The sequence below is a fragment of the Globicephala melas genome, chromosome 2 (assembly GCF_963455315.2).
Source record: "Globicephala melas chromosome 2, mGloMel1.2, whole genome shotgun sequence".
Lineage (NCBI taxonomy): Eukaryota > Metazoa > Chordata > Mammalia > Artiodactyla > Delphinidae > Globicephala > Globicephala melas.
In genome coordinates, this window is record NC_083315.2 from 125,738,057 (window position 1) to 125,810,145 (window position 72,089).

Genomic DNA, 72,089 nt, shown 5'->3' on the forward strand with positions numbered 1-72,089 from the left:
GGGCACCTAAGCTAGTGATTTTCAGATTCTGAAAATGCTCTCAGGTTAAAGGAATTCAGTACTCTCTTGACTTCCTACACTCCTAGTTTACCTTAAATACTGGCACAATTATTTTTTGCTATTTTACCTGTCCTTTTTGCTTTAAGAAGCTTTTAAAATATGTCATTCAGCATTTTTAGTTGTATTCAGAAGGATTAGTCCAAATACTGTCCCAGTCTTATTACTAAACATGATTCTGATTTATTTTATTTTTTATTAGATAACTAACAAATTTTATCTGAAACAAAGAGGTAGATGCATATGTACCAAGCCATAAACAGTCATCTACATGAGCCATATTTAATCATTCAGCTTTAAATTGTCATACAGGACACCAAACATAACAAGGTAGTGGCTAGACCACATGTTTTAATGAGTTGTATCATTTTATAATAAATAATTTACATCAAACCTATTGAAAAGATATGTTAAGGAAGATTAGTATAATTAATATATTCAGTTGGCAACAGAGCTAAAATAAAAAATACCCTGACCTTTTATTTAGATATCTATTCTAACTGTACATTGTAGGAAACACTTTAGCTACATTTATAATTTATTAAATTTTAAAGAGTATTAATATTGCCAGAGAATGAAAGATGTTTAAACAGGAAAGGACTGGGATGTGAAAGAGAGCAGCAATGAAATAGTTATTCTTTTGAAGTATTTTTATCATCATAGACGTTAAACACTCACTATGTAAAGAGAGTTGTAAAATTTTTCTGTGGATTTATTCAACCAATCATCCACCTATGTCAAATTTTCATTTTTCAGACATTCATTGGGCATTCTTTTGTGTATTTTTTTTCAGGACGTTTTTCCTCATCAACCGCTCTCTATCTCTCCTACTGTGTTAGACTTAGCTCTTTGATACTCCTATTTTTCATTCATAAAAATACAATCAACAGCCAAAAATAGCTAGCTATTATTACTTTTTTATGTTCCATAAATTTAATTAGCATTTCATATGCATTATTTTATTTAAAACTCACAAAGGGTCTGAGAGTTAATTCTCTCATTAACCGAGTTTAAGGTGAGGAAAACGGGTAAAACAACTCCAATGTCACACAGTTAATGAAATTTAGATATTATTTGCATCCTATCTAACTTCAGAAACAGACACTCTGCTGTCTCCAGAGTAACAGATGTGTGGTATCTTAAAAGATAATTAAAAATAAATAAGTTCATCATTCCAATAATTTCTACACACACACACTCACATTCACAAAAACCTGTTTTTCACTTCTGTCATCCAATTGAAACCATGATTCAGTTTTAAAGTGGCAGCACTTTTAAAGAAACAGTACAAGAGACATTAAGATAATTTAAAAGGAATTTTGATCTCTATTCACATGTTCCAAAAACATTGTTGGAACTCTTAAGTCATAACGCTGATAAATATTTCCTATTCTCTCTTTTCTTTTCTTCCCAAATTCTCTCAGATGCTTCCCAGAGTATGTATTCCTTCTTGCCCTTCATTATGTAGATTAACATAATTTCTCTTAACGTTACCTTATGAACTTCCTTCCACCTCTATGGTCTTTACTTTCTCTATCTGTTTTCGAATTCTAAATTGGAATTCTTAGCATTAGGCTGTTAAGAGAGGGACTCTCCTCTGGGAGATGAGAGAGGCTGGAAATACATGCACATTTATATATGTGTGTGTGTGTGTGTGTGTGTGTGTGTGTGTGCTTGATATAAAACTGAATTTAAGTGTTGTAATGCCTAAAATGAAAACAAAACAAAACAAAACCTGTAGGGTAAAATCATGAAGAAGAAAACAAGCGTGAAGTTTCTGTAGCCATTTTGCTTATTTTACAAGAAAGCCATATGAATGAATGGAGTAACTTATTCTAAAATACAGTTACTTCTCTGAAAAAAGGTGACCATGACAATGGAAGCTATGTTCTTTAAGAAATTCTCTTATGCTGATAACCTAAAGGTATTCTTCCTTCTATATTTAACTGAGTAAGCAGTTCCATATTACATACAGGCCATTCACAGAGATTAAAAATTTTAATTTGCCATTTACATGTAAGTATATCTGTTTTTAATGTATGTTTTAAAAATATTTTTGAATATCATTCCTAAAAATATTTTAACACACTTGGGAGACTATCAATAACCTCAAAGTTTTCAAATGCTCAAGTATTCTCTGGGATTAACAGTCAGTTTAGGAAGCTACGTTCATTTTCTTGCCACTTGGGTTTCATTTAATATATTGCTGCCTCAGTGCCCCACTGCTGTGAAACTCTGTTTCAAGTTGAACCTTTTTCTTTTCCTGAGTTTTCATGATGGAGAGCCCCTGTGGCCTCTGTGGTGCCTGAATGGAAGAGTGCTTTTGCAATTCAGGGCTGCTGGGGGTCCTGCCCCTATTAGGTGAAACTGCAGCCCTGGAGTAGCAGCTGAGAAAAGTGGGAGCCCCTGTCTTATTGAAGTAGAACAGCTGGGAGTAGTTTCAGTAACAAGGAGCTGGGACATAGAGGGGCGTGGGGTCGGGGGTGGGAGGAAGCTGTGGCTCACATGTCACAGATTTGCTGTTCTTACCCAGATTTAATAGCTTTTCTTGAATAAATATTTCTGAAATGGTAAGCACAGAGACTTTAAACGGTTATTATAATTATTAAATAATTTTCACCAGGTAAATGGTGGTTTTACGGGGCGAGCTACTCACATTGCCATTCCAGAAGTCCAAGGCAATTTTTAAATCAATCTTCAGAGATTTCAAAGTTCCTTAATTAGTCTTGTTCATATAATATTAGAGAATAGTTGCAAGAATGATTCTAACTAGTTGTCACATGTATAATCTTGAACAGTGTATCTCAGTCCACATGGTTAGTTATCACCACAAGGGAAGTTTTTAAAACATACTGATAAACAGGACTTGCCCCCAAGATATTCTGACTAAATTGTTCTGGATTGGACCTAGCATTAGTAATTTTTTTTTTTTTTGATTCCTGGCATGATCCTAATTGGAGCCAGATTTGAGAACCATGGAATTTGATATTTTAGAGGGGATTCATGTGTTGAATTCATAGTTGAAATTAATCACTTTTACATTTTCTACAAAACTTAACATTGAGATTACAAACTTTCTGAGGGTATTTGTGTGGTGGATAATTATCTCTTCTTTACACAGTTATAAATAACTACATAATGAAAATAACGTAGAACATAAGGTTTTAATTGCTTTTGTTTGATGAAGATATGACTTGCACAAAACACACATTTTCCTCCTTATCCTTTTTGGTATAAATATTATATAATCATCTATACAGACATATTATTTATAAACCTATTAAGGGATTACAGTTATTATATCAAGTGAAATATGTTAGTAGAAATTGGTAAATTTCATTTCTGTACAATATGGCAATCACATATCTTTTGGTTACTTCATGACAAGTATTGCCAAAAAGAGATCTGGAAGCATATAAAAGCTTTAAGAGAAAGAATATGGGAAAGTCATACTACAATCTAGGTCGGATTATTCTCCTGACTTTACGTAGGAACCCCTATTGTCACCTACATGGATAGTAGCAAAGTGGATTTGAGTAACAAGCTTCCAAAGATTATGGTCTTTTATGTTCCCAAAATAAAACGAAAATTAAAATGAATATTTTTAGAAACCTTATGCTAATCATTAGACCATCCCTCCCTAGAGGATGGACATCGCGTGTTACAATTGCAGCAATTGGTATTTTCTCCTTTGTGATTTTACCTAATTATATAAGAGGACTGTGTTTTGTACAAGATTACCGTCATTAGTGTGACAAATTTCTTCCCAAGTTTCCGTTTATGAAGAACTATTAAAATCTATTATATTTTATTTTATTTTCCATCTTTTAAAAAGTGTTAATCAGCACTGTGACAAGACTCTACACAGAGATTACCATTATAAGAGATGCATCAGATAAATTTTGATAAAGTTTGCCTTTATTCAGCCATGGGCACCAGAGATCTACATTATAAGAAATTATTATTGTTTATATAACAATCAACAGGTATTTGAGACATCTTGTGGACAAAGGTATTATGCTCTGGGCTATACAACTGAATAAACAGTTCATTTCTTTTTCAGGTTTCTGCATATTTAGGGCCCATTCATTTAATGTTGGAATGGGATCACAGAAGTCATGGCTAACTATGAAGTATATACTAAAGATTATTAGAATAATCCTGAACTTGATGAGTTTTAAAATTTTTTGTGTGATTTTCCTCTCATTTATAAAGATTAAATTCCTGGAAATACCTATTTTAATGTGTATAAAATTAATGAAAATTTGGGAGGATATATAAATAATTTTAAATCAGTTTTCAATAAAATTGCATAAATATAAAATATTAATTTAATAGATATAACCATTTATAACAAGATAATACACGAAGGTAAATTATCATCTGTTACCTATATTATAATACCTTTCTATTTCTCAAGATAATTTAAGTTTATTTTATTGCGATAATAAGCATTTATTGATAAAATGAGTGGCCCATCATACATAGTGGCATAAAATTTTAAACTCTTTAAAATTTGTTATTGCTCTAAATCTTCACAATGACATTTGAATGTCATTGTCATTTCATTAACATTGCACATTATTCTATACTTCGGTCAGGAAACTGCAGATCTTAATGAGATTTTAGTAGTAACAATATGCACTGTCATAAAATTTGTGAGCTCTCATGGTGAAATTAAGCTCCAGTGCTTATATTGAGTTGTAAACTTCCTGAGACAGGTCAGGTAAATGGGGACTGGTGCCCATGGCTGACTAAAGGCAAAATTTATCTGATGCATTTTTATGTGCTTTCTGGATTCTCAGCTCCTTTCTGCACAATGCATTCTCAAAACAGTACTTGAGCCACAGGGCACTTGATGTCCAGGTATTTCCTTTCAGGCTTAGAAGGAGTGGCAATTTCTAAATAATTTAATCTATTCCCTTTGTTTTGTGTAAAGAGACACTGAAGCCCAGAGAAGCGCTGATTAATGACACACAGCTAAGGTGTGGTAGAAATAGGCAGGGAAATGGGCCTTTCTGATTCACATTGTCTGTGTATTTTTGTTGTTTCAAATCAGATGTAAGCAACTTGTAGCCATATTCTGGAAATTCACTGGCCAGAGCTCAAATGAACGAACGTTTAAGATGATCAATCCAATGCCAGTTTATAAGGGAGCGAACGAAATATTTATGAAACCATATCAGCAGTGATTGTAGTATGCCAGAAGGAGAGAAAGTGGATGATATGTGGTGGAAGAGATGTGTGTGTGTTTGCATGTGTGTGTGCTGGGGAGGGGGTGTCACATGCTTTGTCAAGCTTATCAATGCCTCCATAATATTCTATCAATATTAAATATTCATTAAATACCTCATATTACTTGACTCATCTGTAACAATTAACAAAATTGATCTCTCCCACCATTAGTTTCCAGGACATTACTAATTTTCCTCTTACCTAAATGGTTACTTCTTAGTCTCCATTGGTCCCTCCTCTACCCCCAATCTCTGGATGTTGGTGTGCCCTGGGCTCAATCCTTGGGCTTCTTTTTTCTGTTTACACATTCTCTTGGTGATCATATTTAGTATAGAATTCCTGATTTCTTTTGACACCCCAAAGCTGTTCCACCCATTGAACTCAGTTAAATGAAATACTGCCCTTCTAGCTGTTTCAACCAAAATCCTTGGCATGATGCTCAACTTTTTATCTTATAAATTACATCTAATTTTTTGGCAAAATCACATCTAGACGCTGAGCACCACATTACTATCTCTACAGCTAATACCCTGGTCCAAGCCACCAATATCTCTTCCCTTCATTCACAGCTTGTCTCCCTGCTTCCACAGTTACTCTCCTATAGGCTATTCTACACAACACATCTAAGTTATTATGACATACCTCTGGTTAAAGTTCTCCATTCATTTATTTCTTCAACAAATATTGATTCATTCTCCATTCATTCATTGAATATTTTCATGTGGTAGACACTCTTTTAGATGCTTGGTATCTATCACTGAACAAAGCAAAAGTGATTCCTGCTTTCATAAGCTTACAGTCAAGCAAGGAAGAAACACAACAAAAAATATGACTTAAAACATTAATTGTATTCTCTAGGAATTCTACAAAGAATAGTAAAAGTAGATCAGGGTAAGAGGGATCAGAATGCCAGGGTGTTAATAATGGTAGAGAGATGAGCAGGCAGGCTGCAATCTTAAATTGGGTGATTAAAAGTACCCTCACTGAGAAAGGAAGACTTGCACATATATTTAAGGGAAATAAAAACTTAGCCAAGTGTATACCTGGAGGAAGAATGTTCTGGTTAGAGGGAACAGTAGGCACAAATGTCAAAAGCCAGGAGACTGCCTGGCATGCCCTAATCATTTCGCTCCAGTAATACTATGCCATGTTACTTGAGTTTTCTACCCATGTTCTTGCCTCAAGATCTCCATTCTTGCTGTTCCTTCTTCTTTGAATGCATTCATCGGGATATTGCAAGGCTCATTATGAAACTTTTCCATGTCTTTGCTCAAATTTAACATCAGAGCAACCTTCCTTGATCACAGTATTTAAAACTGCCTCTCTTTTCCCCAACACCATCCATCTCCCTCCCCTGCTTTAATTTTGCCAAGACTACTCAACATAATCCATCATATACTATGTTTAATCCATTATACTATATTATTTATTTGTCATATCTATTGTCTGTCTTCCACCCTAAAGGGTTATGTCCATGAGTGCAGGGATTTTGTCTATTGTGTTTATTGTGCTATTTCCAGCACCTAGAACAGTGCCTGGCACTACATCTTTGAGCTACTCTCTATTTTAATCTAGTAAATGGGATTATCAAAGCATTGAATAATTAGTCTTTGAATGAAAGAATGGTTAATTATTTTAGAAGCTCTAAATTCTCTACTAATATTTGCCTATCAAAATAAAACTCTCAGATAAATGGTCATGATTATGTAAGATATTAACTTTAGAGAAAGTTAGGTTAAGAGTAAACAAGAGCACTATCTTTGCAACTCTTCTAAAAATCTAAAATTATTTTAAAATAAAAAGTAAAGAAAAAAATAGAACCAGCTTTACATAGGTCTTGATGCTCAAAGGGGGCTTAATCTCCATTGTATAATTTCTTTTAACACACAAGCAAAATAAAAATATCCAGCTACTATTGGCTTAGTTCATCTTACCTAAATGAACTAGTAAATAAATCACGATCCTTATATCCTGAGACCTGTGGAGACCAGGAAGCCCTCTTGTGCAAGATCCACGGCAGTCCTTGAGTGAGACCAGGCTCTGTACCTCTTGTAGAGAAACTCCTCCAAGTTCTTTCAGAGACCACAGCGGCAAAAACAGAGACGTGAAAAGTTGACAGACTTACCGAGATAGTTGGGTCAAGTCAAGTGACGATGCAGAATTGAGATACCAGTGTAGAGGAGGGAGAACTGAACAGTTCCAGAGTCAACAAAATGCCACAATTATAAAAGGTAAACGAGACAAGGGCCTGACTACATTAGTTAATAAATTGTTATAAAATTAGTGATTATTGGTCTAAAAACATATACATTTGATGATGATTTAGTAGAAGATAACATAGTTTAAAGTGTTTAAATATATATAGTATAGAAGGACATTTAGTTCAACAAGAGTTACTAAAATACATTTCTTAAATCCTATCTGTACTCTGAATGACTATGACACTTATTAGTTCTTTACTAGGACATCAGGAATGTAGTGAAATACAATCCTATACTTTATTCATTAGTCTTTAAACTTTTATAGAAGAAAACTGTTTCTCAAAAGATTATTATTGAGAAACCACATACTTAAAAATACATAAAAACAAATTGAGTTGACAAGTAACTAAAACTTTACACACACACACACACACACATATATATATAAATGCCCTATTAGCAGTGTTATCTAGATTACTTTAAATGATAAAAATGTTACTGAAGTAAAGACATTATTTCAATGTATTGGATCAAAAATATTCCCATATTATTTTGGTAGTAAAAATGAATTTTGAAGTTTTGAAAATTCATTGAAAAATGAATTTTGAAAAATTTTGAAAAATTCATTATAAAACAGTGTGATAAGTATTATCAAATGGGCAAAGATACAAGGTATCTTGAAAAAGCAAAAGCAAGAGCATCCACTCCAGTCTTGAAGGTTTTCCAGAAGTGACATATATGTTGTGGCCTGAAGAATAAGAAATAATTTGTCAGGTATATTTTTTGTTGAGGGAAAAGCTATGCTTTCTCTCTGTGGTCAATGATCATTTCTGTAGATGCAGCCTTTTAACATCACTTCTCTGGGAAACTCTCTATTCTATTTCTCCCAAGGAGTTGGAATTGGAGTTGGCTGCCACATAGAGGGGGTGTGAGTGTCGACAGCCTCCTTAATATCTTCGAGAGGTGCACCAACCTCAGCTCCAATTCCCTCTACCTTCACTCTACTCAGTGATATTCTGGAGTTGTTCTGGAGATAACCTCACATATTCAGGAAATTATAAGTAATTCACTGTAGAACAGAGAGAATGAAGAGACAGCTATCATGATACATGGCTTGGTGGCTAAGAGGGGACCTGAACAGGAAAGGGTCTATAAGTCATGTTAAGGTTTTGAACATTTTCTGAGATGAAAGGGTAAGATTTTGAATAGTTCAAGCAGGGAAATGGCATGATCATATTTGTGTCCTACAGAGATACTCAGAATGTAGTAAAGCCCTTTAAGAGATTGTGGCAATGAGTTTTGCTATGGGAGAACAAAGGTTCATTTCAAGAATTGTAAATCAGGTGAAAGCATACATATGAATAAAAAGGAGTACAAAGGGCCAGCCAGTTTCCTATAGAACCCAAGAATAAGGTAATTTAGCCTTTAGGCACATAGTCTGGTCTGGGAGATTGTAAATATTAGTTGTCTTGGAATTACATAAACCATTAATAATAAAGTGAATACAATTATCCCTTTCAAGAGTTTTTAAATTATTTTATATTTTTTGCAGATTTGATATTAACCCCATACTTTGAATACTAATTAATCTGTTGGAGATTTTAGAGATTTGTGATTTTTACTCTAATAAATTATTGCTTTAGTCAATGAACTGTCATTTCTCAAGGACTACATTATATTCCAATCAAAAGTCCTGGGGAATAGACTTAACTACCAATATAGTGTTTTAAATGATAGCCATAGATATTAGCTTCATAAATAGTGAGTACAGTTATAGGATTTTGTAATTTAAAAATGTAAGGGTAATGATAAATTTAAAATGTTCCATATGATTTCTAAGAAAGAAACATGAATATTGAAATATTGCTTTTACCAATAATTCTGCTTCTTTCTTTGGTTACAGATAAATCAAAAGGATATAAAATAAAGTTAATACTTTATTTTTAATTTAACATTCTAGACATTATTTAAAATGTATCTTTAAACACCTCTTTGCATGCCACTGTGACCTATAATAGTTTTCCAAGATAGACATTTTAGAAAAACCTTTAGTCATATATGAAGTGAGCTCTTCGGTTTCATGGAAATCATTGTTCAACAGCAATTCTAGTATTCATTTTTACATTTCTGAAAAACTCCTTTTCATCAACAGATGACTATGTATAGATATAGTTACGGATGGACATAGAGAGATAAAACAGTTAGTGATGTGGACATAAATTGTTATCAGTTAGGGTTTAGTCATATTCAAAGTGTTAGAGAAAACAATTCTATTTCCAAATACCTTAAGTATTCTAACAGAAAAGGATTATAACACAGAAAATCAGGTGTGCTTAGGGAACTATCAGAAGGGCTTGGAGAGCAAGGGTCAGGGAAATATGTCATTGCAGAGATTAGGAAGCTACAGAAATTATACAAGGCTGGTTCTAATGAGCTCCCTTTTCTGTAACACCAAGGTGAATGATTCACTCACATATGTGATTGGAAGTTTATATGAATCTTTTGTGTCTGCCTACTGCTGCCAAAGGAGGTTAATTATTTCCCCTTCTCTTTAGTCTTCCAAATCTTAAGCGAATGCTTTTCATTGAATCTAACCCAGAATCCTGATGACAAGAGATTCTGGGAAGTACATTTCCAAGATTTCTCCTATACAGTGTAGGGGAGAAAGATGCTGATTTGATAAGTCCTAATATGGCACAAAGATACAGAAAGATTTAGTATGGCTATAGATGAAGATGTAGAAAAGTTAAATTACAAAGATTTATGTATTTGTAGTTGAGAGATATTATAGCCAAAAATGGAACTTATTTATTCTACCAAACAACAAGGAATCCCTCAATCCACAAATATTTATTTAAAAAATACTAGGCATTAATCTTAGGAAAGCTGTCAAAAGAATGGGCAATTAAGGAATTTAAAATCATGAGAAAGAATAAGATTGGGGAGAGAAACAAGACTTTTTTTTTCTCTTTACTACTGATGAAAAAATTAATAATCAATCTAAGAAGGAAATGGAAAACTTTTATTCAGGGCAACCTGAGGATTATAACCCAGGAGACAGTCTCTCAGAGAGCTCTGAGAACTGTTCTGAAAGGTAAGGGGGGAGGTCCTTACATATGTGGTTTTGGAGAAGTGAGGTGTGCAATCAAAGACCTATCTTGGTAGAAGGTTACTGCTTTCATGAGGAAGAGATATATTAGTTAATGGTTTTAGTGCTTTCCTAAGTACGGGAAGATGCAAGAAACTGGGTTCATAAAATTTTCTACTGAAAATATCTAACTATCTGAGGGGCAGTTCTGCCAGTTTTCCCAGAGCCCAGAGTACCTCATCCTGATCTTTGCCCCGTTTTTCTTTCAAGCTGTTTTGTAGGTCAGCAACTGCAGTGGCTATTGACTTGATTCTTATAGAACTGAATGGTAGGCGGCATTTTTTATTTTACAATGTCCTCCCTTTTGGTTTTATTTTTGATCAAGGTTTGTGAGGCATTTTGTGACCAATTTGTGATCAATTTGTCCCAAGGTTCTAAGAATGTTTGTTCCCAGGTCAGGCAAAGATTTAGTGGATAGGTCACTAACGTGCTATTGTGGGACTAGGCCCTGTTAACAGTAACCAAAAGCCTCTGGATTGCCTGTCTTACAAGTCTGTTATGGTCTAGGAAATGCTTCCCTTTTGTCGCTTCTTCCCATACCTGGAGTTGTTATGCTATTACAATCATTTATCTTATAGAACTATATATTTGGTCAATTGTTTCAAGTTGCCTGGTCATCATTATTTTTATTGGAGGCTCAGTCACACATTTAGTAATGCAAAAACAACATTCTTATAAAAGAGTCATAAAACAAGTAACATAGATAGTAACACTAACAAGGTCATAAATAAGTATTTAAGCTAAGAACTGTCGTTAGGTATGGCCCAGTATCTCCACGGATCATCTGACCCAGTCTATTCTGCACCAATCACTATCTTTGAGGGAAATGATATATTGGCATTATACATAAAGTTCACCAAAGATAACTTTTTTCTTTTTAGATTCCATATATATGGAATGTGTTAGCATACGGTATTTGTTTTTCTCTTTCTGACTTAACTTCACTCTGCATGACAGATTCTAGGTCCATCCACCTCAGTACAAATAACTCAATTTCGTTTCTTTTTTATGGCTGAGTAATATTCCATTGTATATATGTGCCATATCTTCTTTACCCATTCATCTGTCCATGGACACTTAGGTTGCTTCCATGTCTTGGCTATTGTAAATAGTGCTGCAATGAACATTGTGGTACATGACTCTTTTTGAATTATGGTTTTCTCAGGGTATATGCCCAGTAGTGGGATTGCTGGGTCGTATGGTAGTTCTATTTTTAGTTTTTTAAGGAACCTCCATACTGTTCTCCGTAGTGGCTGTGTCAATTGACATTCCCACGAACAGTGCAAGACAGTTCCCTTTTCTCCACACCCTCTCGAGAATTTATTGATTGTAGATTTTTTGATGATGGCCATTCTGACTCATGTGAGGTGATACCTCATGGAAGTTTTGATTTGCATTTCTCTAATGATTAGTGATGTTGAGCATCCTTTCATGTGTTTGTTGGCAATCTGTATATCTTCTTTGGAGAAATGTCTATTAGGTCTTCTGCCCATTTTTGGATTGGGTTGTTTGTTTTTTTGATATTGAGCTGCATGAGCTGCTTGTAAATTTTGGAGGTTAATCCTCTGTCAGTTGCTTCATTTGCAAATATTTTCTCCCATTCTGAGATTTGTCTTTTCATTGTGTTTATAGCTTCCTTTGCTGTGCAAAAGCTTTTAAGTTTCATTAGGTCACATTTGTTTATTTTTATTTCTATTTCTCTAGGAGGTGGGTCAAAAGGATCTTGCTGTGATTTATGTCATAGGGCATTCTGCCTATGTTTTCCTCTAAGACTTTTATAGAATCAGGCCTTACATTTAGGTGTTTAATCCATTTTGAGTTTAGTTTTGTGTATGGTGTTAGGGAGTGTTCTAATTTCATCTTTTACATGTAGCTGTCCAGTTTTCCCAGCACCACTTATTGAAGAGGCTGTCTTTACTCCACTGTATATTCTTGCCACCTTTATCAAAAATAAGGTGACCATATGTGCGTGGGTTTAGCTCAGGCCCCTCTATCCTGTTCCATTGATCTATAATTCTGTTTTTGTGCCAGTATCATACTGTCTTGATGACTGTAGCTTTGTAGTATAGTCTGAAGTCTGGGAGCCTGATTCCTCTAGCTCTGTTTTTCTTTCTCAAGATGCTTTGGCTATTTGGGGTCTTTTGTGTTTCCATACAAATTGTGAAATTATTTATTTTAGTTCTATGAAAAATGCCATTGGTAGTTTTATAGGGATTTGCATTGAATCTGTAGATTGCTTTCGGTAGTATAGTTATTTTCACAATGTTGATTCTTCCAATCCAAGAACATGATCTATCTCTCCATGTGTTTGTATCATCTTCAATTTCTTTCATCAGTGTCTTATAGTTTTCTGCATACAGGTCTTTTGTCTCCTTAGGTAGGTGTATTCCTAGGTATTTTATTCTTTTTGTTGCAGTGCTAAATGGGAGTGTTTCCTTAATTTCTCTTTTAGATTTTTCATCATTAGTGTATAGGAATGCAAGAGATTTCTGTGCATTACTTTTGTATCCTGCTACTTTACCAAATTCGTTAATTATCTCTAGTAGTTTTCTGGTATAGTCTTTAGGATTCTTTATGTGTAGTGTCATGTCATCTGCAAATAGTGACAGCTTTACTTTTTCTTTTCCAATATATATTTATTTCCATTTTATTGTATTACAATTCAGGAAGAGAACTATAAACCTTACCTTGAGCTACTCAAATATGGGAAGATGAATAAGCACCTTGAAAAGTTAAAAATGAATATTGGGGCTTCCCTGGTGGTGCAGTGGTTGAGAGTCCGCCTACCGATGCAGGGAACACGGGTTCGTGCCCCGGTCCGGGAGGATCCCACATGCCGCGGAGCGGCTGGGTCCGTGCGCCATGGCCGCTGAGCCTGTGCGTCTGGAGCCTGTGCTCCGCAACGGGAGAGGCCACAACAGTGAGAGGCCCGCATACCAGAAAAAAAAAATAAAAAATGAATATTGCATTAGATAGAGTGGATTTGAATGCAATAAATTAGAGAAAGCCTGTATGTAGCTCCCCAAAATCAGATTGAAGTGCTTCTAGGAAAACTCTGATGTGCCATGCTGCTAACCTCTAAGAGACTTGTTCGGGGTTATAATAAAAATAAATAAATAAAAATAATTTGCATTGATATCTGTGAGTGTCAATGGCTCTGCCATTCAGATATGAAGGCTGAGATACAAAATATGACTACTTTCACCTTGAAAGTTAATCTATACTGTCTGCCTTTGCTGTCTTCTGCTACCGGAATGCACTACATTTTAAACCTACTTCTCCAATAACCTTATAAACATTAAACTTCTACCAAAGAAAATAAAGAGCCTTCCTCTTAACTATAAAAATTGCAATCCTTTTCCTTTTGAGCTATTATCTATGACTTCTCTCTGCTACTTTTCAAAGATAACTTAAAATTTGCACCCTCATTGCTTAAAACGCCTGATAATCCTAACACACTTATTTTAATAGTAAACCATCCTCCCCTCTAAAGCCTGTATTCATTTCATTTCATTCCATTTCATTTCTTCTTACAGATAAGGAGCAGTTTAAACTTTAAGGTCATCACTTTCTGTGGCTACATGGTCTTGAATGGTATCAATCTCTCACAGCCACATAGCAGACCTTGGAGGCTCTTCTGTTTCTTTTAAAGAGATCTCAAGGATTTGGGCATTCCTGAGGCAGTTTTTAAAATTCAGACAAGTTGTTGAGCCATTTTTAAATGTTTAGATGAAGTCCAGAAATTATAGCAGGCATCAGTGAGAACCCAGAGAGCCCAACAGGCAATTTCCAAAACTGAAGAAAGAGAAGGAAAGGAGTTGAAGGGTGTAAAAATGGTTAGACACCAAAAGACCATAGAAAAAGTGAAGTACATATGATGACAGTTTATCTCAGGAACAAAGTCTGTGAGTACACTCAGTTTACTATAGCCTCATTCTTTTGCACAGCATGACTGCCATCACTAATATCCTGCATAAGATTCAGAAAGGAACAAAGCACGCTTTTCTTAATATTTAAAAAGGAAAACAATATTTTAAGTACTGTCCTTATATAATATTTTTAAGTAAAACGGTTGTTCATCTAAATTCAACCAGAGGGTACTACTAATAGAGTAATATATACCTCTCCTTGCTTATTCTCTGGAATATGCAATTGGAATTTAATTTATTGACCACCAGGCCTCATCTGATTACCTTTATCCAAAAGCAACTACTTCAATTCCAGACTTCTTTTTATCTTGTCTGCCATAAACTTCTTTTTAAGCCATAGTGCTATGTTCTGTCAATTTTCCTGGGAAAGTATGAAGTTTAATTAGGTGGAAAAAATAATATTTTGACAACTAATTTATGTAAATCTGAGCAATTATCATGGAAAAATAAGGAATGGAAAAAGAAAGGCAGGGATATAAGATCTATAAAAATCCAAATACTTGCTATTAATTTTTATGTGTTATCATTTTGATTTTCCTGGAGAGAAAATCAAAGAGAAAGTAAGAAATATCAAACTCTTTCTAACATTTTTTAATCTAGTATTTATTAGGTGATTTCCTTCTTTTTTTGAAATATTGTAAAACCTTATAACCTCACATTTGTGACATGAGCAAAATTACAAATATATTTAAAGGTAGACATTTGTAGTCTGAGTATTCACACACTTAAATACACTATTACCTGGGAAGTGGCAGAGATTAAAAGAGAAAAGTTCTTAAATAATTTTATGTATTTTAGAATATATTTCTACTTTCTGATGTTCTCCTTGACAGAATAAATATTGAATTGGTTTCAATAATAATCTATTGTCAGATTATTATTTATTATAATTCCATAGTGTAATTGAAGCAAAAGGCTGTCCAGTGTTTACACAGGTTACATGTGTCTTTAAAAAAATAAATCCAATCTCTAAATAAACTTATTAGAATCAGTCTGAGAATTGGATCCTTATTGGGTAGAGGCTGATATTATTCTGTTTAGTAGATCATAAATTCAACAGATGCTTGAGAAATTATATTTACTGAAGTCAAAAGCAAATCCAGCCAAGTCTTTTATGTATAGATAATTGAGAATTATATAAGACATGAAATCTCAGACAAATCTAATATTATAAAAGTTTAGGTGGAATCATATTATAATTATGAAATAATTTAAAACTTCTTTCAAATGATGAGTATTCCTCTTATTGTCAGATTATCCAGGAAATATGTGTTGGGAGGTAATTCTCCAAGGGTCCCTCACACTTCTGCACATCTTCCAGAGGCATTAAGACCTTTTGTTCTGCACTATCTTTTCATAGATATTTGTATAGCACACAGCATTGGAAGACAGAGATAGTGCTTCCTCTGGGGAAGAGTTCAAGATTATTTGCTGTCCAAGATAATAAAGATAATGTCATCCTCTGAGGCAAAGGCTGAGCAGCTCCTTTTAAAATATTGGGACTTCCTAAACTCAGGGCTCCTCAGCTCTAATGCAAATCCACTGTATGTGCCGCATCCACCCGAGCCTGCCTCTATATCGCCTTCATGGGATTTGGGGGCAAGGAGAACCAAATGCATATGATGCTCAAATCGCTTGCTGTGCCATGAGTAATAAAGTCCTTTATTTCTGACGCAAGAATATTGTGACACCTGCCGATATCCATGAGATCATGGCAGGCCAACTTGTAGCATGCAAGCAGGGTAAAATTTCAGACCCTTCACAGTTATTGACAATGGGCAAAATCCAACTCTGTGAGTGTGGAGATGGACTGCTGACTTTACGATATTATATTTTTGAGACTTTGCTCTCTGATACTTATTTCCACATTTCCTATGTACACACTCATAGTTTATGTATTCAGTGTAAGAATTCGATAATAAACAATCTTCTCAGCTAGTTGGCAATGGCTTCCAGCTCATCTGCCCTCACACAGCACCTACCGGATGACCACAGCTTCACCTGGTACCTTGCATGCAACATGTGCTCAATCTGCGAATAAATAAATTCACCTAATAAGTCTCCTCACTTTAAGTTCTCATAATGTTTCTGTAAACATGGTGTTTTTATAACATGTATGTTTCTGTAAACATGCATCTGTATACATTTCAGCGAGTTTCTAGGAATCATTTAAACATATACTAAATTTCTGTTCTATACTGTAAAAAATTGCTGATTGGTACAATTATTTCCATTATTTACAGCAGTTTCAGTTTAGTCCTAAACAATGTGTATGTGTAATAATAATTTTTTACTCTCTTTTCAGTAGGAAGGAAAACTACTTTCAAAAATCTTACAAAAGGCTGATGTCAGTCTATTAGTTGGGCTTCACAACATCAAAGCATGTCAACCTGAGACTGATTTCTGCAGCAGCAGGTTAGAAATAAATACTTTTGTGTTTTCACATCTATTTCAGGATTATTTTAGTCCTAAAGAGTAGTTTGGAATCCTATCAGGATATAATCAAGCAATCTTTAAATCTGGTTATGGATGCTTTCTGTAATGGAGATAATTCTATGCTAGGCAATAGTGACTTCTGTAGAAAAGTTCACCTGTTGATTTGCAGAATTACGTATTTTCCTCATATTCCTCTCCTTTTTCATGATAAAATAATCTTAGAAGGAAAAATTAATCTGTTTATATAACAAAAGATAATTCAGAAAAATATAGCAATTATTTAACGTTTAAATTATTTTTTATTGAGATATAATTGACATATAACATTAGTTTCAGGTGTACAACATAATGATTCAATATACATATACATATTAAAAATGTACAGAATGGTGACTATAGTCAATAATACTGTATTGTATATTTGAAAATTGATAAGAGAGAAACTTTTAATTCTTGATTGATATTAGCCATTTTTTAAAAGCTGGATACATTCAGGTTTATATTAAAAATCTGTTTAGGAATGACTAAAACATAAATTGATGAAAATAAATATCATTTTTGTAAAATCTTCCATTTTAAAAACTAAATTGTCTGTTGATACTTTAACATATTTAAAAAATTCACATTATTAACAATAAACATTAAAATCTTACTTCCAGCTTCCCACTATTAATAGTTTCTTATATATCCTACATTCCAAAAAGAACTCAACTATTTTAATCTGCCTTTACTGTAATAATTGCAGCAGCCTGGAATAGAAACACTTACTCTTGCAGAGAGTGTGCATGCCTAGCTTACCAAGTGATCCTCAAAACTGCTTACTCAGATCCTGAAAGGATTCTAACATTTTATAGGGCTGTTACAAATAGCAATATATAATACAAACTATTCCACATCTTGTTTTCCCCCTCTTTTAATAATGTATCTTGGATGTATTTATTGACTGAGTGATAATTTTTTGTATAAATGTAATACAACCTATCTACCTAGCTTGATTATGTTGCCAATGTCAGCTTTTTCCTGTCCATTGCTTTAAAAAATAATGCTACATTGATTTCCCTACTATACCACTAAGAAGGTATATTTACATATAAATTCTTTTCTCTCTCTTTATGTGCACACAGACATGCAAACATACAATTATCTTTCTGATAATTTTTGATAAAGCATACAATCTCTAATTATGAGACATGGGGCTTTAGAATATGTAACAAAAGCAAGACTTTACATTACATATCTATGTAAAAATATTTGGCAATCATGAAATAATTGGTTAGTGTGCACTTTGTTTTTCTTTTGTGTACTCTGCACTAAAGTTCACTCTAGTCTAAGTTTACTTCCCTAAATCACTATCTTCTCTTAATAGTATCATTCATGTTACTAATAAACCAGCTTACTATGCTTTTTCTTTTAATTAGAAAAGCTAAACTTTGGCTTTGTGGTTCTTTGGAAATGTTCTTAATTAAAGTGCAATATGGTGCCAAAAGTAAACAAAATTAGCTACGTGTACAGCAAGTAATAATGTACATTTTATAGTAGTATGGTAAACCACAGTTACTTTAAAAATAAAAGGTAGGGCTTCCCTGATGGCGCAGTGGTTGAGAGTCTGCCTGCCAATGCAGGGGACACGGGTTCGTGCCCCGGGCTGGGAAGATCCCACATGCCACGGAGCGGCTGGGCCCGTGAGCCATATGGCCGCTGGGCCTGCACGTCCGGAGCCTGTGATCCACAACAGGAGAGGCCACAACAGTGAGAGGCCCGCATACTACAAAAAAAATAAATAAATAATAAAAATAAAAGGTAAAAGATTTAAATAAGATGTCTCACAATTAAATTACTATACCTCGTCTTAAATATGACAACCACCATCTTCTCACCTATCTCTTTAAAAATGATATATGCCATGACATTTTAAACTCAATGTGAATAATTATATCTAATTTATTGAGCTAGTGTGAATAGAATGAAAATTTATTCTGAAATACATCATATAAAAAATTACTGAGAGTTAAAATATGTTTCAAATTCACCATAGGAGCTGTTTTAAGAAATCTAATCTTGTTTTGTTTCGAAAGCAAATATAGTTTTATGCATGATAATAAGTCACTGAGCACTTACTATAGGCCTGACAATCCACATTATTTCAGTTAATAAGACCATTATTTTTAAAATTTCTTTTTAACATATCCTCTTATAGGTGAGGAAAAATGGTAAATTGTCCAGGGTCACACAGCTAAAAGTGTCAAAGATGATATGTTAATGTATGTTTTTAATTAGAAAGTGAAATTTCTAATTTAAAGAATTTAAATTAAATACTCTGAAGAAGATATGCTAATGAAATAAGCTTCATATCTTGTCTTTTTTTGTGTCATTAATCTTATATTTCTTTTTTTGGTCCTTACCCAGCAAGGTACTTTACAAACCAAATATATTATTAATATCTTATAATCTTTTGTGAATCAATAATAGTCCTTATTAGAATTTTCTAGCTTTAATTTAAATGTTAGTGTCCTTAACTATACAACTCTTCAGGTAGTGTTAGGACTGATATATTTATTCTAACGAGCAAGTAGTCACTCTTTTCTGTATTTTTGAAGTCAAAGCAAACTTAAGCTTGATTGGTAACACAATGGATCCCAGAAAACATGATTACAATTTTCAGGTGAGTAGAGAAAAACAAAATGGCAGAGAACAAAATGTATCCAATCTCTCACTCTTGTTACTGAGGACTGGAGGAATCTACTGATTGATACTTAGAAATAGTTTGATTGTCAATATATTTCCAAATACATAGATACAGCATTAGAAAGTAGAAAAAATAGCTGTTTTGAAAAAAAAATCAATTGTACCACTTTTCTTTTATAGGAGGATTACTAGTTCATTCCATTATATAGTAAATAAGAAAGTAAGATACATACCAGGTACATAACCATTGTCTAATGGTTATTAATACCTAATTTCACCCTGACACTGGTTATAGGTTTTTCCTGAACACCCTCTGCTTTTGCAATAATGGAGATATCTTCCGCCAGCATTCTAGATTCTCCAAACAAGTTAACTTTAAAATTGGTGTACTCTTATTGGCTTGAAGAGAGATATGTATCACCATCATCTATGAATAGTCGTGATGGATTGGAAAGTGCTAATATATATGTATATAATTTCTGAGACAGTGTGAATGCTAGAAACAAACCATCAGACCTTCCTTAGTACTATTTCTCCCCACTCCAGGTGACATGACTTGGTTTGATCATATATAGAGAACAAATCAGAATGGAGCTCTTTAGAGCTCACTATTCACTCATTTAGGAAGCAATGAAGCAGCTGTAAAAGAATTCCTTTTTTCTCTCACTTTTATTTGGAATCAAAATTGTTTCTAGACACAATCAGTAACAATGATCAATATTTTCTTGTGAGCATGAATTTGACACACTTTTTTTCTGTTGACTATATTATTCTTCTCTTTGAAATAAAGTTTATTTGGATTTATAACTAAAATTGGTAGACTGAGCCTAAGCATTTAATGTTTCTCCCCTCCCCCCAAGATAATGCTTTTTGCATTGATAATATAAAAATAATAAAAATATATACCATTTTTATAAAAAAGAAGCAACTATATCACCTCCGTGTCAAAACCTCGGCAAAATCTGCAAGTAGCAGGACACATTAAACCTACTGGGGAAAAGATTCCCCTGTTTGACTTACCACATGTGAAAAAAATAGCAAAGCTAAAATACAATTAGAAGACATGAGAGCAGAAGGCCACGGAAACCTCCGAACTCAGAACAGCAAATGATGGAAAAGAGGCATGATTATGTATCAGTATTTCCCAAACTCAGTCTATATTCTCTTGATGATGCTCTTATTATTTATTATTTTAATGCTATTACTAATAATAATGTTAATTAAAATAGTGCTAACATTTATTAACATTATGACTAAGTTCCAGATATTTTTCTAAAATTTTACATGCAGTGTGTCACTTGATATGTAGAGAAATCCAAAGAGATGTGTAATGAATTTAGTATCTTTTGGAGATGAGAAAACTGGGATATAGAAAATATTGATAATGTGCCAAAAATCATAGAACTAGTAAGAGATGGGACTTCAATTTGAGTTGAGCAGTCTGAGTCCAGACCAGTGCCCTGGTCCTCCATTACCTCTATGTACTAGATGACACAAAAACTGCATATTTTATTATGGGGCTAGAGAATATAAAGGTCAATAATGTCTTGAATCATATAGGAAAAAACTAAGAAAAGAGAAAATAAAAGGTAGCAGCAGAGAAGTAAAAAAGTAGAAGGAGACTAAGAAGGAGGAGGAGGATGAAGAGAAGAGGATGCAGGGAAGGAGAAGAGGAAGAGAGAAACAAAGAGATGAGGAGGTGATAAAAGAAGAAACAGCAGTTTACAATAGACTATCAGAAGACCATACATCAAGTAGATCCATTAATGTAATAAAAGTGGGTTAAATTATTTTGAGATATTCATTTAACAAATGAAATGAAGGACTAGCAATAAAGGAAGGATAAAATATATAATGGCAAAAAGTAAACAAAAAGAAAGCAGTGATGCTTATACTGTTATCATATAAAAAAATTGAGAGTCAAAAGCATTAAATGGGGAAATGAGTTATTTTATATAGTTAATGATGAATCTACAAAGAAAAGAGAACATTCATGAACTTTTATGCACCAAATAATAAGGGATTGAAATATATTAAAAATATCCAGGAGCAACATATAGATAACTGATAAAAATATAAATCATAGTTTTAGATTTAATATAACATTTTTCCTTCCAGCTTTTATTAAGGTGTAATTGACATACAGCACTGTATAAGTTTAAGGTGTACAGCATAATGATTTGACTTACATACACCATGAAATCATTACCACAATAAGTTTAGTGAACATTCATCATCTCATACATACACAAAATAATGAAAAAGAAAAAAAATCTTTTTCCTTGTGGTGAGAACTCAGAATTTACTCTATTAACCACTTGCATATATAGCATATGTCAGTTCTGATTATATCTATCATGTTGTTTATTACATTCCTAGTACTGTTTATCTAATAACTGGAAGTTTGTACTTTTGGACCACCTTCATCCAATTCCCCTCCCCCCAACCCCTGCTGCTGGTAACCAGAAATCTGATCCTTTTTCTGTTTGTTTTTGAAGTATGATTGATGTACAATACTATGTTAGTTCCCGGTATACAACTTAGTGATTTGATATTTCTACATATTATAAAATGATCACCATGATAAGTCTAGTTACCATCTGTCACTATACAAAGATATTATGTTATTGTTGACTATAGTCCCCACACTGTACATTTCATCCCTGTGACACATTTATTTTTTAACTGGAAGTTTGTATACCTCTTTATCTCCCTCACCTATTTCTCTCATCTACTCATCCCACTCCCTACTGGCCACCACCTGCTTGTTCTCTGTATCTATGACTCTTTTTTTATGTTTGTTCTTTGTTTTGTACTTTAGATTTAGTATATAAGTGAAATCGTATGGTATTTGTCTTTCTCTGACTTATTTCACCATAATCCCCTCTAGATTCATCCATGTTACTGCAACTGGCAAGATTTCATTCTTTTCTAAGGCTGAGTAATATTCTGTTGTATGTATGTATGTATATGTGTATGTGTGTACATACATGATATCTTCTTTATCCATTCATGTACTGATGGGCCACATATGTTGCTTTCATATCTTGGCTATTATAAATAATGCTATAATGAACATGGGGTAGATATATCTTTTTGATTTGGTGTTTTTTATTTACTTCAGATAAATACCCAGGAGTGGAATTGCTGGATTGTATGATAGTTCTATTTTTAATTTTTTTGGGGAAACTCCATACTGTTTTCCATAGTGGCTGCACCAATTTACATTACCACAAATAGTGCACAAGGGTTCCCTTTTCTCCACATTCTTCCCAGCACTTGTTATTTGTTCTTTTCTGAAACAGCCATTCTGACAGGTGTGAGGTGACATCTCATTGTGGTTTTGATTTACATTTCCCTGATGATTAGCAACGTTGAGCACCTTTTCATATGTCTGTTGGCCATCTGTATGTTTCTTTGGAAAAATGTCTATTCAGGTTCTCTGCCCATTTTTTTAATCGGGTTGTTTGTTTTTGATTTTTTTTTTTTTGATGTGGAGTTGCTTGAGTTCTTTGTATATTTTGGATATGAACCCCTTATCAGATTTATCTTGTGCAATTATCTTCTCTGATTCAGTAGGCAGCCTTCTCCTTTTGTTGATAGTTTCTTTCTCTGGGCAAAAGCTCTCTAGTTTGATGTAGTCCTATTTGTTTATTTTTGCTTTTGTTTCCCTTGCCTGAGGAGACAGATAAAAAGTAATATTGCTAAGACCTATGTCGAAGAACATACTGCCTATGTTTACTTCTAGGAGTTTTATGGTTTAAGGTCTTACATTTAAGTCTTTAATCCATTTCAAATTTACTTCTGTGTATGGTGTGAGAAAGTAGTCCAGTTTGATTCTTTTGCATGTAGCTGTTCAGTTTTCCCAGCACCATTTACTGAAGAGGCTGTTTTTTCCCCATTGTATATTTTTGCCTCCACTGTCATAGATTAATTGGCCATACAAGTGTGGGTTCATATCTGGGCTCTCTATTCTATTCCATTGATCTATGTGGCTGTTAAAGACTTTAATATAACATTTTAAGCAAAATAATGAAAAAAGTGAATTGAGGATTTAAATTATAGCATTGTTATTCATGGTTCAAAATATGTACAGCAAAATTTATCCTTAAAAATTATTTTAAGCTTCTAAAGGGACATTGTTTATAATAGCATATATTAGAGGAAAAAAAACTTGAAGTCCAATAATAAAGGAAAATTTGTAGACATTACAGAGTAACATGCTGGAATAATAGCTTCCTGGAGACCTAACAACATGGAAACAATTCTCATTTTACTTTAAGAAGGAATATCAGGTTACTGTTTGATATCTTATTCTGTATTAATGGCATGTTAATATTTTGTAAATGATTGAATTCTACAAGTAACTCTAGAATTACTTTTTCTTTATACTTCATTATAGTTTTCAAATGACCTACAATACACTACTTTGCTAATCAGATACAGGCCACAAATGCAATAAAGTTTATTTAAAATAAACTTTTTTGTTCTACTAAAATATCTATTGCAGAATTTGATGAATGATTTAGGGAGAGTTTTATAAGAGGCATCTCAGAGTCTTTTGTTGAAATTTTAATTACATAGGAGTGAGACACAAAGAATTTAACAAAGTTGTACTGTGTGCATCTTGGTCAATGATCTCTAGCAAATGAGAAATTCATTCAAGTAAAACATCACTCCCATGCCCACCCCTGCCCTCCACACACACATACACACACCACTGTGCGTTTCACATTTGGGTGTGGTATTTTTGCTTTGAGCTCCATATTCAAAATATTTTTTTTCTGGTTCCATTGGTTAGTTTGAAAGAACCCTTAAAATGGATATTTCCAAACACTGTTTGGCTTCTGAGAATGGGACTCCAGCTGCTGCCAGTTTGAGTTGCTATGAAGATCAAGGATGAGAGGTAAAATTATAGCTCTTAAATATTTTTAGGAAAGAAGGTGTCAACTTTCTGACATTAGGCCTTGCAATCAATCCTTCTCATCTTTCCATTCTCAGGAATAAGAGTGGGAAAAGACCATTTCAAAGCTAAATTGATGCTACACTATCAGACAGTAATTTAAAAGCTCTTTGCAGACCAGATTTTTGTTTCTTTTCATGTATCTTGGACATTGAAAGAAGAGTTAATATAAAATTGTTTAATGTTTTTATAGATGGATTTAGTCTCCTCCCTTATCTTTTAGAATGCCTTTACTAAAAATTCTGTTGTCCCCTTTTATCATTTCAACATCCCTGCAATGAAGTAACCATTTCTGTCTTTGATGTCCATATTAATAATTGGTCTCCCAGAGAATCATACATTAGTACCATAGTGATATGGTACTAAATATTCATAACAACAAAAATAGGGCACTTTTTTTTGCTATGATTAAAGGGGATATTTTTCATATCAAGATATTTAGTCATCACCATAGATAAAATATTTAAAAAATAATGTGTATATACACTGTAGTGAGTTACAATAGCACAAATTAAATCCATGAAGACTTATAGTGCTAACCTAGATATACTTTTCACTGACTCAGTAAACAAGGTAATCAATGTGAAAAATCAAATGGTTGCAGCAAGAAAGATTTTAATATCATCAAAATACATACTTACAGTTGAGTTTTTAGAATGATTATACACTTATGTTACCATGCAGGTGGATGAAGACCTGCATGAGATGCAGGTTTATGAGATGGCCAATTTGTGCTTGATGGTAAAATATGTAGTAAAGACATTTTGAGAAATATACGTATTTTTATGAAGCACTGCATCTCTTGGAAAAAATATACAGATGTAATAGAATCAAATGGGTAGCAGACAAGATTGAGGGAAATAGCAAGTCTATATCAAAGTAATTGTGCACATTGAATCAGCCATGGAGCAAACTTTAACATTTTGCACCTTATTTTCTATATATATATTCAATGGGTGGTAAGAAAAAATTGCATCAAAAATGGGTTAACAGTGCTTCAGATATTCTTTTCTAAAGTAAATTATTAATGAGAGTGGAAAGTGCTTTTAAAGTTTGGCTTAACAGTACAGAAGTTGTCAGGGAAATATTGGCCAGAGATTTTTCTTCATGGAGGAAAACAAAACATTACAAAGAGAAAAACCTGGATAAAGTGAAAGACTCCTCTTTAATGATAGTCAGTCATAAATTGGGCATAATTAACAGATTTTTTTCAAAGCTGGGAAGTTTAAATCAACAGGAACACATCAAATATTTATTGAATGTTTTTAGTGTACATGTCAAAATTACTTCAATTAAAATGAAATTTGAAAGATAGATTGAGTCAACTCAGTGCAGGCGGACTTGAAAATACTTCTATTTACTTTTGTGTGATAATGATTATTGTTAAATTAGTGGTAACATTAAAAATTTATTGATATATCATCTTTAGTCTCTTGTAAATTATTTCCCTGTTTGGTTAAGGGGACTGATCAAGAGCTCCTACAAAGCAGTAATAAATATTACAACAAATTGATAAGCACTGAAGTACATGCCTAGGCAATTCACAGAAAAATAAGTAGGAAAGTTCAATTAAGGGAAAATATTAAATGAAAGAAATGCAAGGTAGAACATAATGGGACATCAATCTCAGTTAATTAAGTGGGATTTAAAAAAAAATTTAAAAAACCAAACATGTCCTCCATAACTTTCCTTATCCAAAAAACACATTCTACTTTCCTTAACTACTTTTCATACACAATTGTTTATTTTCACCCCTATTATTTCTAAGTCGTTTTAATTGATTAGAATTTTAACCCTTAAAATTCTTAACTACTAGTGAAAACTAAAAAGTAAGCAATTGTGGAATGTCTTTGACAGTAGCTTTCTGTGGATTGACAAATTTATAAATACATTTTATAGTTTCTCGAAGTATATATTCTTCCTTATAGTAAATTTTCAATATGGCACAAAACATATTTATTAATAAGCCCAAATATCTTTAGTTCCTCTGTAAAATGAAGCCAAAAGTGTTTTTTGTTTTCTTTCCTGGCTGTGCCACATGACTTATGGGATCTTAGTGCCCTGACCAGGGATCAAACCTGTGCCCCCTGCGGTGGAAGCACAGAGTCCTAACCACTGGACCACCAGGGAATTCCCTCATTGTGTGTTCTTTATTTTTTGGCAAAAGTGGTTAAAATCTATGATCAATAGTGAATGTTTCAGGGACTTCCCTGGTGGTCCAGTGGTTAAGATTGTGTGCCTCCACTGTAGAGGGCATGGGTTCGATCCCTGGTGGGGTGCTAAGATCCTCCACGGCACATGGTGTAGCTGAAAAAAATAATTAATAAAATAATGAGGGCTTCCCTGGTGGTGCAGTGTCTGAGTGGTGGTTGAGAGTCTCAACCTGGTGGTTGAGAGTCTGCCTGCCGATGCAGAGGACACGGGTTCGTGCCCTGGTCCAGGAGGATCCCACATGCCATGGAGCAGCTGGGTTCGTGAGCCATGGCCACTGAGCCTGCGCGTCTGGAACCTGTGCTCCGCAACGGGAGAGGCCACAGCAGTGAGAGGCCCGCGTACCGCAAAAAAAAAAAAAAAAAAAAAAAAAATAATAATAATAATAGTGAATGTTTCAGGATTTTATCTTATTTACAAATGATCTAGATATTCAATGGATATCATTTAACCTATCTCAGTGTAACTGAAACTGAGCTCCCCTGCCAAGTTTAACCATGATTAACCTCTCTGTCCAAAATGTTCTTCCCTTTCTTGTCTAACCCTTGTTCCCCACAAGGTTAACGAGAATCAAAGAAGAGGGGATTGAAACCGAGTAGTATTACGGAACCAAACTTGGGTCCACTAGCCCATGAAGTGAAGCCAGTCTACTGATACTGGGTTGTGGTGAAGAAAAGTGCAACGTTTATTGTAAGGCACCAGACACGGAGTTCTAGGCAGTTAGTGCTCAAAAAGCCCCAAACTCCCCGATGGGTTTTAGCAAAGCATTTTCAAAGGCCAGGTGAGGGAGGGGGAGGTCACAGGGCATGTGATGATCTCGTGCACAATTCTCTGACTGATTGGTGTTGAGGTAACAGAGTGGCTAACATTATCAATGCTTAGGTGCCAGAAGGTCTGGGGGCCATGTGCACATGATCATCACGTAGTTAATTTCTTCCATCTGGTGGTGGTTTTAGCATCTGAATATCTCAGGAAATATGCATGAGATACTATTATCTAGGTACTTCAGAGAGGAGTTCAGTAAAGGATGTAGGGGAGGGGTCTGTGCCAGGTAGGCCCATAACCTACTGCTCAGTTACTGTGGGGATCTCCCAAGTAGAGTACAAATGTCTTACCATGTCCCCTGTTATTTGTAAGAAAAAGGCTTCAGCCTCCTAGACCTTCCCAGAGTTCCAAAGGGCAGATTCAAACAGTTACTAATCAGGGAAGTGAGGGAATGCAGAAACAAAGGAAAAGCAATCAAACAATAGAGTGGCATTAAGCAGAGTCCTCCTTCCTCCAGAAGGAATATACAAAACAATATCTTTGAGTACTTGTGCAGAACTAAGGCTCCCACTCAGTTGGAGGATGATAACTTTAGGCTGAGCACAGGGTTCTTGGAACACTGCCCAAGTCTGCATTATTGTTTCTATTGTTTCTTGACTGCTTCTCCCTTGTCTCTGCATCCTCGAATGCAAGTTCCTCAAAAAGAACTTTCGTTTCCTAATATCAGGGTTTTTACAATACCTATGAGCATTTTGAGATGAATAGGGGAGGATTGGGGGTTGGTAAAAAGGATAGGTGGGCTTTTTCTGTTTTTGTAAAGGCTTAATTAATAAGAAAAATTTTACAAGCTGTCCTCAATTTGTAGGACAGTTGTTTTTAATTCATCAAAGAATTGGGTTGTAACCTGAATGCTATCAAGGGTCTGAGATAACCATATTTATCTTTAATTTGTCTGTTTATATCAGGGAGAAAATCTTCAACTAGAAATCATAAGATTCCTATGTTCTCTTTGGGATATTTTTCTTTCCTTCTGGGTACATAGTTTCACTTAGCTAAGGAGGGAAGCCCTGAAAAAAATTCCTATCACCCTCTGAATATCAGCTTCCAGTTTGGTTAACTTCTTACCATAGAGCTACTTAATTTAAAAACAACAACAACAGCAACAAAACAACCAACCAAAGCAAAAAAACCTTTCAGATATCATGTCAGGTTTCAGCCAGGACAAAGAGAGTAAGTATTCCTGGCAGTACTGAGTGACCCCTTTAGACACAAGAGATGTCTCCCCAGAGGATACAGATGATACTACCCTCTCAAGACCCAGAGCTACTCCCAAAAATTAGCCAAAGAAAGAAAGACAATTTCCCTGAGAGCTGGTAACAGTCAATAGTACCTGAGAGAGTTACTTCGTATATCAGGACCCACAAAATGGAGGCCATCCCAGCAGACAGGCCCACATCACGTATTTAAACTTGTCAGCCCGCAATTAGGGGAAACACCTGTCAAGGACTCCTAGCTTAATACCCATCACACTTCTCTAACTCAGCTTTAGCTAGTTTACCTAGAAAGTAGACTAGCCTAATAGGAAACTCCTGACCTCCTAGCCAATCATGCCCTGTTTCCCTGTTGCCTCTTCTAACTTCTGTGAAACTCAGTCTTGCCCCATTCCCACAGGAACAGCATTCCACTGCTTGTGAGGCGCTGCATTCGCCCAAACCAAAAGGATTGTTGTTCTTTGAATAAAGGATGTCAAACTCATTACTAAATTGTTTTAGTTTCATCATTTGACAGACCCTAGCCACAGAGGGACTGCAACCCACGTTTCTGTCCGACCACATTTGGGAGCCCCCAACCTGACAGTTGAGCTGCCTCCATGTGCAAGAATCAACAACCGAAAGCCAAACCAAGTTCTCAGGACACAAAGAAGACAAACAAGAAGACAATAGCTGCCGCTGGGAGAGAAAAGGATGGAAAACCAGCAAGGAACAATGTGAAACAATTGCTTTCTCAACTGGGCACTGTAAAGATCCAGGAGAGCCGATTCTGGTAAGAATTCTTACCCTTCACTGGCTTCTGCCAGTTTTCTAAGGACCCAAACTGCAGGCTCCAGAGCGAGTGAGGTTTAAAGTATCTACCAGAATTTTGTGAGGTTTTCTATTAATTTTAATTTTAGTTTCCTGTGGGCCGTTTAAGGTAATAGCTCATAGCAGTTTACTAGAAAATCCCTGGGAGTGTCACCAACCCTGGGAGGTACCCAAATGGTGGCCCTCCTTTGAGGGTAGATGTGGAGGTGTTCAAATTGGTGTGGAAGAATTTGCACCACGTTTAAGGACATTTTTTTCCACTGCCTCAGTTGATTGCCAATGAGACACCAATTTCTGGCCCAATGTTTTGATGTTGGACCCATAGGAAGGTGCAGTGGGGGAGGGCCAGGGGTTGTTTTAGGTTTCTGGCCTGGTTGCAGTTGTAAGGTCACTAATTTGGTGAACTTTTGTTTATGGTCTTGTAGTCTCTTTAAGGTGAAAAGGCAATTCAGAAAGCAGGTTAGTAGACTGTGAATTCTCAGGTAAAAGAAGATAGAGGGGAGTCGTAGGAGTTATATCAGTCTTACTTTAGGTACCTCTTGTGTCTTTACTTTTTCATTAGTCTTTTGCAATGAATCTTTCAAGGAAGCTATTTTGTAACCTTGGAATTTTTTGGAGTATTCTGCATAACAATTAAAATAGGTATCCCTTGGGCTTCCCTGGTGGCGCAGTGGTTGATAGTCCGCCTGCCGATGCAGGGGACACGGGTTCGTGCCCCGGTCCGGGAGGATCCCACATGCCGCGGAGCGGCTGCGCCCGTGAGCCATGGCCACTGAGCCTGCGCGTCCGGAGCCTGTGCTCTGCGGCGGGAGAGGCCACAACAGTGAGAGGCCCGCGTACCGCAAAAAAAAAAAAAAAAAAAAAAAAAAAAAAACGGTAAAATAGGTATCCCATTCTGTTGTTTGATGTGGGAACCCTTGCTTTTAAATGCACTTCTCAAATGAATAATCTTGTCTAATTACATTGCCCATAAAGGCTATGGTAATTCTAGATTGTCTAAGCAAGACTTTTATCATTTTTGTAGGTATCTACCGCTTCTGGAACCACAGCTGTGAGACATAAGATAAGCAGGTGTGCCAGAAGTCAGTGCACTCAATTCCTTGGGTTTCTTGGAGCTAAATTAATAACTAAGAGGGATGTGAAGTTAGGTTGGGGATTTTGTGTGGTGTTTTACAGTGTACCTCATTGCAAAGAAATTTTCTTGAGATTAGTCAGGGAGCTACTGTCAATTTAACTTGTTTTATGACCAACTTATCATAGCACAAGGGTCTTAGAGTTAAGCTGTTAGAGTGCTCACCACCTATAAGTGCTTGACGTATACCTACCAGTTTTGCAGCTTTGGTTTCTGAGATTCTCATTAGTAATAGAGCTATTAATTCCTTTCACAAGAAGATTTCTTTATAGTGATGGATATCCTGATGGCTTTTAATATTTTGACTAGTACCCACCTAGATTTTGATGTGCAATTGGTCAAAACGGTCCAAATTTCTTTTCCTAATTTATTTCCCCAAGTCCCTCAGTGGTTTATGCTGTGGACTTACTTTGAGGCTTTGTGAGTCACCTAAAGACTGACATCAATTGCAGACTCCCAATATAACTGTATAACTTTCTGGGAACTTTTACAGGATCCAGAACCTGGAAACTGTAACAAACCCTGGAACATTTCCAGGGCCCCAGAAGCTTTTTCATGTGTGTGTGTGTGTGTGTGTGTGTGTGTGTGTGTATGTGTGTGTATATATATATGTATATATGTGTGTATATATTTATAATATATGGTGTGTATATATATAATACATATGGTATATATGTGCATATAATATCTATACACATACATATACTGTATCTTTTTTATCTATTCATCTGCTGATGGACACTTAGATTGCTTCCATATATTGGCTATTGTAAGTAATGCTGCTATGAACATTGGGGTGCATGTATCTTTTCAAATTAGTGTTTTTATTTTCTTTGGACCTATACCTAGGAGTGGAATTGCTATATCATATGTTAGTTCTATTTTTAGTTTTTTAAGAATCCTTCATACTATTTTCTATAGTGGCAGCACCAATTTAAATTCTGTCCAACAGTGTATTAGTGTTATATTTTCTCCACATCCTTGCAATATTTGTTATTTGTAGACTTTTTGATGATAGCCATTCTGACAGGTGTGAGGTGATATCTCATTGTGGATTTGATTTGTATTTGTCCAATGATTAGCAATGTTGAGTATATATTCATGTGTCTGTTGGCCATCTATAAGTTTCTTTGAAAAAATGTCTTTTCAGGTCTTCTACTCATTTTACAACTGGGTTGTTTGTTTTATTCATATTGAGTTGTATGAGTTGTTTATATGTTTCAGATATTAACCCCTTATTGGTCATATCATTTGTAAATATACTCTCCCATTAAGTATGTTCTCTTTTCATTTTGTCCATGTTTTCCTTTTTTTGTGCAAAAAAGGAAAGTTTAATTAGGTCCCATTTATTTATATTTACTTTGCTTCCTTTACCTGAGAGGATAGACAAAAAAATATATTGCTAAGATTTATGTCAGAGAGTGTACTGCCTGTGTTTTCTTCTAAGAATTTTATGTTTTCTGAGCTAATATTTGGGTTCTTTAATCCATTTTGAGTTTATTTTTGTATATGGTGTGAGAAAATGTTCTAATTTCATTTTTTTAATGTAGCACTCCAATTTTCCCAGCACCACTTATTGAAAAGACTGTCTTTTTCCCTTTATATATTGTTGGCTTTGTTGTAGATTAATGGACCATAAGTGTGTGGGTTTATTTCTGAGCTCTCTATTCTGTTCCATTGAGTTATATGTCTGTTTTTGTTCCTGTGTCATACTGTTTTGATTCCTATGGCTTTGTAGTATAGTCTGAAGTAAGGGAGCATGACACCTCTAGCTTTGTTCTTTTTTCTCAGGATTTCTTTGGCAATTCAGAAATTGGTTCCATATAATTTGGGGTTCCATATAATTTTTAGGATTATTCTAGTTCTGTGAAAAATGTCATGAGTATTTGGGTAGGGATTGCATTATATCTATAGGACATTTTAACAATATTAATTCTTCCAATCCAGAATATTAATTCTTCCAATCCAGGAATATGAGATATCTTTCCATTTCTTCGTATCATTTTCAATTTTCTTCATAAGTGTGTTATAGTTTTCAGAGTATAGATCTTTCACCTATTTGGTTAAGTTTATTTCTAGGTATTTTATTCTTTTTGATGGAATTGTAAATGGTATTTTCTTGAATTCTCTTAAGGATAGTTCATTATTAGTGTGCAGAAATGCAGCAGATTTCTATATATTAATCTTGTCTCCTGCAAATTTACTGAATTCTTTTGCTCTAATAGCTTTTTGGTGGACACTTTAGGGTTTTCTACATAAGTATGATGTGATCTGCAAATAGTGACAGTTTTACTTTACTTTTTCCTTGGATGCATTTTATTTATTTTTCTTGTCTGTTTGCTTTCGTAGGACTTCCAATACTATGTTAAATAGAAGTGGCTAGAGTGGGTATCCTTTTCTTGTTCCTGTTCATTTCTACTTGCATGAAATATCTTTTTTCATTACCTCACTTTCAGCCTCTGTGTGTCTTTAGCTCTGAAGAGAGTCTCTTGTAAGCAGCATATAGATAGGCCTTGTTTTTTTTTTATCCAATCCCTATGTCTTTCCATTGGAGTATTTAGTCCATTGACATTTAAAGTGATTATAGATATGTACTTATTGCTATTTTGTTATTGTACTTGATTTTTTGTTTTGGTTTGTTTTGTTTTTGTAGTTCTTCTCTGCTCTTTTCTTCTTTTAGTTTCTTCCCTTGTGGTTTGATAATTTTCTTTAGTGGTATGTTGGTGTTCCTTTCTCTCTTGTTTTTGTGTATTTATTGTAGGTTTTTGATTTGTGGTTACCATGGGTTCATGGTAACCTCTCCCCTACATTTTGTGTTTTCGGTATCATATTTTACACCCTCATGTTTATCCTTTAACTGTTTATTGCAGTTACAGTTGATTTTACAATTTTTTCCTTTTAATATTTATACTAGCTATTTATGTGGTTGATCCACAGTCTTTACCATATACTTACCTTTACTCATGGGACTTTTCCTTCCCAACACATTTTTACATCTTGATGTAGCCTTTTCTTTTCCACTTAGAAAAGATCCTTTAACATTTCTTTTAAGGTCAGTTTAGTATTGATGTACTCTTAGTTTTTGCTTATCTGAGAAGTTCTTTATCTCTCCTTCAATTCTGAATGATAATCTTGCTGGGTAGAGTATCTTAGGTTGTAAGTTTTTCCTTTTCATAACTTTACATATGCCACTCCCTTCTGGCCTGCAAATTTTCTGCAGAAAAATAAGCTGAGAGACTTATTGAGGTTTCCTTTTATGTGGCCCTTTGATGTTCTCTTGCTGCCTTTAGAATTCTCTTTATCTTTAACTTTTGCCATTTTAGTTATGATATGTCTTGGTGTAGGTCTTATCGTATTCATCTTGTATGGGACTCTCTGTGATCCCTATACCTGGATATATGTTTCCTTCTTCAGGTTCAGAAAGTTTTCAACCAGAATTTAATCAAATATATTTTCAACCCCTTTCTTTCTCTCTTCTCCTTCTGGGACTCCTATCATGTCCCATCAAGCATGTTGGTATGCTTGATGTATATTATCTTTGAGGTTCATTAAACTGTTGTGATTTTTCAAATTTTTTTTCTTTTTGCTGTTCTGATTGGGGGTTTTATATTATTCTGTCTTCTGGATCACGATGTGTTATTTTGTATCACCTAGTCTGCTATTAATTCCTTCTAGTGTGTTTTTCATTTCAGTTATTTATTCGGTTCTGACTGGTTGTTTTTTATATTTTCTAGTTCCTTGTTAAAATTCTCACTGTGTTCATCTATTTTCCTCAGTTTAATTAGCATTCTTATTACTAATGCTTTGAACTGTTTATCTAGTCATTTATTTATCTGTTTCATTAGGATTTTTTTCCAGGTGTTTTTCTTTTTCTTCATTTGAAACTAATTCCTCTGTTTTCTTGCTTAACTGTCTCTATGAAATTAAGTGAAACAATTACTTACCCCAGTTTTGAAGTGGTGTTCTTGTGCAGGAGCCCCCCTATGCAGTCTGCATGTACCCAGTGGTTTTGGTGGGAGAGCTGGATCTGATGTGAGTACAAGTCACATCTCTCCCCAGGGTGTGCTGGCAGCTATTGCCTTGGTAGGAGGAGGAGATGAAGGGGCTAGAGCCAGAGGTGGTGTGAGCCAGGGCTTCTCCTCTGATCAGTGGCTAATACCACCCTACTGGGGGTAGGTCAAGTCCTATGTTGCTGGAGCAGAAGCCCTGAGGTTTGGGTCCACCCTGGTTCTGCTTCCTCTAAGTGTGTGCTCTCCCCCTCCCCAGCATCAGCACATTTACCCAAGACGGGAGCAGTGCTGGAGCAAGAGGGGCTGAAGTCCGTGCCTGGTGTGGGTCAGGGCACACACTGATGTGGTTCCTGCACCAGTCAAGGCTCCAGACCACTTCTGTTCTGCTGCCCCAGTGAACACCAGTATTGGTTGACATGGCCCCATTCAGTTGATGTGCTTGGTCAGAGCCAACTCTGTCCCTTTCAGCTGCTCACTCTACTTGACCATGGCAGCCATTGCCCTAGTGTGGAGTGGCTCCATGCAGCAAGAGGGGCTGGAGAGATTGCTTGACTTGGCTGGGATGTGTGCTAGGACAGTCACAGGAAACCAGCCAGGTTTGCTGGCAGTTTCAATCCACTTCTTCTGTCTTGTTTCAGAAGTGAGCAAGTAAGTGCATGCTCTTCATGAGTGGAGTCTACATCTCTTGTAGCCCTGCTGTCAGTCCCACTGGTTTTCAAACCAGGTGAGAGGACTTGTCCTCTCAGGATCAGACCCCACAGCTGAGATGCCCAATATGCAGTTTTAACTGTTCGCTCCCCAGGAAGGATCTCCACCTATATAATCACCCTCCTCTTCTATGTTCCCTCCTAGGGGCACAGGTCCTGACCTGATCACTTCTCTTCCTTTCCTTCCTGACTCTGTGTGGCTCTTTCTTAGAGTCCTGGTTATATGAGTCTTTCTGCCAGTCTCCAGTTAGTTTTCAGTGAGAATTGTTCCACATGTAGATATATTTTTGATGTGTTCATGGGGGGAGGTGAGCTCAGTGTCCTACTCCACTACCTTGATCTCATCCTCTCTGGATTGCATTTTATATAAATTACAATATCAAAGTTATATTCCTTGGTGTGAAATGGAATTGTGGTTATGTAGGGGTTGTTCTTATAATGAAATATTTAGAAATGAGTACCATTATACCAGTGATTTACTTTTGAATATTTAGTGAAAGAGAAAGAGAAGACAAATGTGCCAAAAATTAACAATTGGTGAATCCTAGTAAGGGATAAGTGTGTATCATTAAAATATGACTTTTACTACAACTTCTGTAGACTTGACATTTTTCGAAGTAAAAAAACAGGGCAAATATCAAAAACAACAAATAGAATACAGAATTTTATACGTTCCTAGGAGTTGTATCTTCATTAAACCTACCCATTTTGTTACCAAAGCCTTATCTTTTATGAGGATTTTAATACAAGCAAAGACATTTGTTGTAATTTAAAAGTTTCATAAGACATTTTAAGAGTCATATGTTCACAACAATCATGAAATAGGAATCAACTCCTACAAACATCATATCCCCCTCCTCATAATGGCCTTTACGGTTTATCTTTCCCTGACTCATCCTAATATGAAAAGCTTATGGCTTCATGCATAATTCCATTTAAGTTTTAAGCTAAATTTAGGAGTATAGCCACTATTTTTCTAGGTTATGAAACAATTATTCAATAATAATGTTTTCATAGTAGTTTTGATAATATAAGGCTTAAATTAGATTTTAGCTGAGAATAAAGGATGACAGTTCCCAATCTATATTCAGAATAACACAGTATTTCTTGGAGTAACAGAAAATAGAAAATGACAAAGAAGAAATGGCTGAAACTTTGAACCATGACAGCTTTGAAAGTGGCATAATAGAGTTAAAAGTAGAAGGAGAATGTTAATGTTCAAATATACAATGAGAAGTCATTATTTATATTATTTTGAAGATAGGAAGAAGAGTGGAAGAGTTTACTTTGTGGTTTTAGAACAGAAAAGCTGTTCAGCACTGTCCTTTTACTTACAACTGAGAGTAGGTAAGACCCTTTTACTTATAATTGAGAGATGAAACTGAAAATCCCTGAGAGGATTCTGCAGAAGTTTTACATGTTCACTTATTTGGACCATTAACATGGTGAAAATATTATCATCCTTTCCTACAAACTTGAAGCTGTAACTTATTTTTCTGCTCTTTGGAGTGACATAATTCTTTAAAATATTATCACTTTGAAAAAGGTAAGTAATGAACGTAAGTTTTAGAAAGTACTCATATCACAGAACTGCAAAGTCAACAATTATGTACTGATTGGCACAAAATGTTGGGTGCTAAACTGATGCTTACTTCTGTTGGAATCTTTTGATCACAGCTGCATTTTGCTATATTAAGCTTTCAAATTGGTTGGCCGTAAATAACAATATCCTTACTGTATCACAAAATTTGTGTTAATCTATTTCGACTACATGTAAGCTCATTTGGTACCTGCTAGAGTAGTGCTTTAAAAATTCTGGGCCACAGTCCAATAACATCAACTTAGTGCCTGAGACTAGCATTAATTTTAATAAAGCAGGGTAGGATAGGACAGACCACAGTACTTCTACATGCATAACAAGTAGTAGGTATAAATGTTATTTAGCAAATGAGTGTGTGTGTTTATGTGTGCAGTGTTGCAATATAAAATGTCTTATTGTCGCAGTTTAAAAAGGTGAAGGCCATGATTCTTGCCTGCATTTTCATAGGGTAAAATAGAAACTGTTATTTTCAGAAACTTTTAAACATAATAGAAAATTTTAGTAGAAAATTTTTCTAAGCATAGCAAAATTTAAGTTATAAATCTAAATAAAATAAAAATTATGTTTTTATAGATAACTTTATTAATATTTTCTCATGTGGAAAATAAATGCTTATTATAAAGTTAAAAAGAAGAGTTAGAAAATCTGATCATGAGTCAAATTAAGCATCTTATATTCACAAGGTATTTGTATTTTACTGTGGACTCTGTATTATTTAAATATCTTTCTATTAGGAGGTTAATCATTTTCTTGTTGAGTGGTTAAAAATTTAGATATTTATCACATTTTGCAAGTATTTTCTGAATTTGTCTATAGTCTTTTAACTTTGTTTATTCAGACGTTTTCAAAATGTATGTAGTCATTACATTAGTTGTTTCTGGGTTTGTCCCTTTTTCTGCTGTAGAGGGAAGTGAATCAGCTATATGTATGTATATGTATGTGTATATATATATATATATATATATCTATCCTCTCCCTCTTGGGCCTCCCTTCCCCCCATCCATCCCACCCATCTAGGTCACCACAGAGCACCGAGCTGATCTCCCTGTGCTATACAGCAGGTTCCCACTAGCTATCTCTTTTACACATGGTAGTGTATATATGTCAATTCCAATCTCCCCATTCATCCTCCCCTGCATCCCCCACTGTGTCCACATGTCCGTTCTCTCTTTCTGCATCTCTATTCTTTACAGAGGATTTTCTATGTTCAGATAATATATATTTTACCTTCCTATCTTGTCTACTAATACCCTTACAATTCCTATTCTGTACCTATGTTCTGTCTTTTTCTTAGCAGTATCATACAAGTACAGGCCTATTAAATCATGGTAGGTTTATAGAAACTTTTAATAATTCATAGGGCTTGTCTCCATATACATATTTTAAATATATTTCTGCTTATTTATTTGATTATTTTTGATTTTTGTAGTAATTACAAAATAAAATGTTTGTAGGAGTTTAACATAAGTGGACAAAATTAAAACTTTACAGCTTAAAGAATGATTGCAGTCCAAAAAGACTCAAGTGATATCTCAGTAAAGCTGAAAAAACAAATAAAAAGACTCGTGTAATCAAACCAAGATCAAAGTATAAAGCATTACCAGCACACCTTATCATTATCAGCCCAGGCAGAAATAAGCACTCAGTATATGGTACTGTTTGTCCCATAGCTAGGATTCATAGGTCTAGGAATCAAGGGGTGGAAATGTGAGTGGCACCACTCACTATTACCCCTAGTGACTTATAGCAAAATTTTCACTTCCTCTTTCCACAACCTTATGCTCTACTGGCCTAGAGGTCTTTGTACTAAAGGGTGAATGTTTCCACATGTTCAGATTCCCTTGAACTGTAAGTTAAGATTGCCACCTGATCACTTTGAACTCCTAATGCCTCTGAATCAACAGGCAAAGAAGGAAATTACTGTATTGTCTCAGTTGATTGTTTCTGACAGAAACTGGACACTACTGCTTCACAGTTGAGAAAAGGAAGAGTGTATCTAGGATACAGGAAATCTCTTAGGGAGTCTTTTAGTATTACCATGTCCTGAGATAAAACTCAATGAAAAACTACAACAGTATGCTCCAATCATGACTAGTAATGGCCCAGACTCTCCAAGAATGAAGGTTTAGATGACCCACAAGTTAAAGAATCACACTCAGCTGAGATACTTACTAAAGGCAAAGGCAATACAGAATGGGTAATGGAAAACTGTAGTAGATAAATACCAGCTATAACCAAGTAACAAGTTATAGAAACAAAGACTGTAATTGTCATGAGCATTTCCTCCTTATTTTGCTATGAATGTTTGTGTGTGTGCATGTGTGTATCATATATGTTCATTTTCTTCCTTCTCTTATTCCCTTAGCAGATAACATAAGATGTATATGTGTTAAGATAAGATATCACAGTGTTAAGTATTGTTAATATCACGATATTTGTTAAGATGGGCTATCTTCTGGGAAAGGGGTTACTGTATTTTTGGCTGTATGCAGGATAGAATCATGTTAGTATTATGTTAGGGATGGACTTGTGATGGTTAATTTTATGTGTCAACTTGACTGAGCCATGGGTGCCAAGACGTTTGGTCAAGCATTATTCTGTGTTTGTCTTTGAGGGTGTTTCTAGATAAGACTGTTTTCTAGATAATTCTATTTAACTGGTAAGCTGAGGAAGAATGAATTGCCCTCCCTCATGTGAGTGGGTCTCATACAGTCAGTTGGGGCCTTAGTAGTACAAAAAGACTAACCCTCCCATGACTAAGGGGGAGCTCCTTCTGCATAAACTGCCCTAAACTGGGATCTTGGACTTTTGCCCTCAGACTCAGACAGAAATATCAGCTCTTTCTGATTGTGAAGGAGAGTGCAAACCTGCTGTCACTCAGACTGGAACTATGCCTTTGACTCTCCTGTCTTGGACATTGCAACTAATATTTTTTAGAAACTATAGATGATTTTATGACCCTCTGATAATTATTTTTAAAATTTTATCTTCTAAGAAATATAACTTAGCTAAACTTAAACTATGAAGCTCAATTCCCCTTATAGCCATAACAGGGCTATTTGGAGTTTTCCCCATGTATGAGTAGTTCAGAGGTTAGCCAGAGATTTGGGCAGAGATTGCACAAAGAATTTAAGAATCTCCTCTCCCTTTTCCTCTGGGATTTTCTACCTTATGTTAAGTGGCTGTAGTTAACCTAAATCTGTCCTACTGTCCCTCATACCAATAGGACTGCAGGGTTTTTGTTAAATTTTATCCACATTGAATAGTGAATGCTTGGGACTTCTCTCAGGATGTCATAAATAATTTTCCCCCATGTCATTCCCTTCTTCCATGTGTCAACAACCGTGGAATATCTGCTTGCTTCTCTCCCTCTCCAGTGCCTTAAGGAAATTGTTGATGTTTGCCCAGAGTTCATAATTGTTAACTGCAGGAATGTTGGTCCAATGGGAGATTATTTGCCATGCCAGACACAGAACTCTATACAGAGTGACAATTTTTAGGAAACTGAAGCTTGCTCAGAACATAAAATAGAAGAGACATAATTAGATCAGGAAAAGGAAATCCATCTTGTTTCTGTCATTCACATCTGAGAGTTTTTTCCAACATCTATTCTTTTGAACATATTTTAAAATTTTACTGCCACTTTTACATTTCCCTGCATTAAGATTTGATCTATATTGTGAGAACAGTTTCAGAGCAGGCCAAGGAGGTCTTTTATGGAACAGGAAAATGCTGTCAAGAATTCAGGTGTTGGTGGAAGCTATAATACACAGTCTGCACAACTTTGAGCTTATCTTAAAAGTAGCTTTCCTTTTTGCTTTACTAATAAAAGTCACTTAATTGTACAATCCCTCTGTTCATTGTAAGTTCACCTTATTGACACCAGTTAGACAAAAAAGAGATGTACACTATACACACCACAGTTCTACAAGGAATAATGTATTTTAAGGCATATTATTCATATTGCTTCATCTATGTTCTTGACTGGGAGCCAACATTTAATTTGTGATTTTTATCATAGTTATAATGGCTAACTATAGAAAAAATAGAGTATACTACAGTAATATTTTTAAAAATAATTTTATTAATGATAAATACTGAATAAGTACCAAATATATTCACTATGTTTATTTTACATGCATTATTTTTAATCATCCTAAAACTTTGAAGGTACAGTTGTACCAATTTACCAACTTTTCAGACAAAGTCAAAACAAACAAAACAAAAAGGTAACAGTCACAAGAATTAAGTAGCCTGCCCAAACCATGTAGCTACTAATTTGTGAAATCTTGTTCAAACCAAGGCTATGGGATTCCAATAGCAATTTTCCAGATTCCATTCCCAGTACATTTATTTTCCTTTTTATTTTTTCTTTTGGTGGGACAAGGTTGAAGGAGGGGCAAGAATGAAAAGAAAATAGAGGATAAATTTCAACAATTTACTTTATAAGAATCTGACAGGTTATTTGAGTTCCTAAACTTCACATTTTGAATTGCCAATCTCAAATGAACAAAATGCATGTCTATGTAGTCAATCATAATAATTTTAATATTAATTCAGTTGTCTTGAATTTGGAGAGTATATACTTTTATACTTTTTGATTTCCCATCTTTATACAGCATACACAGATTTATGGAGGACAGCTTGAGGACTGAATTTAAAATGAGGAAATTTTAGGATTTCACGTATTTAGAAGATTGACAATGTAATCTTTCAGTTTAGTAACTTTTAATACTCATTTTATGGTAAAGTAATATGGTATTGACTCTTTTTACAGTGAATTAAATTCAGTTTTTTTCAACTTGATAATTTATCAAAGAATGAAGGTTTCATTTTTTTTAAGAGGATACTTGGCTTCTGGGGCAGAATTTCCCAAGCAGGTCCTCTGACTATCTAGGTATTGCTGGGGATCATTTTCTTTCTATGGTCATTTATATATCTCATTAGTTTTATAAAAAAGCTTTTTAAATTCACTTAAGCAAAACAAAAAATTTCATAAAAGTACTTTCACATAAATTATACTCATTTAACATTGAAGTGATTTGGTCTATTCACTCTACTGAAAAATAAGATATTGTTAAAAAGTTGATGTGAAAGAAACTTTCAATTAGGGGACCTGGGCAGATAAACAGAGTCTTATTGAAAATAAATAAAATAGGATAAACTATTAAATTGCCCTGTAGATTTATTATTGTTACTATTTTGCTTACGCTGATACTACAAAGTCCAATGTGCAGTGGTTATTTTATTTTTAACCCTCTGAACTGCAATTTTCAAAAAACTGTGTATTGATTCTCTATTATGTGCCTGAAAAAGTAATGATGGAAAGGAGTAGATGAAGTGTTTGAAATAAGGTGAATTTGATCACTACAGGAAGAGAAGAGATCACAGGTAATTCACATATCAGCATGACATTTCTTCAAAATTTTATTACTTCAATATTTTATTCACATAGAAATTAAGCCACTTTACTATTTTAAAAATAATAGGTATTTGGATAATTTATGTAAGAAAATGATATAAAAAATGTCAGATTTGAATGAAGATAAAACAAATTTTAATTGTTGAGCTTAAAGTTAAATACTAAGAAAATATATTCAGCATTTTATTACATGGGAACTTTACAATATAGCATCCCTTCATTATAGAAGCTTATCACTTATCTATAATTCCCATTTTATTAAAATTAACCAGTAAGAAAAACTAAAGCAATTAAAAAATAATAATTGTGAATTGCATATCATTAAAATAAAATGAAAGCTAATTCATAAGATTAGGTAAAGGAAACTAATAATATTACTATTGATAACAGTTGTTTCATATTACTAATTTCCAAAACCTTAGCATATTCCTGCTACTTTGCTGTTACCTCATTGTCCATTGAACACTAAACTAAGCTCTACACAATCAAACTGCTATTAACAGATTAACAATATCTGTTCAAGCAGAATATTTTATATAAATTTATTATTAATTTATTTTTCTCTCTTGAGAAATGTTTGGACATTGTGAATAATTGGTCTGATAATATTCATAATGCTATGCTTTATTTAAGAAGCAATTTTGCTATAGATTGAGATCTTTATTAACAAAATATAAATATACAGATTATATTTAATGCATAGATTATACATGAAGAATGATAGAAAAAAGAAAAAAATGAGAAAAGCAATCACTTTTTTTTATGTTCTTTTGTTTAGTGTAGAAGAGAGAAAATACATTGAATATAGTGGAATATAGTGAAAAAACATGCAATAATTCTCCTTTCATGTTAAAGGATACTCTGGAAAAATATTGGAATTCTGTCAGGAAAGAGATTTGTTGTAAACGCCACATCTCGAAGCCTTTCCTCATTCTGAAATAATATTAGTAAAGAAAAAATTATGTGCTTTGTTTAAAAGAATATCTGGATAGGTAACCTGATTTGCAAAACAATTTTTTATATTTTAGTTGTTGTCTTCAAAGAAAATGTGTTTTCATTATTGTGTGTGTGCGCATGTGTGCAAATTAGAGAAGCTAACTGAAAATAAAAATCAGTGATGATCTAGCTATAAAGCAATCTTTTAGGCTGAAAGAAAATCTTCTCTTAGGGACCGATTTCCTAATTAAGAGCTTTTATTAGGCTTCTACTTCATGCTTTTGTTTGTTGAATTTCAGGAGATCTGTCAGTTAAAGAAAATGTTGTCAGTTATTTATTATAAAGTTATTTCACAACCAAGACTGAAATAGTGAAAGCAGTGTATATTAGGACATCTTAACATTTATTTGTGAGAAGGCAGCATTCAGATAGCCTAGAGAGAATAAATCCTTTTTATTTCCAGGTTCTCCAGTAATGTCTTGCATGTAATTTAGGATCTCTATACCTCCAGGTACTTCTAAAATCTTTTATTTTAGCTGTTGGCATAAGGAATATAATGCCTCATAAATATTTTCCTGGATTCTTCAAGAGACTACAAAATAGGAAACATTGGGTATTGCTTATTCTGGTGATTAAAGTGCATTCATAGTGATAAAATAATTGAAAACATTAAAATAATTATAAAAAAAAAAGATAGAGGGCTTCCCTGGTGGTGCAGTGGTTGAGAGTCTGCCTGCCGATGCAGGGAACACGGGTTCGTGCCCTGGTCTGGGAAGATCCCACATGCCACGGAGTGGCTGGGCCCGTGAGCCATGGCCTCTGAGCCTGCGCGTCCGGAGCCTGGGCTCTGCAATGGGAGAGGCCGCAACAGTGAGAGGCCCGCGTACCGCAAAAAAAAAAAAGATAGATATCTTCTTACTTGTGCCTCAAGAAGAAGCCTCTATTGTGTTACTTGTGTTGTAGCTATTTAAGTACAATAAACTTCAGTCTCTAAATTCTTGCTTCAGGAAATTTTAAAAAGCTAACTAATTAGGGATTATTTTGAAATTTAAAGTCACCGTGTTTACACAAACAACAAATAAAGGCTTTCTTTACATCATAGAGAATATCCCTAGTTGATATAAATATGTTGTTGCATTCTTCAAAGTCACCATCTTTGCATAAGGAATTTTGTCACTATGAATGTGACAGGGTCAGAACCAAATCAACTGTGTAGTGATCTAAACAACTGTGTGGCAATTAATTACACAGAGGATAAAAAATGAAAATCACCATGAAATGACTCTTTCCTTTATATTTTATAGAAATAGTCAAAAAGTTTTGTTAGTTATTCTCTGTTTTAGTCTATTGCCTCACTTTTCTAGAATACTGGCATAACTTATTTGGTAGTAAATAGATATTTTTCTATTAAGTAGAACAATCTGGACTCCTTATTATCTTCCGAAATTCAAACTTACTTAAATTTTTCTTATGTAACTTAGAGAATATTCACTATGTTCCAAAGAAAAGCCATAGTGAAACCTTAATCAGTTAGTAATAAAATATTTGTGCCAAGAACTAACTTTAATGCAGCTCACAGACTTTGGTATGAAAGTGATAATCGTGTAGTTCACTCTTCACACCAGTATCTGTGATCTGAAGAGCCTGCAGTTTAAATATGGTGCCTCAGTGAAAATATAATCAGTGATGGGCCATTGGGGAGTGAGGGATACTTCCAGTGCCTCTCTCCTTTCTAGGATTACCTAAGTGACTCTTGTTGACCCAGACCAGGTCCTCTGGTCTTCAAGCCAATAAGATTGGAGAGTTTCAATTAGAATTTTAGGCACTCTGTGCAGTGCAAACTAGGAGCTACTATTTGATTAATGGCTGCCATTGTATTCCTCACACAACCCCAATTCTCACTGAAAGTGTGAAGGTTTAAAAACATTCTCTTGAGGCATTTGGGCCAGCACTAAGCAAAATGTGACATAGGCAAAACATGTGATCATCACCTGTGATACTTTTTCTGCTCTAGATTCATCTCTTACTCCTAATTTCAGGTGCCTCTCATGCTGCGTGTGTTCAGCTGTGCTGATAAAGATAATAATGTAATAATAAACTTATTACAATAGATACTATAACCGTCCTCCCCAGGAGTTCTTATATTTTAAAACAGAACCACAATAGGGCAGTGCTTTATCAAAAGGAATAGTATTCTAGTGGAGAAATGATAGATATGACTGAAAGATTTTTGGGTGGGTTGGTCACACATCACCTTTGATTGATGACACATATTCTGATTGCTATTAACAACTGACCTTGTGAAACTGTCATGGTTTCATTTATTTTTTCTGAATATTTAAGTATAGCTTTGGAAATTATATAACATAGAGTATTTTAAAATTTACATGTCAAAAGTAAAGAAAGTGACAAACCACAAATGAGGGGCTGGTCTGTCTTATTTGTATTCCTGTTAAAAATATACCTTGACAGAATTTAGTAAAAATTATATGATGAAAAAGTACCTATTAGTGTAGCAGAAGTATGTGGGTTAGTTTTGTTAGAGTGCCATGTCATAACCGTTTTGGGGGATATTAGAAATCTTAGTCACAGAAGAAAAGATAAAACATAGAATTAATATACGAAAAATCTATGTTTTGACCGCATAACTTAGACAGACCAAAGCCTTATGGTATTTTCATGGAGGTATTATTCCTTTATGCTACTGGGAAAAGCTGTGACCAAATTTGCAGGTAATGAGGATTGATAGAACCAAATTCCCTACTCCTATTACTTTTAACACCCACCTTTTTATTAGCATTAGTGTATTAATGTTCAAAGCCTTTAAACTTAGATGTAAGTTATGTCAGATTCTTAATAAAAATCAGTTTATAGAAACACAAATTCATTCTTAACATTTTCTTTTCTTTTTCCTCTTATTCTTGTTTATTTCCACAATGCCAGCATGTTAGTGTACTCTTACTACCGAACTGAATTGGAGATCAACAGTTGAATAATTATCAACTAATTCCTTGTTTTTAGTTTTATTAATTACTTAAACCTCATTTGCAGATAAAAGCATATAAACAACCTCAATGTATGAACTGGAAAATATATTCTGATTTTAACAAGTTCAAATTTTGATATTTATTTACTAAGAGGAAAGAACTAAGAGGTAGTTTTGATTAGCACCAAATTGTAATGGTGATTTCACATGAGAGTAGCAGTACTGTCTGCTGTATTATCTAATTTACTGCCATGCTTTGTTGTTGTTGCAAAGTAGGAAGAGAATCTTTATACAAATAAGTGCTTATATGTAGAAGTTAACTCTCTGCATTATATCTGGTGAATACTCTTCTGATAAGGTGATCTGACGTTTCAAAAATGAATGCTATGATATTTATATTATAAGGCTGAATTAGCAACACTATTTAATAAGTGCTTTCATATGTTAATGAGTTCAATATCTGGGAGACAATGATTGGGTTTAATAGATAATATAAGTGTTAAATATTGGACGGAAAATATTTATAAATATGTCATAGTATTTTGAGAAGTTGAAAAATGTTATTAAAATAATCTTAGCTATCTCTTTTCAGATATAAATTTAAAATTTCTAAAAACTATAGTCAAGTTTTCAAGTCATGGCTAAGTTTAAGTTTTAATATATCACTACATTTTATCTGCATTTTTAGAGAAGTAACAGAATAACTTTGGATTTCTAAATTGAGGTCCGAAATAATCATCAAAAAAAAAATCAAGTTTATACAACCATGACATATTGGAGATCTAATTTATAAAATATTTGTGAAGTGGACTTAGAAAACAAACTTATAGTTACCAAAAGAGAGGGAGGGAAGGGGGATAAATTAGGAGTTTGGGATTAAAATACACACGCTACCATATATAAAATAGAGAACCAAAAAGGACCTAATGTATAGCACAGGGAACAATAATCAATATCTTGTAATAACCTATAATGGAAGAGAATGTAAAAAAAAGAATATATATATATCTATATATATGTATAACTGAATCCCTTTACACCTGAAACTAATACAACATTGTAAATCAACTATATTTCAAATAAAAATTAAAATTAAAAAAATATTTCTAAAAGCAACCTCAATCCAGCCAACAAACTTTGACATGAAAATGAAAATCCTGGAATTTACTAGCCACATCATTGTGAATTAGTTGATTGAGTCTACAATTTAAAATGTCTTGATAAAAATAACAATCTATGTCATATTATATATTCAACATTTTAAAATGATGCTGGCATTTTTCACTGTTAATACTTGTCAGTGAGACCTACAGTAATACTAAAAAGCAACAACAGCTTTGATATGAACAGCAAACTCTATTATTCCTTTTCCATACCATTGTTTCTCTTTTAAAAAATGTTTTGTCTTTATACAGTTTTTAAAGGTTACTTTCCATTTACAGTTATTACAAAATTGTGGCTAGATTCCCCATGTTGCACAGTATATCCTTGAGCCTATCCCTTCTGCCATCACTGTAGACCTGCTCTGTGTGTATAATAGCCACAAGACAAATGTGGCATTTGAGTACTTGAATGTGGCTAGTCTGAATTGAGATATTCTGTAAGTGCTAAATACACCATTTTGATAACTTAGTATAGAAAAAAGTAAACTCTCTTACTATTAATTTTGTAATGATTACACTTTAAAATAAACATTTTAGGTAACTTTAGTTAAAATATTATATTTATATGTTTATTTTAATGGAACTATTAGAAAATTTTGAAGACAGGTAAATATTCTCAAAAAAGTGAACAGCAGCAAATAATTTCCATTTCAATTATCTTTACATGTGAGGTATATTATTTTAATTTTATAATGTTTGTCATCAATATGGTTCAAATCAGTTAAAATATTGAAAATACTGGTGCTATTTGTCACAAGCTTCCACCTTAATCAAAGTTTTCTTTCTTTCTTGCTGCTTGCAAAATATTTCTTTATCCTTAGTTTTCACAATTTTAATTATAATAAGTCTTGGCATGAATTTCTTTGGGTTTATCCTGCTTTGAATTTGCTCACCTTCTTCAATCTGTAGATTTCAGTCTTTTGCCAAAATTAAAGAATTTATAGCCATTATTTCTTCTAGTACTTTTTTAGCCCTGCCTTCTTTTTCCTTTCCTTCTGGCTTTCTGTAGTCTAGAATATTAGATCTTTATTATGATCTTGAGCATTCTTTTTCATTCTACTTTATTTGTTCAGATTAAGTAATTTCTATAGTTCTACCGATAATTTCATGGATTTTTTACTCTGTTTTCATTATCATATTGAGCCCAACATTTAGTTGTTGTTGGATTTTTTTTTAATTATTGCATTTTTCAATTCTAAAATTTAATTTTAATTCTTCTCTATATCATATTTCTTCTTTGAGACTTGCTAGGTTTCCATTTGTTTGAAGTGTGTTTGTAATTGCTGGTTGAATACATTTATGATAGCTGCTTTAAAATCCTTGTCAGGTAATTTTAACATCTGGAACATTGTCAGTGTTTGTTGATTGTCTTTTCTCATTCAAGTGATATACCCTTAGTTTTTGGTATGACGATTGATTTTTAATCAAAGCTAAGGACATTTTGGGTATTATTATGGAGATTATGGATTTTATTTACATCTTCTTTTTTAGCAGGCCTCTTCTGACACTGTGCTGGCAATGGAAGTGCGGTCTTACCTCATTACTTCCTGATGGGGGTAAAAGTCCAGGTTCTCCACTGGGCCTCTCCATGGACATTGAGTGGGTGGGGAGCCCTTGTTGCTGCCTAGAGGTGATAAGTGCCCCAGCTCCTCAACTGGCTTCTTCTGATATCACCCTAGCAGGGAGGGGGCCTTGTTATCCCAGGTGGGAGTAAATGTCTAGGCTCCTCACTGTGTCTTTCCTAAAGAGGGTGGAGGAGCTGAAGCTTTTTCTGTGGTGTTGGCTGGGGAAGAACCATTATCCATTATTGTTGTGATGTTTTCTGTATTTCTAGACAGCCCCTTTTCTGGTCATTTGACTAAAAAGAGCAGGCTTTTCTGGAGGCTTTTTCTTTTCTTTTCTTTTCTTCTTTTTTTTGGTCTGCTCTTTGTAGACTTTATGCAAGGAAAAAAACTGCACAATAAAATCAGTTGAAAATTTAAATCCCTCACAACACTGTAAAGCAATTACACTCCAATAAAAATGTTTTTTTAAAAAAAGACACATGCACACCAATGTTCATTGCAGCACTGTTTACAATAGCCAGGTCATGGAAGCAACGCAAATGCCCATCGACAGAAAAGTGGATAAAGATGTGGTACATATATACAATAGAATATTACTCAGCCATGAAAAGGAATGAAATTGAGTCATTTGTAGAGATATGGATGGACCTAGAGACTGTCATACAGAGTGAAGTAAGTCAGAAAGAGAAAAACAAATATCGTATATTAACGTATATATGTGGAACCTAGAAAAATGGCACAGATGAACCAGTTTGCAAGGCAGAAATAGAGACCCAGATGTAGAGAACAAACATACGGACACCAAGGGGGGAAAGTGGCAGCGGGGGTGGGAAAAAAAAAAAGGAAAAGGAAAAAAAGTATTTAAATCTCTTATCAAAAACTAGGCTGCCATTGGAGGGGGGGTATTTTTTCTCTCATTCACAATCAATATCTAGTTACAAAATGGTCTCCAAAACCCTCTCTATTTCTTCTCTGAAATGTTTCTACTGTTACAGTGTCCTATCTTTTTTCCAGACAGCACTTAAATTTAATGCTTGTTTTCTATTCTTTTTTTCTGATTAATGTTTGAAAAAGACATTTTGAATATGTCATCCATTTGCCAATAGCAGCAGCAAGCATGAATCAACTACTTTTACTTACAAGCTTTTTCTTACATAAGAATGCCCAGCCTCTGGTTTTCCAAGCCCTTGAGTTTCTTTGTATCCTTAATTTCTCCATAAGAGCCCTTCATTTAGAGGGGCCATCTATACACAGCCCTAAATATTTTTGGCATTCATACCCTCAGTTGCTCAAGCCATTTAGCCTGCCTATGATGGGCTCTCCACTCCTCTCTGAGTACTCACTTTCTATCTAATTCTGAAGAGTCATTTCACATGTTCATAAAGTCTTTCTAGCTCACTCTAAAACCACAATGAGTTTCTTTGCTCTGGACCCATAAGGTGCATTGTCTCTAAATGTAATTTTCAGCTATTTCAGACCCAAAGTCCACTTTCATAAAAAATATTCCATATTCCTTTCACCATATATTATTTATAGAAAATATAATCAAACTATGAACATAATTTCAAAAATTTAATATCCAGTGAAATTATATAGGAGAAATAAAAAGAATGTAAATTATTTTAAAAAATCATCTGGACTTAATATGTAAATATTCTGCTTCAATTTCAAAAAACACTATGAAACAATAAGAGTTTTGTAAACTCACTCTAAATAAGAGCAAAAATTGCAGAACAAAATACAGAGCAAAAATACAGATGTTTTCTATTGCTGACTTAAGTAAATTGAGCCATAATTGCAATTGGCTTTGTATTCAATATGAGGTTATCTAATATAGAGGACAGGTCTTGATAAACAGTATAGTGAAAATATAATGTGTTCTTTTGCATTTTTTAGAGCAGTGTATTTTTTGAGTGTATTTTAACTCGTGCACAAACTGTTTTGTTCTTTCTGTGAACTAGAGATTAGGTTCTGGGCTTGGGTAATTGTAAACAGATTTTCTTTCCCTTGCATCTCTGCTCCTGATCACCAAGCATGTTACCCTCCAATAACTGACAATCATAGGTGGTCCCGCAGATATCTAACACCTCTAAAGGGAATCATATTGTAGAATCTATAATCACACATGGACTGACAACAAGTTTTGAATTTTTATCAACTTCTATGTGGCTTTTAATTTTGTCTTAATGTCTGAGATCTTATAGATAAGTTTCTGGAAGGCCTTGTAAAATTGTCTTCCATAGCATCTACTATCATACTTTTGTGAGCATAAATTTTTCTATACATAATTGGCAATTTAAAAGTTGCACATATTCATGAATTCACCCACAAAAAGGGTGTTTATTTGGAAGCTATTATTTTTTCAATTGAAGTATAGTTAATGTACAATATTATGTTAGTTTCAGGTGTACAATGAAGTGATTCGGTTATAAATATATGTGTATGTATCTATATTCTTTTTTTGCACTCTTTTCCATTGTAATTTATTACTATAGGTATGCTATACCTGTGCTATACAGTAAAACTTTGTTGTTTATTTTATATATGGTAGTGTGCATCTGTTAATCCCATACTCCCAATTTATCCCTCCCCCACACCTTTCCCCTTTGGTAACCATAAGTTTGTTTTCTTTGTCTGAGTCTGTTTCTGTTTTGTCAATAGTTCATTTATACTATTTTTTAGGTTCCACGTATAAGTGATATCATATGATATTTGTCTTTCACTGTCTGACTTACTTCACTTAGTATGATAATCTCTAGGTCCATCCATGTTGCCACTAATGGCATTATTTCATTCTTTTCTATGGCTAAGTGATATTCCATTATGCATACATGCACATACACACACACACACACACACACACACACACACACACACACCCCACATCTTCTTTATCTATTCATCTGTTGATGGACACATGCATGCCTTGGCTATTGCAAATAGTCCCACTGTGAACATTAAGGTGTATTTATCTTTTTGAATTAGAGCTTTCATCTTCTCCAGATATATGCCCAGGAGTGGGATTGCTGGATCATGTGGTAGCTCTATTTTTAGTTCCTTACTGAACCTCCATACCATTTTCCATAGTGGCGGGACCAATTTACATTCCCATGAACAGTGTAGAAGGGTTCCCCTTTTCCACACCTTCCCTAGCATTTATTATTTATAGATGTTTTGATGATGGCCATTCTGACTGATGTGAGGTGATACCTAATTGTAGTTTTGATTTACATTTCTCTAATAATTAGTGATGTTGAGAATTTTTTCATGTGACTGTTGGCCATCTGTATGTCTTCTTTGGAGAAATGTCTATTTAGGTCTTCTGCCTAATTTTTGATTTGGTTGTTTGTTTTTCAATATTGAGCTGTATGATGTGTTTGTATATTTTGGAATTTAATCCCTTGGTCACACAGTTTACAAATATTTTTGCTGTCTGTAGGTTGTGTTTTTGTTTTGTTTATGGTTTCTTTTGCTGTGCAAAAGCTTTTAAGTTTGGTTAGGTCCTGCTTGTTTATTTTTGTTTTTATTTCTATTACCTTGGGAGACTGACCTAAGAAACATTGTTATGATTTATGTCAGAGAATGTTTTGTCTATGTTCTCTTCTAGGAGTTTTAAGGTGTCATGTCTTATATTTAAGTCTTTAATCTATTTTGAGTTTATTTTTGTGTATGCTATAAGGGAGTGTTCTAACCTCATTGATTTGCATGCAGCTGTCTGGATTTCCCAACACCACTTACTGAAGAGACTGTCTTTTTTCCATTGTATATTCTTGCCTCCTTTGTCCAAGATTAGTTGACTATAGGTGTGTGGATTTATTTCTGGACTCTCCATTCTGTTCCATTGATCTATACATTTGTTTTTGTGCCAGTACCACACTATTTTGATTACTGTAGCTTTGTGGTATTGTCTGAAGTCTGGGAAGGTCTTGCCTCTGGTTTGTTCTTTTTCCTCAGGATTCCTTGGCAATTCTGGGTCTTCTGTGGTTCCATATACATTTTAGGATTACTTGTTCTAGTTCTGTGAAAAATATTGTTTGATAAAGCTCACATTAAATCTATAGATTGCTTTGGGTAGCATGGCCATTTTAACAATATTAATTCAAGAGCAAGAGATATCTTTGCATTTCCTTGAATCATTTTTGATTTCCTTTATCAATGTTTTATAGCTCTCAGCATGTACATCTTTAACCTCCTTGGTTAGGTGTATTCCTAGGTATTTTATTTATTTTTTTGCAATTCTAAAAGTTTTTTTTTTTACTTTCTGATATTTCATTGTTAGTGTAAAGAAATGCAACACATTTCTGTATATTAATCTTATATCCTGCTACATTGCTGAATTCATTTATCAGTTCTAATAGTTTTTGTATAGCGTCTTTAGGGTTTTCTATAGAGAGTATCATGTCATATGCATATAATGACAATTTTACCTCGTCCCTTCCAATTTAGATACCTTGTATTTCTTTTTCTTGTCTGATTGCTGTGGCTAGGACTTCTAATACTATGTTGAATAGAAGTGGTGAGAGTGGGCATCCTTTTCGTGTTCCTGAATTTAGTGGATAGGCTTTCAGCTTTCCATCATTTAGTATTATGTTGACTGTGGATTTGTCATAAATGACTTTTCTTACATTGAAATATGTTCCCTCTATACACACTTTTGTAAGAATTTAAGGCCACTCCCTTCTGGCCTGCAACATTTCTTTAGAGAAATCAACAGATAGCCTTATGGGGGTTCCCTTGTAATTAACTCTGTTTTTCTCTTGCTGCCTTTAGAATCCTCTCTTTAAATTTTGTCACTTTAATTATAATATGTCTTGGTGTAGGTCTGTTTGGGTTCATCTTGTTTGGGACCCTCTGTGCTTCTTGTAGCTGACATCTATTTTTTTCTTTAGGTTTGGGAAGTTTTCAGACATAATTTCTTCAAATACATTTTTGATCTTCTTTTCTCTTTTTTCTCCTTCTGGAATCCCTATTATGCATAGATTGGCATGGTTTATATTATCCCATAGGTCTCTTATATTGCTTGCATTTCTTTTTCATTTGGCTTTCTGTCTGCTGTTCTGTTTGGGTGATTTCCATTATTCTTTCTTCCAGATCATTTGTTCATTCTTCTGCATTATTCACTTTGCTATTCATTGCCTTTAGCTCAGCTTTTGTCTTGGCAAATGAGTTTTCTAATTTTTCTTGATTCCTCTTTATAGTTTCTAATTCCTTTTTACAGTAAGCTGCATTTCTATTAATAGCCTTTCTTAACTCCTTCAGTATTTTTATTATTTCCTTTTTGAATTTGGTGTTTATTAGACTGAAGAAGTCTGTTTCATTGTTTGTTCTTTCACAGGAATTCTCTTGATCTTTTCATTGGGATCTTTCCTCTGCTTCTTCATTTTACTTATATTTCTATTACTCTATAAGTTTAGGAGAAACAGTCATCTACTGTGGTCTTTAAAGACTATTTTTATGTGGTAACATACCTGTGTAGCCTGCTTGAGTCCAATATTTTTGATGTGAGGGCTGTTTTTAGTATGGATGCCTGCCACATATTTCCTCAGGGTGTTCTGGCCCTTGTCCCTTCACTAGGGGGTGTGTTTGGTGTTGTAGTGACCAGAGCCTGCACTGGATTTTGGGTGGGGCCTCCTCTTTGCTCTGTGGTTGTCACAGCCCTGTGGGGGCAGGGTCTATTCCCCTGTTTTTGGAGTAGAAGCCCCCAGTTCCAGTTCTAAGCTGTGGTGTGAGGTAGATGGGACTGGAGCACTCCTGCTGGGAAAGGAGCCACTGTGTTTTCTTTCCCAGGAGTTGTTTGCTGCACTTTTTTGATGATGCCTGCTACATGATGTGAGCACCCACAAATTTCACTGCTGCTGGCACTGTCTTCAGTGACTGTCTCTGCTTGGGAGTAATCTGCTCAGAGGTCCCTTAGATGCACATGTGTCTCACAAAGCCACCGGCTTGACAAACCAGTAGAGCCACGTCCCGAGCCCTGCAGTTAATAAGCTTATGCCCTCAGATGTGCATGCATGGCCCTGGTCCCAAAATCTGCCAAAGCAAGGACCTGCTGGAGTGGCCTCCCTGCACCCACAGTGGGATTGCTGATAATCTTCTCAGATTTCAGTCCCACCTCTGTGTGTGCTCACCTACAAACATCACAGAACCCATGAGTCTGGATGCATGCCCCACTGAGAGCAATCTGACAATGGGCTGCTATGGTGGACCCATGCTCCCTCTTTCCCATGTTGATAATGGGGCTCCTGTGGTGGACCTGTGCTCTGTCCTGCATGTGCCCACAATTGCTACCCGGACCACACTCCAGGCCCTTTATGCTGTCTTCATGGAGCCAAACCAAGTCCTCTTTCCCTGGGTCTGTCCACTGAAGCCTGAGTTTTAGCACCTAGCTGCTGTGCACACCAGCAGCCCTGGATCTCTGTCTGGGAAGTGCAGCAACACAGCCAGGACAGTCTGAGCTAGTCTCTCTACCCTGTGTAGCTGCAGGCCAGCTCCCACACTCTCCTCTCCAGCCTTTGAAGTTCCCAGTCTTTCCCGTTGAGGCTCTCACCCCATGAAGGAGGTTCCCAGGGTGAGAGAACATTTCCTCTTTCACAGATCCCTCCCAGGGGCACAGGTCCCCTCCTGATTCCTCTTCTTCTCCTTTTTCCCTTCATCTTGCTTGGTCACCTGGGGATCTTTCTTGAAGCTTTGGTTATATGAGATCTTCTGTAAGCTTTAAGTGAGTATTCTGTGAGAACTGTTCCATGTGTAGATGTATTTTTTATGTATTTGTGGGAGGAGCTGAGTTCCATGTCCCTCTACTCTGCCATCTTGATATCCTCCTTGAAACCATTAATTACTGGCAAAACTATTTAATTAAAAATTCATGAGACCAGTAATACTGTGCAATTTAGGGATTATTGAAAATTTTGGAAAGTAAAAGTTCTCACATATTATAGCGGGAACCCTGCATTCAGAGATTCAGAGAAATTAGATCTAGACCCTTATTTAAATTAGCTTAAAATACAGAGTTTCTCTAAGGTTGATTGTAATTTCTGAATGTGATGACATTAGTAACAAAGTATTCCATTAAAATACTCAATTTATACATCCTAAAACATTTTCCTAACAAATAATAATACTTTTAAATTCAGTGTTAATCAACAAGTAGTCAATAGCCATAGATTTAAAAAACAGTAAATAAGAGCTATCTACTCTGAGAAAATCTGTATCTTTAAAAGTACTGAGCTTTAGCAGAGCAGCTTTGATTACTGTGGATGCTTTAACAAATGATGTACAGGCTAGGGTTGATTTGCCTGTGATGATTACTGTTGATCATGAATTGGGCAAAATGATTGGCTCAGTCACATGTTGGACATGAGAGCATCATTATTCCTCAAACAGAGTAGTTCCAGAATAACATTAGTGAACTTTGTAGCAAGCAATGTAGCATATTAAGGAACATAAGACTTTGGGGTTGGAAAATATTGTCTTTGTTTTCAGTCTATACAACTTCCCAGATTTTGACCTTGGGTAATTTATTTAGGTTCTCTCAACCTTTGTTTTATCAGTTATAAAATAAAAACCAAATATATTCTTCATAGTTTTTTAAGAGTGTGAAGTTAGTAGGAAGCAACATACTAACATCATTCACTGTGTGTCTGGAGAAAAATATAAAAGGTAGAGTGTAGTCAATGACAAAATTATCAGCAGGCTTTACATATTTAATACATATGAGACATCTGTGATAATAATAACCTTTATGTAGTACCTGTTGTGAAAATCTAATGATATCTTACCATTTAGGCTTTGCTGACTTAGTGTAGTCCAGAGGTCTGCAATCCTCTCAAATCTCGGATGACAAATAAAGGCTACTGTTGTGGTCATTGTAGCAACTATTCCACCTAACTATTGTGGCACAAAAATAGCCATAGGCGAGATGTAAAATAATGAATGCCACTGTGTTCCAATAAATCACGATTTGTGGACACGGAAGTTTGAATTTTATTTATTTATTGTGTTTTACAAAATAATATCTTTCTTTAAATTTTTTAAAATGTGAAATTCAGTCTTAACTAATGAGCCACACAAATCAGGCAGTGGGCCAAATTTGGTCAGCGGCAGTGTTTGTAACTGGTGTGGCCTGAATCAATAATATTAGGAGAAATACGTATATCTGGCTTTGTAAAAGAAAAAAAGTTCTGGAATTTTTTACTTTTTTATTATTAATAAGGAACTAAAATAAGACTCAAAATGTTCAGTTCATTAGTTTCTTCATTTCCAGTGAACTTTACACTTATTCTACCCTAAACGTCTTATTCAATGGCTGCATTTTGAATCTGGTAATCATTGAAAACTATTCTGCTTCAGAAATGTGAACTCTAAACATCTTATTCTCTGATCATTATCAGCTGTCTCTCTCATTTCATTATGTTCTCTTACTTCATAGGGTACTTTGATCCCTTCACAGTTTAATTATCAGCAGATTCATGTCTCTGCTTCCTTGTTTAACTAACTTAAATCCCATGCTCTTTTATTTGAACTCCTTGCCTCTTACCCGTTATCCTTTTTCTGAAATTGTGTAGAAAACAAAATCCTTAGTCTTAATTGATAGTGTCTTCCTACATTTATCCATCAGCTAGGATGCGAAGAGCACTTGGAAATAATAAATTTCAACCATAATAAAAATAAAAACATATGAATAAAACAACCATAATAAAAATTAAAATCTAATAAACATGCAATAAATAATAAATCTACAATACAATAATAAAATTATATATAATAAAAATAAAGAACAACCATAAAGCTGAAAGCCACTACTCAACATGCTTTGTAACCACAAGTGGCCTGTTAACATTACCCAACCACCTTCATCAATTCAAAGATTATTTACTGAACACTTAATGTCAGCCAGATCCTCTTCTAAATGCCCAGTGTATAGGAATAAACACTTAATTATTAATATTTTAATTGTCACAAAATCAGAATGCCATGTAATGGGAAACATAAAAAGGGAACTAGGGCTTCCCTGGTGGCACAGTAGTTGAGAGTCCGCCTGCCGATGCAGGGTACACAGGTTCGTGCCCCGGTCCGGGAGGGTCCTGCATGCCGTGGAGCAGCTGGGCCCGTGGGCCATGGCCGCTGGGCCTGTGTGTCCGGAGCCTGTGCTCCGTAGAGGGAGAGGGCACAATGGTGAGAGGCCCGCGTACCGCAAAAAAAAAAAAAAAAAAAGGAACTAATCTGATATAGAAAATTGTATTAGTGCCAAGACTTTAACAACAAAAAAAGATTTAGCTATATGAAGAGGAAGAGAAAGAGAGTTCCAGGAAAAAATAACAGTAGTTGAAAGCATGGAGAAAAACTGCTATTGGGCAATGAAAAGGAAATCCATGTATTTGTAATAATTAGTTCTGGGGAGAGAGGTAAATTATTTGAGGATAGGAAGGAAAACAAAGTTTGAATGTGGGGGGAGTTCATAAGCCTTTTAAGGACTTTGGACATCTTTCCTAAAGATAATAGTCTTCCATTAGGATATTTTAATTGTGGAGGGGACATGATTATATCTCCACATTTAAAAGGTAATTTCTGGCTATAGAGAGAAATGGAGGCAGCAAACCAGGAGGGACAGTGAGGCCTGCGAGCACATTATTGCTGTTTTGCAGCTGAGAGAGAAAGGTGTCCCAGATTTGGGTGAGGCCACTGGAGATGAATGACACCAGGGTTGGGCTTGAGCAATTAGGGAGTTGTGATGTCATTTACTAAAGTGAGGAGCTAGAAGAAGAGCAGGTTTTAAGGAAAAATGAAGAGTTTAGTTTGCAGTTGAGGTACATTAAGGAAAGTCAAGGGGAGTTCCCAAGTCACCAGTTGGTTATTCAGATGTGGCACTTAGGAGAGGGGGCCAGACAGAGATATTTGAGAATTGTCAGAATATTCTTGGTAATTGAAGCTTAGGGAGTGGAAGAGACTCCCCAACATCAATAAATTCAAGATTGCCTGTGAGCAAGGGCTGTGCCTGCTTTGTTCATGCCTGTAACCATGCATCCCAGAAGGGCATGTACCACATCTCAGGTACTTACTATAAATTTATGATTTTTCTCACACAATAAATAAGATGCAACAATGCATTGACCATATAGGAATAAAAATAAAAGAAACAAAAAAGCGGCTATTAGAAAGCCCCCAAAGTAAGTCTTGCTTTTCTCCACAAATTCTTTACAGCGATGCCAAAATGATGATTCTAAAACCCAAATCACACCATGCCCTTCTCCTCCTTACAACATGGCAGTTACTGCTCATCACTCACTCTGAGATGTGAATGGACCTCGGTGGTTATCTCCCTTCCCACCTCCCTCCTGCAACTGTTTCATTCATCTTCCACTTTAGTTGTGTAGGATTGATACCAGTCTCCAGGATGGACACTTCACAGGAAGAAATTACTTGTGGTAAACCAACCAGTGCATCCTCACTTCTTTTCAACTTCCTCACTGCCAGGTTGTTGAACACATGTCCTAATTGGTCCAGTTGGAATGATTCTCAAAATTTTTACTCAATAGGTCTTCTTTTTTGTAGCTCACATTAAATGTGCACATGTGCCTACTGCAGCTGACTTGTCTCCACACTAGGCGTAAGCTTTAGAATGATGCCAACTCACAGAGAAAGATGAGAACACCAGGAAAGAAAAATCACCACCCTCCTTAAGACTTGACTGATGTTTGCCCTCAGCAGCATCTTTAGGTTTTTCAGCTAATAGTTACTGAAGCATGGGAATAAGTCCATGGTGTGCCACTTAAGGCAGGCCTCTCATCATCTCTCCTGTTTTACTTCTGGGCTTTAACTCTCCCTTTCCCAGTTCCACTTTTTTTGTGTATCATGTTAAGCATTTTTACCACTATTAACTCCTAAGACATAAGAAGAAAAATAAAGCTAAAGACCTAATTGTCAAAATAAAACTTTTTAAATGGAAGAAAGGTAACAAAAAGATTATCTTTAAAAGTTATTTTTCTAAGATAACTCTGGTATAATGAATATACATAAGAAGTTAGTTATATCTTTGTTGAGGTAGACAGAAGGAACACACTCAGTGATTTACTTTCAATTCTCTTTCTGTAGAGAGAGACACTGATGTGGGGACATTTGAAAGAATCCTGTCAATTTACAAATTCACCTCTAAAAATGGGCTATTTTAGCTTCTATTTTTCTTATTTCAATGGCAAAAGATACAGTTTATGTGGCATTGCTCACAAAGTATAGACATACTTTGTACTTTGCTACATTAATGGTTGGTAGTAAATAAAATGATAGTATTGCACTGCTATTAGCTATAATCAGAGTGGATCACCTCCTAGGTCCTTGATATAGTTGTCTGTTAAGAGATTGCATATTAGTATCAATATCTCCTAGTTTCTCCTTTTATAAAGATATCAAGAGCCATTTAAATGTTAAAAAAATCACCTCATTGGATTCAATTTATTGGGCCTTCATACTCCCATTTTTTTTTGAGATCAGTTCTGAGCTTGCACAGCCTGTTTTATATGACCATCAGAACATTTACTCTGTGTTAAAAATGAATCTCAAAGATTTAGCCTAGGGCTATCTTGAATCATGTCAAGGAATAGTTATTATTTCTGAAGCTCTATTACTTTTTAAAAAAAATCCCCAAAACATAACTTGCTGAGCAGAAAGATGTTGGTATAAGACCAGCAACCCTGTATCTATGTGCCATGTAGGACTTTACTCCCTGGAATACGGTAGATTGCTTATTTATAAGAACTTTTTTTTCCTTCACTTTCAGTGAGAGTTCTGAACTTTTTATTTGAGCCAATTATGAAAAAACACTCTACAAATCATTGAATAAACAAACTTAATATTTGAATAAGCAATGATGAATCTATTTAGTGATCTAAAAGTCTTTAACTGAAGGAACATATGAATTTTAGTGGAATCATTTAGTTAGTACATAGAAAAAAGTTAAAAGGAGAAGTTTAGTGCAGAATATAGGAATGTTCAATTCTATTTGACTTAACATATTTTGGAAGAGGCCCATATATTTTGAGATATTGTCCAGAAGTAATTTGTATCTGTACGTAGAAGCTGTGTCCTTACTAAAAGGGTAGATACACTAGAAAAGCAGTTCAAGTGACCAAAATGAATTAAACATTAAAATAAACTGGCTAGATTATTACTTGAGACCCTGCTTTTATTTTATTTTTCTATTTTACAGTATTTGGACAGATACTTTGTGAACTGGAAATGATTTCAATTTCTGGATAAAAAATGCCCATAATCATTTTACCCTGAGAAATAGTCTATAGAACAGCAGAAATAACTGTATTTTTTTCTTTCTGTTAATTTTAATTATATGGCTGTCTTGGAAACTAAAGCAGGAAATGTTCTTTGTTCTCATATTTTAACATATAAATGTTTCAGAATCTAGATATCACAGCATTTGATCATGGATTAGAATAAATTCTCTCACCTTGGCTCTGTCTATAATTCAAAGTAGAGTGGAAAATGGTATTAATTACTTTGTAAGTAAAGTTTAAAGTCTTTGCTCTTGGAATTAACCATCCACAGCCAAAATGGCATTCTGAAGATTTATTCTGATCTGCAATGATCTGATTCATTTGGCTAATTCTTTATTTGAATTAGAAATGTAGATTTAATCACTGTGATATGATTCTGCTTTTTGTCTTAACATATCCATGTCTGTTAATCACCCAGACCTTGAGTCCAGTTATCAATATTGTTGAAGGGTCTGGTAAACTGCCTACTCCTTCACAAAGCTTTCATTACTCATGAACTTCATTTACCTTTCTCTTCTCTAAAAATTTAGTACTTAATTATATGCTGGCTGTGTCTTGTGTGATTTGTGAATAACTACATATGGTAGACTTTGCTTTTAGTAAAACTGTATCCTAACTAAACTGAACTACTGTTTCTTAGTTCATCTACATTCTCCACCTCAACGAATGTTGTAGTAAACAAATATCTGTAGAACAATTGATATTTCACTTTATGGAGAGATCTGACTCGTGATTTTGAATAAGTAATTTTTAAAAATTTGTGTTTACTCTTGCTTTTAAAATCCAAGATATGGAAGTGTTACAATTGAGATGGTAAAACTGGAAAAGAGAAAGAGAAATGTATAACTTACACTCAACAGAAAGCCTCCAGATGTTGTTGAGAAATATAATGACTAGTAGGTGAGATCATTTTAATTATAATTTTTTAAATCATGACTTTGGAAAAAAGTGCTAAGTTTTATTTGGAATATTATTGGAATAATTGAAAACTGAAGAGAGAGCATTTACTTTTGTACAAAGTCTCTGATGCTGCCACATTTTTTCCAAGGGTAGTAGAGATGACTACAGTTTACTCATTACATGATTCCCTCTTTTTCTTGGCCATTTTGGAAGACTAAACTTCCTAGCCCCCATTGAAAATAGAAATGTGTCCTAACTAATTTAGGACACCTAAATAGGGTGTCCTAACTAATTTAAGTAAAGCACTGTGAGTGGAAATGTAGTATATCATTTCCAGAACAAGGCAGTAAATCCTTTGTAATATCTGGCTGCTTTCTTTCCCTGACACTGCAAACTTGGAAGCCATGTGTTGAGATGGCAAGAACAGAAGATAGAGGAATCTTGGATCTCAGAGTCACCAGATTGAGGAGAACCTGCCCCATTTCCTCCTGCCAGTCCATGTTAAACTGTGCATAAGTGCATAACAGACTTTTGTGCAAAGCTACTGAGCATTTAAGATTTATATGTAATGCAACTAGTAACTACTCACCCACTTGGCAAGTTCATAGCAGTAATCCAAATGCCTTTTGACTTTAGGTTTGGGAAAATAAATATCCCATGGTAATTCCAGTCAGATAAAATCTCCCAACATTTAAGATGGTTTCATGAAAGAACATCAACATTCATGTTATGTTTTTACTAGTTAATGCTCTTTTTTTGAATAGTTATTCAAAAATTCTGAATTTAAGAAAATTTTACTAAGTTGGTTAACCTGAAGCTAAATTCCATGAACTGTAAATAAAGATACTTTTCTACTTTACCACCCATATCATTTTTATGAAATTATATATTTAATTGTAAATAAAAAAATAGTTTCTAATGTTTCATTTTTAATTCTGTCTTTTTAAAACACTTTTAAATACTGACTCTTGTAATAAGTACAAGCTTCAAGAAGAATACAGCCTTTTTAGCAGTTCTGCCAGCAAAGTACTAACCTAAAAGATTAAAATAAAGATTTAGCCAACAACTACATAGATTCTCTACATAGAATAGGCATCATATATGTATATTATACATTATATTATACATTATTATATATTAAATATTCATATATGTTAAATAATACATTGGAGAATAATCCATTTTTTTCCTCCTGGAGTTGCTTTTGCCAAGTCATAAGACCTCTTTCTAGTTCCATACGACACTGACATTGTTGATTATATTTTCCTTACTTCCACACAACTAGCTGGAAAGTCCCCTCTTGCTCTCTTTTCTGGACAACACTCTACCCTTTCTTCGAAACCTCACTTAAATGTTAGCTCTTCTGTAAAGCCTCCTTGTTATCCCCATCCTTACTAGTGGCTCTTTCTTCACTCAGTGTTAATTTAACAAATGGTCATTGAACTCCAACCAAGCACCAGGTAGGATGCTGAGGACGTAGCAGTAAACCAAAAGGCATAGATCACTTCCTCTTGTGGAGTGATGTGGAGGGGTATAGGAGATACATAAACTACTGAATAAATATTTCAGATGGTGGTAAGTATTATGAAGAAAGAGAAACCAGAGTAAACAGTGGAGCATGCCAGGGTGGAGGGAGCTACTTTTGCAGGATGAAGGCAAGAAAAGCTAAATTCTAGATGAATTTTATCATTGACCTAAATGACATAAGGATACCAACCATTTGTATATTTGAGGAAAAGAAGTCCAGACAGAGATAAAGATCAAAGGCAAGGTCATGCATGGTGTGTTCAAGAACATCAAAGAGGCTGTTCAATTTTTAATATTAATATTTATTAATGTTATCTGGGATTCACATGTATGGTTTCTAGAACAGAGTGGATTATTATTATTTATTATTTTGAGCAAATAATAGCAGTGCAGTTTTCTGTGTCCAAATTTTTACCTTTGGAGTAATGCAAATATCACCCTACACATATGCTTCTGGATTTAAGTGAAGAATACCAAATTAACAAAAGGTCTGGATTATGTTAACAGAGGAGAAAGAAGAAGTACTCTTCATCCCTTTCTTGGTATTTTTTTGAGAATTTCCTTGTAAATGTAATAGGAAAGAAGAACATTCTAAACCTTTGGAATATACATTAATCTCTCCAGGAGAAAGATAAGACTGATGTACTACCCAGGGGATATCTCCTTGGTCCTGGATCTTACTCCCTTGAAATTAAATACATACTTCCAGAGAAGTAAATCTGTCTGTAGTTCTCACTAGGTAATCAGTGGTCATTTAAAAAAAAGAAAAATAACCTTATTGATACATATTTCACATATCATAGAAAACACCCATTTTGAAAGGTCACTTCAATGATTTTTAAATAAATTTACCAAGTTGTTTAACCATCAACATAAATCAGGTTGAGGACATTTTTGTTGCCCCCATAAGACGCTTTGTGAGCATTTACTGTTAATTTCCTTCCCCTACTTCAACCACAATTTACTTTCTGTCTCTATAGATTTGCCTTTTCTAGGCTTCACACAAATGGGATCATACAACCTATCGTCTTTTGTGTCTGGATTATTTCACTGAGAATAATATTTTTGAGGTTCATCAGTGTCATAGCATGTATCTGTAGTTCATTCCTTTTTTTGCTAAAAAATGTTCTATTGATATTTTGTTTATCCACTCACCACTTGAACATTTTAATTTGTTTCCAATTTGGGGCTACTATGAATAATGAGAGTGAGAACATTGTGTGCAAGGCTTTGTGTGGATATATGTTTTCATTTCTTTTGGATAGGCAATTAAAGATAGACTTGCTAGGTCATATGGTAACTCTGTTTATTTAACCTTTTAAATAACTTCTAGGCTGTTTTCCAAAGTGGCTGAATCATATTACATTTCTATTAGCAATATTAGAAGTTTCCTTTTACTCCACATTATCACCAACCATCACTATTTCCATTTGTTATTTTCTGTTATTTTTATTATAGCCATTTTAGTGAGTATAAAATAGTATCTTACTGTGTTTTTCCTTTATATTATCCTAATGACTAGTGATATTGAGAATCTTTTCATGTGCTTATTAGCCATTGATATATCTTCTATAGTTAAAAGTTTATTCAGATCTTTTGCCCACTTCTTAAATTGGATTGTTTTATCTTCTTATTCTTAAGGTTTAAATACCTTCTTTGTATATTCTAAATATAGCCCTTTGTCAATATTTTGTGAATTTTTGGCTCTGATGCTTGTCTTTTCATTTTCTTCTGGTGCCTTTGAAGAACAAACATTTTGAATTTTGATGAGGTTCAATTTTTCAATTTCATTTTTCACAAACCACCCTTCCTCTGTCATATCTATGAAATTTTTGCCTAACCCAAAATGTTTTCTTCAAAACTGTTATTGCTTTAACTCTTAAATTTAAGTCTATGATCAATTTTGAGTTAATTTTTATACATGCTGTGAGGTAAGGGTCTAAGTTCACATTTTCCCATGTGACTATCCAGTGGTTCCACTATCATTTGTTTTAAAGGCTCTACTTTCCCTCAATGAATTGTCTTACAACCTTTGCCTACAGTCTTTTGGCCACAAGTATAAGGGTTCATTTATGGACTCTCAGTTGTTTCATTAATCTGTGTCTATGTTATGCCAGTAACACACTATCTTATAACCATAGATTAATAGTAAGTTTTGAAATTGAGAAGTGAAAATCCTCCAACTTTTGTGATTCCTTTTCAAAATTGATTTAGCTATATGAGGTCTTATGCCTTTCTACATAAATTTTAGGATTAACTTGTCAATTTCTAGATTTGAAAAAAAAAACCTGCTGGAATTTTGGTAAGGATTGCATGAATCTGCGAGTCGATTTTGGTAGAAGTGCCATCTTAACAATATTGAATCATCAAATCCATGAAAATGGAACATCTCCCCATTTGTATAGATCTTCTTTAATTTGCTCATTACTGTTTTGTAATTTTCAGTATACATATCTTATCCTTCTTTAGTTAAATTTTTTCTTCAGTATTTTATTCTTTTTGATACTATTGTGAAAGGAATTGTATTCTTTATTTCATTTATGAATCATTCATGTATCATATGTAGAAAACAATTGATTTTTTATATAGATGTTATACCAGGCAACCTAACTGTAATTGATTATTTTAATAATTATCTTTTGTGAATTTCTTAGGATCTTCTATATGCTGGATCATATTGTCTACAAAGAAAGACAGTTTTGCTTCTTTCTTTTCAATCTGATGCCTTTTATTTCTTTTCTCTTGCAAGATTGCACTGGCTGTTCTTCAGTACAATGTTGAAAATAATGGCAAGACAAGCAACCTTGCCTTATTCTCAGTTTTAGAGGAAAGGCCTTCAGTCTTTCAACAAGGGTGATGTTTTCCCAGGGTTTTCCATAGATGTCTTTGTGAGGGTGAAAAGTTTCCATCTATTCCCAGTTTGTTGAGAGTTTTTAAAATCATCAGTGGATATTGGATTTTGTCAAATGCTTTGTTGGTGTCCATTTTGAAAATCATGTGATTGTTTTTTCTTTTTTCCAATAAAATGGTTTATTATATTAATTGGTTTTTGAAAATTAAATTATACTTGCATTCTTGGGATAAATCTCATTTGGCCATGGTATATAATTCTTTTTATGTGTTGTTAGCTTCAATTTGCAACATTTTGTGGAGGATTTTTGCATCTGTATTCACAAGGTATATTACTCTGTAGTTTTAGTTGCATGGATGTGTGATGTCTTTTTCTGGCTGGCTTTGGTATTAGGGTGAAACTGGCTTCATAGAATAGGTATGAAGTTTCTCCCCTTCTCTATTTTGTGGAAGAGTTTGTGAGACATTGACATTATTTAATTTTTTAAGAGTTAATGAATGCATGAATGTATCTGGACCTGTACTTCACTTCCTAGAAAGATGTTTAATGGATGATTCAATTTCTTTACTTGTTATTGGTATATGCTGGTTTAATCAGTTGTATTTTTACTGTCAGGTTGGTCTTTTAGCCCAGGTGCTAAGGTTCAGGCAAATTTGCTCTGAAAGCCCTCAAAGTACAGACATATATTTATAGTCACAGAGATATCATAGTAGCTGCATGGAATTAGTAAATGGAAGACTGTTAAGAGGTGATATCATAAGAGTTTAGCGATGGACCTAGAAACCATTTTATGGACTTTGGATTTTACTCTGAACAGAATAGGAAAACATCGACGGGTTTAAAGCAGAGGTAGGATGTGATTAGATTTAGTCCTTACAGTTTATACATAGTTCACACACATATAATTTTAAAAATATATAATCAATTATCTGTTGCTAAAGTATATAAAGAATTGATTTTTCTAACATTGAATTTTTAAACAATAAAAAACAATTTTGTAATGAAACACTTAGACTGCCAAAATATTTACCAAGTGCATTGCTTCCCATCCATATTGGATTTCTATGCTGTCCTTCCAGGTTCTTTTTCCTTCTAGTAGAAGTATACCTTAAGTAGTTTATCCGCTAAAGTCTCTAAGTGATGAAACTGTCAGTCTTTATGATTAAGTCCTAAGCCTGGTTCAAACTCTGTCTGTACTCCAGATAAGCTAGAGAAGATTAGGATTTCCATGAATACTGTCAAGGAAATTCATTGGATTTATCATTTAACCTTGCATTATTGATTAATAAATGTAAGTTTGTCATCATTTCTCTTTAATGAATCAATCACACTACAACTGTCAGTGAATTCTACAACCCTTTTAGTTACCATTTTCCTCCTATTTCTCAATTGCTTAAGATATTACACAAGCTAGTATATCCCCTTCCACCACTGTCACATGCCAGTTTACTAGCAGTGGAACTTTTAACAGTTACACTGACATGCCATGCCAGAAGTTATTCATACTCGAAGTTCTAAGAATGTTGGGCTCCTCATTGACAGGTAGCTGATACATGATCAGTGTCCAAAATCTCATCTAAGAATCTGTTTAAAGCTTCACTCCTGGTGCTAGCTCTCTTAAATTTGGTTATGTGATAATAGATTCTAGATAAAAAGAATTGTGTGCAGTTTTACTTGTGAATACTTTTAGGATACGACCTGTAAAGAAGTAAGGAAGGCAGGATTAATCAGAGAGGGAAGCGAGACCTGCAGTGCCTATTTCTTTACTAAAAATAAATGAAAAATGGATAATCAGGAGGTCAGCCACCTCAAAAAAAAGTCATGTTCCCATGTTCAGTTTCTGGACATTGACTGTCTTTTGGTCTTAAGCATCCATCCTACAGCACTGATCATATTAGATTCAGACGGATTAGTATCGTCATCCTCTGTCCACAGAGAATTATCTCACCCAAGTTTCTACCTCTTCCCGGGGCGGCTCAAGGTTAATGAGTGACTGACTAAAGACTGAAAAGGCATATCCTCTTTGCCTCAATTTGGGGCAACTCTGTCATCCCAGCTCCAAAGTTCTGCATTTGACTTGGTAAGGTCCTAGTCCCAGTTACATTGCAGGTCAGTTTTTCTTGCTGCCCACTCTTGCTTCTTCATTTTTTTTTTCACAGTTGTATCTGCAAAGAGCACTCTGCAATAAACGGTCTACAATTCTGCATTTCAGAATCTGTACCAAGTGAACATAATCTAAAATAAGTGGCATACTCCGAAAGAACCCAGGGTGAATCACCCTGAACAACTAAGGGCAAAAGGCAAAACAGCAATAGTCCTTATCTTCTTGTTCTGGAAAATCTGTAGCATTGAGTTTCTTTCTTACACTGGCTACCCTAACCCGTCACTACTTCTGTTTACACACATCTCTCTCCTTTCTACTCTAACATGCTTAATTTCCTTCTTGCCTCAAGGGTCACTCTTCATTTCTTTCTGTTGCTTTAAAATTTTAAAATCCCCTGTTTAAATTAGTGCAAACTTCCAGTTACAAAATAAATGAGTCATGAGGATGAATTGTACAGTATGGGGATTATAATCAATAATAATCTAATATCTTTGCATGGTGACAAATAGTAACTAGACTTATCGGGATATTTTGTAATGTATAGAAATACTGAATCACTATTCTGTACACCAGGAACTAACATAGTGTTATATTTCAACAAACAAACAAACTCATATAAAAAGAGATTTGTGGTTACCAGAGATGGGGGTGGGGGAGGAGGAATTAGATGAAGGTGATCAAAAGGTACAAACTTCCATTTAAGAGGTAAATAAGTACTAGGGATATAATGTACAACATGATTAATATAATTAACACTGCTGTATTTTATATACGAAAGGGGTTAAGAGAGTATATCCTAAGAGTTCTCATGACAAGAAAATCTTTTTCGCGGGCCTCTCACTGTTGTGGCCTCTCCTGTTGCAGAGCACAGGCTCTGGACGTGCAGGCTCAGTGGCCATGGCTCACGGGCCCAGCCGCTCCGCGTCATGTGGGATCCTCCCGGACTGGGGCACGAACCCGTGTCCCCCTGCATCGGCAGGTGGACTCTCAACCACTGTGCCACCAGGGAAGCCCAAGAAAAACTTTTTATTTTGTATCTACATTGAGGTGATGAATGGTTTACTAAACTTATTGTGATAATCATTTTATGATGTAAGTCGTCATTATGCTGTACACCTTAAACTTATACAGTGAAGCATGTCCATTATATCTACAAAACTGGAAGAAAAAAAGCTGAAAAAATAAAATAAATTTAGTATATAGCAAAAAAAAAAAATCAAGGAAAGAAACCTTCAATTTTCTATCATTTTTGGTGTAGCATTGTATACTTTGAGGGTAATTCACTTCAATGCTTTCGATCCTGAATACTGAGCAGAACAATTATGGTTGTAATTGAGATCTGTGTCTGAAAGGTTATGTCATAGTAAGTCTTCCTGAGAACTAGTTATCAAGTAGTGTATGTCATAATGTGTACTTAGAAGCTCTTATGGAGACAATATGAACACGGGCTAGGATACTGTAGAGAAACGTGAATGTTCCTTCTTCTGCCTCTTTGGCAATGATTCCACTTATTAATTAGTTTAAGTCCTTTGGTGGCGAGACAGAAGTTGATTACAAAGGGATTAGAAAATATATTGTAATATTGTCAGAGGAGTAACTGCTGGGGATGTTCAAACCTCTGAGCTAGGCTTGGGGCTTTGCAGCAGGCTCACACCAATGCTGCAGGCACCTTGAGGTCAATAAAGTCTTTTAATTTTCTATGCCAAATTGATTGTGGTCTCCTGTAAGTTATCTCAGGACCTGAAGGATGTGGCAGGCAGATGACAGTTATTAAGGTGTGTGGTAGAAGATAGAACAGAGGGGGCAAGGAAAGGCCTTACAACCCTGACATGCAGCCTCGGCTGCATTTAACAATTATGGGCTACCCACAAGATGTAATGTGCACATCAATTCAAAATAAAATAAAAACTGATAACTATGAATTCACAAAGCTATTATTTTTGAGTTTTCCAAAGAAATATGCAAGTTTCTTTTCTACGCCACAGGACTGACTTGTTGATGATGATGATTATGGTGTTTAGTTTTTATAAAGGAAGAAAATCATACATTTTTTATAAGGGAAGAAAATCATACAGGTAGCCTCAAAGAGTGAAACATGTTAGATCAATATAATTTTCCGCTTGCTTGGCAGGAGTTCTCACCTACCTTAAGAAAGTTAACTATTCAGAAGGTTAATTTCAGGTCTTATACTATTTTAGAAAGTCATCATAGTAAAGTGGAAAGGTTGATGGAGAATCAGGAGTCCTGTATTTTAGTTTCTGCCATGTCACTAACTAGCTGTGTGACCTTGGGCAAATCACTAAACCTCTAGGGTCTCTGTTATCTCATGTGTAAAATGAGGAGGTTGAACTACATGATCTCTAACAGTGTTTAACTAAATCTGCAGCTAAATCAAAATACAGAGAACTTGATTGAAATAAATCCTATAGAACTGCAGCACATAGAAGCTAGTGTTGAAGAACAGAAATAAGGAGTTAGAGCAGATTCTTTATATTTATAGGTCTCTCCCAATCCTTAATGTTCACTTCAGGCTGTTCCTAATAATTTCTCCATAGAAGTTTCTGTGAAAATAAAGCTCTATTCCTTTGGTATATTTTTAGTAGAATTAGAGAACACAGCAGTATTCTACAAATATTTCTTTTACGCCCATCTGTCTGACAAAGTTAGAGTGCATTTCTCTCATGTTGATCTTTTATTTATTTCTGATATCTCATTGATAAATTGTGTATTCTAGTAGAGAAAAGTGAGAACTATCAACATGTGGCTATCAATACCTGATAGAAGGTAACCAAATAGCACTTCCTGTCTCTATTAGAACCAAGAGGTGAAATTTCTGTAATTTAATCTACCTCTGGGGACATGTGTTGAAAATCCCCTTTACTCTCACTGTTAATAAGCAGAGAAACTTGGAGAAAGCAAATGGAGGTACATTTGTTAGCTTTTCTACTCAAGTAAAGGTCACTAAGAGTGGTCAAAATCATCCCAAGTGTGATTAAAACTTATATACAATTTCTCCCAGATGCCACAGGAGTGTCTCCTCTGAGAATGATAAAGGAATATTACAAGAACATTCTGAGATTTCAGGACTCTCACATTTGCTGCTTCATATAATAGCTTAATTCAGACATGTGGATCCTCTTGGTCATATAGTTGGTAACAAATTGTTTGCTTGTAGAAAATTTCCTTCCAGT